Source organism: Chrysemys picta, unplaced genomic scaffold (assembly GCF_011386835.1).
Source record: "Chrysemys picta bellii isolate R12L10 unplaced genomic scaffold, ASM1138683v2 scaf128, whole genome shotgun sequence".
Lineage (NCBI taxonomy): Eukaryota > Metazoa > Chordata > Testudines > Emydidae > Chrysemys > Chrysemys picta.
In genome coordinates, this window is record NW_027052835.1 from 1 (window position 1) to 69639 (window position 69639).

General features: G+C 50.0%; 3 protein-coding genes and 2 long non-coding RNA genes across 5 annotated transcripts; 1 reads left to right on the forward strand and 4 right to left on the reverse strand.

The window, feature by feature from the left end:
* Positions 1-16798: 16798 nt before the first annotated feature.
* LOC135978121 (uncharacterized) lies at positions 16799-18969 on the reverse strand. Its single transcript, XR_010595532.1, has 3 exons — positions 18348-18969; positions 18124-18215; positions 16799-17736 (listed from the first exon to the last, which is right to left on the reverse strand). It is a non-coding gene; the product is annotated as an uncharacterized LOC135978121 (long non-coding RNA).
* A 1405-nt stretch (positions 18970-20374) lies between these two features.
* On the forward strand, positions 20375-27974 carry LOC135978119 (uncharacterized). Its single transcript, XR_010595531.1, has 2 exons — positions 20375-24352; positions 25204-27974. It is a non-coding gene; the product is annotated as an uncharacterized LOC135978119 (long non-coding RNA).
* Positions 27975-38080: 10106 nt separating this feature from the next.
* On the reverse strand, positions 38081-43466 carry LOC135978122 (maestro heat-like repeat-containing protein family member 7). Its single transcript, XM_065579164.1, has 6 exons — positions 43037-43466; positions 40638-40802; positions 39902-40057; positions 39380-39502; positions 38651-38750; positions 38081-38237 (listed from the first exon to the last, which is right to left on the reverse strand). The coding sequence occupies exons 2-6, from the start codon at positions 40749-40751 to the stop codon at positions 38167-38169; spliced, it is 564 nt and encodes a 187-aa protein (XP_065435236.1). The 5' UTR covers positions 40752-40802; positions 43037-43466; the 3' UTR covers positions 38081-38166.
* A 777-nt stretch (positions 43467-44243) lies between these two features.
* LOC135978123 (maestro heat-like repeat-containing protein family member 7) lies at positions 44244-45438 on the reverse strand. The gene is made up of 3 exons (XM_065579165.1): positions 45275-45438; positions 44577-44714; positions 44244-44407 (listed from the first exon to the last, which is right to left on the reverse strand). The coding sequence occupies exons 1-3, from the start codon at positions 45427-45429 to the stop codon at positions 44272-44274; spliced, it is 429 nt and encodes a 142-aa protein (XP_065435237.1). The 5' UTR covers positions 45430-45438; the 3' UTR covers positions 44244-44271.
* Positions 45439-47078: 1640 nt separating this feature from the next.
* Positions 47079-62561, reverse strand: LOC135978120 (protein MROH8-like). Its single transcript, XM_065579163.1, has 10 exons — positions 62443-62561; positions 61691-61770; positions 60990-61134; positions 57861-57956; positions 56830-56934; positions 55984-56119; positions 55124-55233; positions 52099-52251; positions 50950-51069; positions 47079-47138 (listed from the first exon to the last, which is right to left on the reverse strand). Exons 1-10 carry the CDS (start codon positions 62554-62556, stop codon positions 47079-47081), a joined length of 1119 nt encoding a protein of 372 aa, XP_065435235.1. The 5' UTR covers positions 62557-62561.
* Positions 62562-69639: the final 7078 nt, after the last annotated feature.

Consider the following 69639-nt stretch of genomic DNA (forward strand, 5'->3'; position numbering starts at 1 on the left):
GCCCGGGGGCTCGAGAGGTGCCACAGGATCCCCGGGTCTTCCCCAGGGAGCTCTGAAGCCCCTCCCTGGAGACCCCCCGAATTCCCCCCCTAGGGAGCCCCCATGCCCTGCCCCGGGGACCCCCGATCTCCCCCAGGGCTCCCCCTTCCCGTTCCCTGGGGACCCCTGATCCCACCCCCAGGGATCCTCAATCCACTGCCCCGGGGACCCCTGACCCACCCAGGGAACCCCAAACCGCCATTCATCTTTCCCAGGGAGCCCCCATACCAAGTCCTACGGGACCCCCCCCACCCCGAGCCTCCATTCACCTTCCCCAGGGAGCCCCCATCTGGTGTCCCAGGGGATATTTGACTCTCCCTCCTTCCCCAGGGGATCCCCGATCCCCCCCCCCCACTGTCCCAGGAGGCCCTGACTCTCCCCCCACACTTTCCCCATGGAGCTCCTATCCCCTGTCCCAGGGGACCTCCAAACCCCCTGCACATTCCCCCAAAGAGCCCTTACCACCTGTCTTCAGACATCACCTACTACCTACTCCTTGACCCAGGGTCCCTCACCTGTCCCCCTCACCCCTGTCCCCAAATCCCTCCCAACCCACATCCCTGTGCCCCAGCCCCTGTCCTTTTGCTGCAGGGGACAAAGACTGACTTGTGGGTTACTGAAGGTGATTGTGCAGGTACCTACCCCTATGTGGGTCGCTACCCCTTGAAATGAACTGTGTATTTCAATGATTAAATGCTCACGTACATGTAAAGCCTGACATCACATGCATTAGCGAGTGGTTTAACCAAAATCCCAGCCTTCAAACCCCTGTGATGTTTGGGAGTGTTAAAAATCCAAATGTCGCAAGTCCTTGCAAGGTCTAGCCCTCAGCAGCAATCTGGGAGAGAGCCACCTGCTGGTGCCCTGCTGGTCCCCTCTGCTAGAGGAGGGTGGTGGAAAGGAACTATGGCTAGACACCAGCAGGAAAGGAAGCGAGGGGAGAAAGCGGCCATGTGAGCTGGGATGGGAACCACTTGCCTGTGTGGTGAGGACCTCCAGTAAAATGTGTTCGTCAAGGGGGATTGGCAACACACAGCGTCTCCCGGGAGCGGGAGGGCGAGTCCACCCACCTCTCCTAAATCGAGGGTTTGGGGAGTGGAAATCACCATACGAGGACAGATGCTAAATTGAATTTCCACTGGGAGAATGGGGGAGGATGTGGATCTTTCCGGTGTTTCTGTCAAACTCCTGCGGAAGTGAAGCTCTAGGACCGATGTGGGGTCATCACTGAGGCAGAGTTTAACAGAGGCTGCCTCTGGGTTGGCAAAAATAAACCCCACGGTTCCCTGGTGGTGTAGATCCATAGATGGTAATAATGGTGAAAGCGCTTCCCTGGGCAGGGCTCAGCTGTTCCTAACCACTCTGCTGTCTAACACCCGCAGACATCATACAGGGAGAAAAATGCCTGAGCCCTGTCTCCACTATGGCTTCCTTCCTTGCTCCTGCCCGTGGAGCTGGGGCACTGTGGAATTCCATGCTTGATTTCTGCCAGCATAGTCCAGGCTAGAAGGATCAGCCCTGGAATTTTATGGGAGGTTTTAAATATATTATGATAAGGGCTCTGGGGTTACAGTTCTCTGTCTGAAAGAGGGTGGGACTTCCTGGCAGCCACTGAGCTGGCAACAGGACAGGGTATGCAGGTATTTCTTCCCACTGCAGAATCAGAGTTTGCAGGAAAGCCACCCCATTTTTTGTAGCAATCGTTATTCAGTTTCTCATAACAACCCCCCGCTCCCGTGGCTCGAGTCCAGCATTTTAGAGCTGCACAATTACATCTAGCCTCACCTTACATTCCATACGCTGACAACCCAGTTACCACCTGACATAGCCGTAGTATCCAACCAGCCTCCTAGCGCCAGGCTGTGTACAAACACTTAGCGAGAGGTGGTCCTAGAGGCACGGATAGGTGGAGTTACTTGCCTAAGGTCCCATATCAGGTTAGTGGCAGCGGAGGAGAACCCAGATTGCTTGACTCACAGTCTGGGTTCTCCTCCTGGATCTACCATTAACCCGCATATGCTTCTTACAGGCATTGCAGTGCGGGTGGGTCTTAAGGAAGGTTTTGAAGGAGCAGAAAGTAGCAGCTGGAATCGGGCTGAATATTTTTCATCAACATTTTCATTTTCGCCAAAATTTGCCCAGCTCTGTAATGTGGTTGAAAATCAGCCAAAAAAAAAAAAAAGAATAATAATAATTCCAGCCAGTGGTAGCAGAAACTTTTCAGGCTGGCGTTGTTGGCAGAGTGGAAGGAGTGATGCATTAGTAACCTGACTGTTACGCTTACATTTATTTTTTTGGGATGGGCGGTATTTTTTTCACTGACTAGGTGTTTTCTCCCCTTTTTACAGTCTGTGGTTTGAGCTGATTAATGCCCTTTGCGCTGCTCTTAATTATATTTTGATGTCAGATTGTGTTACATTTTCACTAGTATATCTGGAAGCAGTGAAACCATATTGAAATCCCTATTTTCTTTTTAGAGATTTTGACTGAATTATTATAGTCCAGAAACTCAAATGAGATTGCCACTCTGCCTGCAGCAGCTGGCGCAATTAATTATTGCCAGACACATTCATCGGGAAGGGCCCATTTCCTTCAGAATGGCTGTAAAGGTGTTTCGGGGGAAAGAGCATATAGTGGTAGTAGTTGTCACCACATGACCTCCCCATTCCATAATTTGTTTTATTACTAAGGGTGTCGCCGGACATGACTGCACAGAGTTTTACTGCCATAACTGAGTTTCATTATTAAACCGAGCATTCTCTTCTTTAACACCTTAACATCCTTTTCAACATTTTCACAACCCCCAACTGTTTCATTCCCTCTCAACTCAGCAGGGTTTATTTGTCCAAAAGCCTTTTTTAACTTTTAAGGGTTTTTTTTAACGATTTATTTTTGAAAGTGACATTTTTTTCCGGGGCGCTAAGCTTATTGTTTGTTTTTTGCACTCGTTTTTTAACTTCGTACACTTTGCCGCTAAACTGTATTCTCTAAATATAGTCCTGGAAGGGCGGCTGCTTTTTACTTTGGATTTATGTAAATAGATAATAGACATTGTTTTCCTCCTGCCCTTTCCAGAATTTTTGAACATTTCTGTGGCTTTCAGAAGACCTCTGCTGTGCTCTGCCACGCATTCTTTTTTTCCTCTCCGGTACCACTCTCTGGAGTTCCTTTTTTCACCCAATCCTAGTTTCCCTGTAATACTTCTGGGGAGTCCCTTAGATTTAACCTCCTTTTCCAGTGTGGTGCGAACTTTGTTTAAATCCTTAAACCCTTCCAATGCCATTTCCTTTAACCCTGGGTCGCGACCCTTACTCTAAGGGGTGTATACATTACCTGCTCCAGACGAGCGGATCTGTGTCATGGCACCACTTTGTTGGGTTTTCCCTGAGACCTCTTCCCCTTGATTCCCCAAGAACTCAGTTTGACTCCAGTCTTGTCACTCTGGTTCCTTTATTTGGCATACGGCCCAGCTAGGCTGAGTTGTTCAGACTCAAGCGTAGGGGGTGTGTATAGGGAGTACCACACATCCAAAGTTACATAGCAAATCTCTTCCTTTATATATAATTACACGTTATATGGCATTTACTGTATGTTGAATCACACATTTTGGGATTGGCACGGTCACTTTCCAGAAACCAATCTCTGTACAGTGTGCACTGTCCATGCACAACTTACTCTGTACCCCATCTTATGTTCCAGGCTTAGCTTATCCATTATCTTGCCCATTATAAATGGTTTCCTGGGTGTCCCCCTTATCTTAGCTAGTCCAGATGTTCAGTTTCCAGCCTGCTGATTCATTTACCTCCCTAATCCTGTCTCCCAAGAAATAAGGCTTCCCCCATGTTTTATTACTTATGTCAAGTGGGACCCACAACTCTCTCGTAGATCCATCCTCTGAAAGCCCCTTTCCTTCCCTCCAGGGGACATTGTAAAGGCCAAAAGTATAATTGGGTTAAAAAAAGAATTAAAGAAGTTCCTGGAGGATAGGCCCATCAATGGCTATTAGCCAAGATGATCAGGGATGCAGCCCCATGTTCTGGATGTCCCTAAACGTCCAACTGCCAGAAGCTGAGACTGGACAACAGGGAATGGATCACTCAATAATTGCCCTGTTCTGTTCATTCCTGGCACTGGCCACTGTCAGAGGCAAGACACTGGGCTAGATAGACCATTGGTCTGGCCCACTATGGCTGTTCATATGAAGTAGGAGATTCAAGATCCACTGAAATAAGGGCTTTCAAGATGAAGCGAGCAAACATTTAGTTGAAATGGTTCCATGCAAAGAAGAGCAGGACATCCGATTGGGTTTTTATCCTGTACCCTGCAACCAGCTAATGATTTCTCCCCATAAACTTTTCCAAGACCTGAAGAATCACAGAACTGGAAGGGACCTTGAGAGGTCATCTAGTCCATCCCCTGCACTCGTGGCAGGACTAATTATCTAGACCATTCCTGACAGGTGTTTGTCTAACCTGCTCTTAAAAATCTCCAATGATGGAGATTCCACAGCCTCACTAGGCAATTTGCTTAACCACCCTGACAGTTAAGAAGTTTTTCCTAATATCCAACCTAAACTGCCGTTTCTGCAATTTAAGCCCATTGCTTCAGTCTTCTCTTTTCCAGATTAAACAAACCCAATTTTTCCAATCTTCCGTCATAGGTCATGTTTTCTAGACCTTTCATAATTTTTGTTCCTCTTCTCTGGACTCTTTCCAATTTGTCCACATCCTCCCTGAAATGTGGTGCTCAGAACTGGACACAATACTCCAGTTGAGGCCTAATCAGAGCGGAATAATTACTTCTCGTGTCTTGCTTACAACACTTATGCTAATACATCCCAGAATGATGTTTTCTTTTTTTGCAACAGTGCTACACTGTTGACTCAGCTTGTGATCCACTATGATGCCCAGATCCCTTTCCGCAGTACTCCTTCCTAGGCAGCTCTACGCTGACACTGTGTCGACCTAATGACATTGACCATGACTCTACACCACTCGGGGAGGTGACATTACTAAATCGGTGTAGGGAGGCACTTTACATCAACGGGAGCCGAATTTAAGTGAAGACACTTCCACAGCTCGGTGGACGCAAGGCAGCTTACGGTGACCTACCCCTGTAGTGTAGACCAGGCCTCACTTTGACTGAGGCATTAGAAAGGGGATTGCAACAATAGGCCTGACAAGTGTATAGATACAGCTCCTTAGCAGGTGACTAAGCCGTTGACAACCCAAGATATCAGTTTACCCTCTGACAGAACAATTGCTGCATTCATGAGAGACATGGGCAGGTATTTAACTCCGCCCCCAGGCAGGACCCTGAATAATAGGGACAATTATCCTTTCCTTTGTTGGGAGAGCTGCAGAAGCCAGTGTCTGGCCCGGGCAGGAAGCTCAGGTGGACCAGCCCTGTTGTCACTACACAGCCTTGTTGTCCTTTCAGAGAGGTGTAGCTGGGAACTCGTTAGCTTGTGGGATTGGTCGTGAATTGCAGCTTCTCCCAGCTCTAGGGCAGCAGTTCAAACCCAGCCTGTGTTGGGAGTTGGCTGATGGTTGTTACCATCTGATGCCTTACTCAGCCAGCTATGAAATAAACTTGGCCTTGGTCTAGGCCACAACAACCACCCCAAGAAGTCAGGGGCTAACTTGGTCCTCTTTCCCCCAGTGGGGAGATTGGTGGTTCCTCTAGGGTGTGGCTGGGGCACATGAGTATGTCATCAGTCCATGCTTGCTTAGTAATATAATAATATATGGAGATATACCTATCTCACAGAGCTGGAAGGGACCTCGAAAGGTCATTGAGTCCAGCCCCCTGCCTTCACTAGCAGGACCAAATACTGATTTTTGCCCCCAATCCCTAAGTGGCCCCCCTCAAGGATTGAACTCACAACCCTGGGTTTAGGGGGGTAATGCTCAAACCACTGAGTGTGGCTCTCTCCCTCTAGCGGCTGGACCACAGAGAATTCTGACATTGCCTCTGGCTTTGAGCTAAGAGACTTCCCCCTCTGGGGACGCTCATCCTGAGCTGAGAGCTCTGCCCAGCTGAGCTTCCTGTAAGGGCCACCACTTATCACGTGATACCCCGAGCGTGTGAGCAGCAGCAGGGCTTGAGCCTGTGGCCTCTGTGTCAAGCTGTCCTGCAGTGTCTTAAGAGCTCGAGTACCAACCTCAGTCTGTTATGAGCCAGGCACAAACTCCAAATTGGTTCTATACACAGAGCCAGTGTTACCTCTAATTTTTCCCACCCATGTGCGGAATGAATTTTGTTACGTGCACCAATATGGAGGTGATGTGTGACACATCATCTTCATATAGGTGCACATAACAAAATTCATCTGGTGGGGTGGGGCCGAGGGGTTTGGAGTGTAGGAGAGGGCTACGGGCTGGGGCAGAGGGTTGGGATGCTGGGGCGTGAGGGCTGTGGGTTGGGGGTGCGGGCTCTGAGGTGGGGCCAGGGATGAGGGGCTCAGGGCTGGGGCAGAGGGTTGGGTGCAGGAGATGGAGGCTCCATCTGGGGGTGTGGACTCTGGGGTGGGACCGGGGATGAGGGGTTTTGGGTGCAGAAGGGTGCTCCGGGGCTACGGCGCGGAGAGAGAACTCCCCCCAGCTCTCTCTCCCCACTGCAGCACCTGGGCTGTGGGGAGAGGTGCCTCTCCCCGCCGCAGCTCCGGGGCTGGGGCCGTGGGATAGGTGTCCCCCGCGGCCGCGGCAGGTCTGAGCCGGGACTGGGTTTGGGCTGCCCCTCTCCCAGCCACGGCAGGTCCGGGGCCGAGTTGGTTCTGGGGTTACAGGTGGATGGTGTAAGGATTGTTGCTCTACTGCTACCTCTATTGTGGGCAGCAAACGTCCATCTACAGAAGGGGCCGTATGACCCCTTTCACCAGCGCGAGTCTTTTAAAAATGGCTCACGGGTATAACTGTAGAGGTATGATTATGCCAGTAAGTTTCCCCATGTAGTCAAGCCCTTAGAGATGGCATGCTTCCGATGAGATGTTAAACCAAGGTCTCTTCTGCCCATCTCTGAAGGCTGGCCAGGGAGAAGTGACCTTTTACATGGAGCTTTTCAAAAGAGATTAGGGGTTAGCTGGTACTGTGGCAAATGCTCCCTCCCTGCAGGGTCGGTGCAAACCAGCAGCCCGCAGGAAGCAATAATATTGCTACCAAACTAGAATAGGAACCCCTGGGCCAGGGCTTCTCCAGCTTCTTCATTATGCAGATGGTGTGAAACTTCCTGGAGTGGATCATCTCCCCTGGCAACCCCCTACTGCTCCCCTCCTGCTTCGCTCCTTCATCTCTTGAGTGCCTTAGACCGCCAAGGGGGCTCAGCTGAGCCCATCTGACCGGCACTGCTGCGGGGCAGTTCCTTGGCAGGGTGGGACACGTGCTTCTAAAGGCAGCTGGGTCGAGACAAACAAAGGACGTTGACCCTGGTTTAAGCTCCGTGACGGCAATGTGGAGAAGGTCTGTTGCTACCATAGTGCTCCTGGGTGCCATGCCCTGTCTCTGACCTGCGGCAAGTGCCTCTTTGTGCCTGGGTCTCGCTTTGTAAAAGAGATGTGATGTGTCACCTCAGCAAACAGGCGGGGCAGGGGCATTCACTAGTATAATTAGTGACACTTGCTGTGGATGGGTCTGTCTCCCTGTGAGTGCATTGATCAGAGAGGACCTTAAGCATAAGAGCGGCTTGGGGGCCCTGCACATGCTTACAACTTATGGGCCAGCTCGGTTCCCTTCCTTGGCAATGGGACCAGAGTCAGGGGCAAACTGAGGCCTAATCTCCTGCTCCAGCAATGGGGCTGCTGTTTGCAGCTGGAACCTCCTGGCCAAATGCAAAATCCAGATCCAGGGTTTGCCTGCCCCTGTTTCTAACAGGACTGACCTGTCGCTGCTTATTAGGGGCTTGTTACGTTAATAATAGACATTGCTGCTGTATTTGTAAATGGACTTTAATATGCTGTAATTCGTCTCATTGGTTAATGCATTATGAGGCCCTGTGAATTCCTGTAGTGCCTCCTTGGGCCAGCCCCGCCAGGTGATCTGTAATAAAATACCATCATTAAATACTTATGGGATCCAGTGAAATGGATTATTTGGAAAGAGTATGTCTTTAGCCAGCCTTTAAGTGGGAGCTGACCAGCTGTTGCAAGGCCAGGGCATGGTTAGCCCAAGCTGTGTTTATTGTCTCTGGTCTGCGTGTAAGGGATGAGCTGAAATGTTAGCCAGCCTGGGAGAAGGACAGATTCCCATTGATGCTGGTGGATGCACGTTGGACGCATGGTGCAGATGGTGCTGAACTCTGGGGCAGGGGAAGCAGAGGGAACAAGTCCTCAGGAGCCCTGGCTGCATGACATCCTCCCCTTTCTCTACTGTCTGCGTCCCACCTCTGCCTGGGCTCGGCAGTTCCTTCCTTTGTCCGGTCACTGATCGAATGCAGGCGCTGAGCCCCCTCTGTCGGTCGTCCCTCGGCTCTTGTGACCCCTGAGTGCTGGGACATGGGGTACCAGTGATGCGAGGGAAGGAGAGAGGGCGTTGCCATGTGATGACTAATAACCACACCACGATGTTCTGCTACACCAGGGGTGGGCAAACCTTTTGGCCCGAGGGCCACATCGGGGTTACAAAATGATAAGGAGGGCTGGGTAGGGAAGGCTGTGCCTCCCCAAACAGCCTGGCCCCCGCCCCCTATCCACCCCCTCCCACTTCCCACCCCCTGACTGCCCCCCTCAGAACTCTCCACCCATCCAACCCCCCCTGCTCCTTGTCCCCTGACCGCCCCCTCCCGGGACCCCTGCCCCCTATCCAACCCCCCTGCTTCCAGTCCCCTGACTGCCCCGCCCCCTATCCACACTCCCGCCCCCTGACAGGCCCCCTGGGACCCCACACCTATCCAACCCCCCCTGTTTCCCGTCCCCTGACTCCTATCCCCACCCCCACCCCGTGAGACTCTACACGGCGCCACAGTCCGCTCTATGGGGGTATGAGTTGTGCAGCACTCGCACGTCGCACTCTAGCCAGCCCGTGTAGACCCCGCTGGTGGGAATTAAAGGTACCTAATGCACATTGATGCCGTCCTGAAACAGGCCTGCTGGAGGGTGCAGGGTCTGCTCCCGGCTAGTAGCCTTGTGGACACTGGCCACCGTGGTGAAAGGACTGGAGTGGAGAGACAAAGCTGGTGAGCAGCAGAGGGGAGGGCACCCTGCACCCTCCTGTGGGGCACAGCCGTGTGCCCAGGCTGGGGAGCTCTGCAAGCTTTGGGCCTCATACTCCTATGGGCAGTGGATTTGCCCTGCGCAGGGTTGTGCCTATATGGCACTGTCTAGTCCGTGGGGTTCTTCTTTCCGTAATGTATTGGAGGAGCCGCATACAGAACATATACACCTCGAGTGCCATACCAGAGGCTTCACCTGTCGCGTCCTTACCCTGCCCAGTTAAGCCATTCCTTGCCACTCAGATGCTCTTTTCTGCATGCAGCTTCACTGGACCAGGCGCATTCTGCGGCTGCGCCCTTAGCAGTCCTGCCCCGAATCCCAGGTGAAAGGTGTTAGTCTGTACCAAGGAACGTCAGTGACCTAATCACAGCCTGGGATCTAATGCTTCTAATCCCTCCAGCGGCAGCGTGGCAGCTGGCATTTATGATGGGCAAGAGTGGAATTCCAGCCCCCTGGCTCTGGACACCACATGTGCTCTGGGACGTGCTGACTGCCATGCTGTGAATCCCAGAAGTGGGTCCCAGAGGTGGGACTGTTGGAGAGCAATTGCAGCCCCAGTCCATCTGTGTTTCTGATTGTTTCAGGAAGTCCTCAGATATGAGGGGGTGGTACTTCCTGGCCAGTCAGTCAAAAGTGTTAGTGTCACCGTGAGATAAACCCCTCTCCCAGACCACACCCTCTGATCCACCTTTTCCACTCCAGATCCAAAAAACCCAGATATCAGGTCTTGTCAAATGGCACCTGGACACACAAGCCGGAATGCGAACTGGCCGGGTGGCAACCCTAATCCTCCATGAATTTATCTAGTTCTTTTTTGAACCCTGTTATAGTTTTGGCCTTCACAACATCCTCTGGCAAGGAGTTCCACAGGTTGACTGTGCGCTTGTGAAGAGACTGTGCAGTGTGAAGATTGATCCCATTGATAGATTGTCAGCTCTTCATGGCAGGGATTGTCTTTTGTGTTGTGTTTGTGCAGCACCTGGCACAATGGGGCCTAGTCCATGACTGGGGTGCCTAAATCGTATGGTAATATAAATAACAAACACATATACAGCACCTGGCACAATGGACTGGGGCCGTTAGGTCCTACTGAAATCCAAATAAATAATAACAACAACAGATTTGAATTGCACTGGGCATAGGGCCAGAAACCTATGCCCTAGGGAACCAGTGGTGTCAAGAACCTAGCTCTGGGTCTGTTACTGTCCGTGTCCTTAGCTGCTCTTGTCAACACAAAGCTGAACCGGGGGTGTTTTGGTGGCACTCCCTCTGGAGCTGCCTGTATTGTTAACAGTTTGCAGGTGAAATACAGTCCAGAGCCGAACTTGCCGTGACCTACAGTCTGGTAGGTTTGTTTCCTGCCACGGCTCCGTGTTTGATGTGGCTCTCGGGAGGTCAGTGAGAATGTTTGCATTCCCATGAGTCACCCTGTGGCTCGAGCAATACAGAATAGGTGTGTTTTCCCCACAGAGAAGTAAGCAGAGGTGTGGATCATTTATCCTGTTACCTCTGCATGGGGCAGAGAAAATTAAAGCTCTCCAAGTGTTTCAGGCTTTTATCTACACATGACCAGGAGGAGGAACAGGAGCAGGCCGTGATGTCAGAGAATGCCAATGTGTAGGAGTATCTGCGGGCACCTGAGGATTTGTTTTTGCAAGACCTTTTAACTCATGATTGTTTACCTCTTCATCAAATGTCACTCAGATTTGGTCTGATTTCCCCCTGGCCAACTATGAATCTTCCAGCCTGCACTGCTTGGAATGCAGGAGCTGGAGGTCCTTTGTGTCAATACTGAGCCAGTGGGGCTAGGGGGCGCTCTGCTGCTGGACCACCTGCCGGAGGAGCCGTAAAACTGAGATCCCAATCAGGGGTCGTTGCTGAAGATCCCACACCACTTTTTGCCAGAATTGGGGGGTTACCCCCACTCTCCTGGCTAAATTTCTAGGTAGGAGATGAATCAAGGGTGGGCAAAGCAGAAGATGAGATAGAGAACAAGGGAGGGAGGAAACAGGTGGGACCAGAGAACGAGGAACAAAGATGGAGGGAGAGAGACTCGCAAGGAAGAGGAACAGATAGAATGACCCACAGGGCAGGGGAAAGGGTGATTTGTGATGAAGACAGAATGATAAAATGGAGCAAGAAAACAGAATGGGCAGAGCTGGGGGACGTCGCTTGTAGGTGTTTCTTCTTGAGAGAAGGTGGCTTGTGCTGCAGGTAGGGTTGCCAAGCCTCCAGGATTGGCTTGATGTCTCCATGAATTCAAGATTAATCTTTAATTAAGGATTATGTCATGTTATGAAACCTTCAGGAATACGTCCAACCTAAATTGGCAACCCACGAGGAGGACGTACCTTTCCCCCTGCCAAGGGTTAGACGCAGAGGCAGTAGGGCCAACACCCCATGTTAAAAAATCATGTCATGTCCCCCCAAATCATGAGGTTAATAAATCAATAAATGATTTGCTCTCTGGTTTTTGAGCCTTTGGAGTTCACATTTTCAAATATTTACCCACAGCCATAAAATCTAGAGCGACTCACTTGAAAGAAAGGAAGAAGAAAGCTGAGATTCTCCTTCAAAATGCCCGGCTGAGTTTTCGAAAGGAAAGGCTGAACTTGCTCCACTGTGAGCCAACAGGCACCACTTGGAACTCCAACCATTGATCAGACTACAGCAGGCCCCCCGGCTTTGCCCCCTGCCCCCGAAAGTCAGCGTTAGGGCTGCTGACTTTCTAATCACACAAAACAGAACACCCCTGCCCTAACCCTTCTCCAAGGCACGTTCCATTGCCACCCCATCACCGAGGCCCTGCCCCGCCCCGTCTCCGAGGCCCCACCCCCGCTCACTCCATTCCCCCCGCCCTCTGTCGCTCGCTCTCCCCCACACTCACTCCACTCCTTCATTTTCACCGGGCTGGGGCAGGTGGTTGGGGAGTGGGAGGGGGTGAGGGCTTCGGCTGGGGGTGTGGGCTCTGGGGTGGGGCCAGGGATGATTGGTTCGGAGTGTGGGAGGGGTCTGGGCTGAGGCAGAGGGTTGGGGTGTGGGAGGGGACATGGGCTTTGGGGTGGGGGTGCAGGTTCTGGACTGGGGCCAGAAATGAGGGGTTCCGGGTGTGGGAGGTGGATCCAGGCTGGGGCAGAGGGTTGGGGTGCGGGAGGAGGTTAGGGCTCCAGCTGGGGGTGTGGGCTCTGGGGTGGGGCTGGGGATGACGGGTGGGGGAAGGGGTTCAGTGCTGGGGCAGGCAGTTGGAATGCGGTGGGGGGAGGTGAGGGCTCCGGCCTGGGGTGCGGGCTCTGGGGTGGGGCTGGGGATGAGGGGCTTGGGGTGCAGGGGAGGCTCAGGGCTGGGGTAGGGTGTTGGGGGGGTGCAGACTCTGGGAGGGAATCATAGAGTCATAGAATATCAGGGTTGGAAGAGACCTCAGGAGGTCATCTAGTCCAACCCCCTGCTCAAAGCAGGACCAATCCCCAAGCTTGGGTGCAGGAGGGGGCTCAGAGCTGGGTCAGGGGGTTGGGGTGCAGGAGGGGTTTTGGAGTGCGGGCTCCGGGTGGTGTTTACCTCAGCCGGTTCCAGGGAAAGGGCGACATGTCCCTTGGCTCCTAGGCGGAGGCGCAGTCAGGCAGCTCTGCACGCTGTCTCCACCCAGGCAATGGGAGATGCGGAGCCAGCCCTCGGGGTGGGGGCTGTGCATGGGGCTGCGGCCGTCCCTCCATCTAGGAGCCGAGGGATATGTCGCTGCTTGCGGGGAGACGCGCGGAGCCAGGTAGGGAGCCTGCCAGCCCCACGCCAACCGGACTTTTGACAGCCCAGTCAGCAGTGCTGACCGGAGCCGCCAGGGTCCCTTTTCGAGCGGGTGTTCCGGTCGAAAACCGGACACCTGGCAACCCTAGCCAGGATGCTTGCAGCCAGCAAGATTCCTCTACTATTAAAGGTGCAGTGCCCAGAAAAGAGAAGGCCGACATCTCAGTCACATGGCTACACGCGGCCTAGTGCACAGTGAGGAAAGTTGGCCGCACACACTTGGAAATCAGCAGCAGCTTTATTATGCAACAAACAACACAATGCTGTGTTAACTCTGGCCCGTACTTCTGTGACGCTTGGAAAGGCTCCTATGAGAGGGGAAAAAAACACAAAAAAAGCAATGATCTTCAGCTATATATTGATCTTCCAAACTCTCTGTTTCTAGCCATCCAGCTTGCATCTAAACACTCGACACTCATATTAAAACAACCATCGTTTCCACCTGAAAGGACCACGTTTCCTGCCCCTCTAGGGTTACAGGGGTGTACCCAGGGCCGGCACAACCCATTAGGCAACCTAGGCGGTTGCCTTGGGCGCTAACATTTGGGGGGCGGCGACCGCGGCGGCCGGATCTTCGGCTGCCCCCGTTGTCGTTGGTATTTCGGGGGCGGGACCTTCTGCCGCCTGTCGGGGGCGGCATTTCGGGGGCGGGACCTTCCGCCACCTAGGGCAGCAAAAACGCTGGCGGCGCTCCTGGGTGTACCTTGAGCTGTAGTGCACGGCCTGTGTCTGTGCTTACCTCGCTAGTCCTGGAACAGCTCCTCGGGAAACAGCACCTCAGCCCTTCTGGCCTGGAATAGGAAGAGGAAGGATTAATCATTCAAACACATAACAGCCCATGTCACCGTGGGGCTGAAGGGCTCCTGCTACTCAGACTGCATCAATGGGCACAGAGACCGGACATAATCTGATTCGCTGCAAAGGAACCTAAGAGGAGAAAAACGTAGGGGAGGCAGGTATCAGGGGGTAGCCGTGTTAGTCTGTATCTACAAAAACAACAAGGAGTCTGGTGGCACCTTAAAGACTAACAGATTTATTTGGGCATAAGCTTTCGTGAGTAAAAACCTGAGTTGCATCCGAAGAAGTGAGGTTTTTACTCACGAAAGCTTATGCCCAAATAAATCTGTTAGTCTTTAAGGTGCCACCAGACTCCTTGTTGTTTTTGTAGGGGAGGCAGAGCATCAGCGCCACCCTGTGGTGAGTGGCTTACATGACTAGTTTCTGCCTTACTTTTTTGGAAGAACAATACAAAGTCCTAACTAAGGGGGAACTGTTTCCTTGCAGTGAGCCCAGGACGAATTCCCACCAGAGGGGCTGCTGCTGGGCTAGGGTGTTAACTTGGACCCTGCCTTCCTTTGCAATCCCCAAGCCTCTTCAAGCGCAGTCAATTAGGACTCCAGGAACAGAGGTGGTTGCTTTGGGTAGGTCTACATTTGGGGCTATTTTGACCCTGCTAGCACGGGTGTAACAGCAGTGTAGACGGTGAGGCCTGGCTAAGGCAAGTAAAGGGACACTTGAACCCTATGGCTACGCACCCTACATGCCCATGCAGGGCCTCTCGTGTCTACGCTGCTATATTTAGTAGGGTAGAGTCCTGCCCCTTCCCCGCTGCCAGAGCCTTTCCCCACAGCAGTGAAAGATTCCAGTGGGGAAAGGCTCGGGGGGGGGGGGGGGCAGTGCGGAATGGCACCGGCAGCTCCCCAAGCTGAGCCTGGCTGCCCTCCCTACCACAGCCTTTCATGTGTAGCTACACGCACCCTACGTGCGGACGTAAATGTAGACAAGGCGTTTGTGTAATAAAGGACAGCGCAGGATGGAAGAGGGACAGGGTCAGGATTTAAGGATCATGGAAGCTTTTTTTTTTGTTGGCTGCTGTATGGAGATGGCTGCTGTGTTCGTAAAGGGACCCCTGTACTACAGAAATAGCTCAGGGTCTGGGACAGGGTGTCACATTTTTCCTTGTCCTTCTGCACCTCAAAACTTTTTTTTTAAAAGGCTACTAGTCAAATCCTGCAGTTGGGAACCCAGTGTGCAGTGCACACAGCCTAGCTACACACCAGGGGTTATTGTAATCAGCGACTGCCCCAAGCCACATCATTCAGCTCTGGCTCCGGATCCAGATCTCAGCGTCCCCAAGTCCACCAGTGCTGGGTTTGGGGTTTCCAGTCTGAGCCCATCTCTCACTGCCATGATCATTTCAAAGCCTCAGCCAACACACTCCAGTGTCCTGAGTCACTGATGCTGCAGGGCTAAAGATCCTCAGCTGGTGGGAATTTGCAGAGCTCCATTGCTGTCCATAGCGCTAAGCCAATTTGCACCATCCGAGGAGCTGGTTCTTGGAGCCTGGTACTGACTAGTGAAGGACTAGCTATAGCCATTAGCAGACTGAATCAAAACTTGAGTTCCACCCAGTCTAGGACCCCATCTCTGACAGCAGCCAGCACCCGATGGTTCAGAGGAAGCTGTCAGAATCTCACAGAAGCAGCTGTGGAAGAATCTGTCTCCCAGATGGGCTTTCTACAGATCTCTAATAGGCCTCTGTCCTTATTCTCCCCCAAAGCGGAGTGACGTTACCACAGGAAGGAACAAAGGTACCTGTTCTAAATAGAGTTCAGCCTGAGAATTAGTCTGAATCCAATATGCTGACAGGCTGAAAAAAAATGAAGGGCCCAGCCGGCTCTGTAGTGCTCTGCGCTTTCCCAGCCAGCCAGGTCCTTCCTGAAGCCGTTGTTCAGAAAATAGGGATCTCCTCAGAATCGCCCTGGGCTCATGTGTGCATGGTGGCTGGGGTGGGAGACTCAGTGGGGACAAGAGCCAGAGTCAGTCCAGAGCGACTGTAGGAGAACTACGCTGCGAGCTGGACTGTTCCCGTGCCAGGCAAACCTGCTTTCATGGTTAGCGTGGTCTTGCCTCCAGCTTTCCTGTCTTACTTTTAAGCAATTGTCCTGGCCTCCTGAGAATGTGAATAACTCCCATAGGCTCGCTGATCACCGTGACCACACTCCCCCGGAGCCTTCTCCTTGCTGTCAGCTCCCTCACTCCCTGCCCATAACTCTCCTCCCACAGTCCAGGGACCAGTTATTTTGCACTTTGCTGTATTTTGTCTACAGTCTCCTCTGTAAATGTGTGTGTGTGTGTGGGAGGGTGGGGGGAGGGGTGAGGGTGGGGGTGGGGGAGGGGTGAGAATTGCCATATGAAAGGTGGCGAGGAGAGAGCTTGTCTCTAACTCTACAGAGCTTTGATCTCCTTGCTGTGATTCACACCCTTACTGCTGCGTAATAGAGGTGAAGGAGGCATGGCCCAGTCTAGTGGCACTAGCCCATTTCAGTCATGAGGACAGAGGTTGCTGTGCTCTGGGTTTATCCTGCCAGCCTGGGGCTGGCCAATCACTGTACTGTTATGTAATAAGGGTCCCCTGTGGAACGCATAATGAGCTAGTCAGGGTCAAAGGTTATTTGGTCCGTCCTCAGCCATGAATTTTAGCAGGCGGATGCTGCTCCTCCCTCTTTTCTCCTCTTTGTGGAATTTGGCGGTGCCCAGCAGTTCGTGTGTTGGGGGATCAACAAGGAAAAAAGAAGTTTAGCAACAGCAGAGAAAGGGGAACCCTGGATTAGCTTTATTCCAGCTCAATCATCACACTATTAATGACGGAAATGGTCTCTGCTCTGTCCTTTGTAGGGCTCAAAGAACACATTCTCTTCTCCATGGGCCTGGGCCAAAGCCCATTAAAGACAACAGAGAGACTGACTTCCGTGAGCTTTGTTTGGATCAGGCTACTATGAACAAAGAGGGGTTGGACTCATTCCTGCGTCTCTAGGCTTAGCCTATAACCATCTCACTGTCCACTATTTCCTTTGACTGACGGGCTGGTCTCACCCTCACTCAGATCCCGGACTAAGGAACTGGATCTGGGGAGTTTGTACCCAATATCCCCCACCTCCTCCCTCTTTACATCTGAGGGTCTCTCTGATGAGTCCTTGCTGAGGACTGTCAAGTCATATTGCCCTGGCCTGATCTTCTTTGACTAACCACCAGGAAATACGGGCTTCCAGGGCTCCATCTGTGTCTTTGCATTAACCAAGTGTATCTTCCTGCCTCATTTAACTACCAGGCTCCTCTGATCAGCGAAGCAGCAGAAAAGCTTCCTGACTCAGGATACAGAGTAACTCTGCTGCTCAGTGCAGCATCTGCCAACCTGCCAGCCTTGAGGCCCAGCCTGTGATATGGTTCTGCAGATCCTAGGCTCAGTGCAGATCCTGGCAGCTGCGTGGGAATGTGCCTGAAAGCCGCTTTTGTGCACCACCCCCACCAACTTGGAAGCCATCTGGTCACTGGGCCAGCCCCCAGCATAAAGCAGAGAAGCCTCGGGGATGCCGCAGCCATGCCCCCTCTCCCTTGGGAACACCTCCCTCTCCTGAGGCTGGGAGGAGGGTGGTGTTGGAGCCATTACAACAGGCCGATGGCGCCCATTACAGAAGAGGATGATCACACAGTGGATGACCAAAGCACACAGTACAAATTAGACCCCATTGGTGCCATGACAGGGCCTCTGCGTCCCCATTGCCATCTCCTTGACCCACACCCTGGGACCTCTGCTTCCTCACTGCACTAACCTAAGGATATTACTTACGTTCACGTACCAAGTCCAGGCCTTCTGATCTGGGTCTGTCTGCCGGCGTGCTGGACAGTGCGCCCTAGGGAATCAACACAACGGCTCTCCTGTCAATGCTTACATTCTCCAGGGCGAACTTTCAGAGGTTCAGCCTCTCAACAAAGAGAGCAGTTTTCAAGACGTCTCACGGGAAATCAAATGCAGTCACAATCTGGGAAATTACCGAGGGACTGATGGCCAAATGCTGCACTATTTCCACTGTTCCAGAGGGATTTCCTCAGAAGTATCTGGATGATTATGGTTTCAACACAATCCCTGCCTTTTACATAAACCCCAGGCCAGCCCACTTACAGGTCAAGAAATGAGGATGCAAGGTGCCCCAGACATACATATGGGGCACTGCCAGTTGTGAGAATATGGGACTGAGCAACGCTCTGCAATCTCAGTTCAACAAGTCAACAAAACTTACCTCAGCAAAGAAGGCAACTGAGGTGAGCGTGTGCTTCTTCCTGCCCCACTTGGGCCTTGGGCCTGAAATCCTTCCCTCTCTCATGTGGGGCTCTGCAACATAAATACCCATGAGTAACAGGGACAGCAAGCTCTACAGAGCAAATCTGTACGGCAGATGGTAGAAAGAATAGCTTATACTATCTATCTATCTGTCTATCTATCATTACATGTTAATTCACTTACAGCATCTAGGCCTCCCCATTGTAGCTGAATGGTTCACAGTCAGAAGCTGGGATGTATCTGTTGAGGGGCTGGATTGTAGGATGAGAGTCCATGCATAGGCTCAGGCCAATGTCTTCCTATGTCACTGTCCAAAGTCTGGCACTAACATTCATATTCAGGCATCTAGACGAGTGGACTGATTTTCAGAGGAGCTGAACAGCCACGGCTTCGGCAGATTCGAGTGAGAAGTTCTTGGTATTCAGCATTTGAGAAAGGTCAGGCCATTTATTTAGGTGCCTGAGTGTGGCACTGCAGCCGCTGCTATGGGTCGTTTACAATGAATACGGAATCAACATCATCTCGGCACGACAACCAAGTTCAGGATCTAATCGAGCTGTATCCTCTCTGTACTGCTGTACGGTTGCGAAACATTGGGACTGCACCACTCAGAGTGGGCAAAGCTGGAGGCTTTCCACATAAAATGCCAACGTTGTATATTGGGCATAGAGTGGAAGGACTTCATTTGTAAAGCAGATGTTTATGGTCGCTCCGGTCTACAGACTACTGGGGCCATTGTCCGCAGATGGCATTTTATGCTTTTCAGACATGTCGCGAGTATGCCACAAGACCAGGCCTGCACAACATACGGCCCGCGGGCCGCATGCGGCGTGTGGGGGCTCACTGTGCGGCCCGCGGGGGGATTCTAAACCCCACGCACACAAAGTCCCGAGGCTGGCGTGGCGGCGCTTCCTGGGGCAGCTCCTGGTGGCGTGCCTGCCCGCCGACAGGAGCCAGCAATGCGGGACACGGGCATGGGGATGGAGCCCTCGTGCGCCGCCGCGCCTCCACCCGCCCCCCCCCCACCGACCCCAAGCGGGACACGGAGCCCGCGCGCGTTGCTGCCCCTCCCCACTGCCCCAAGCGGGACACGGGCACGGAGCGCTCGCTCCCCCCCCCCAGCGGGACACAGGGCTCAGCCACCGCCCCCGTCCTGAGCGCTTTTTGGCCCACCCCCCCCGGGACTCCTGCCCCATCCAACCCCCCGCGTTCCTTGATGCCCACCCCGGGACCCCTGCCCCATCCACCCCCTTCCCTGTCCCCTGACTGCCCTCCGCTGCCCCATCCAACTCCTCTCCTGATTCCCCATCCAAACACCCCTTCTCCCTGTCCCCTGACCACCCTTGGAACCCCTGCCCCTGACTGCCTCCCACCACCCCATCCAACCCCTGCTCCTTCCTGACTGCCCCCCGGGACCCTTGCCCCCATTCAATCCCCCTGTTCCCTGCCATCTGACCGCCCCGACGCCTATCCACCCCCCCACCTCCCTGAACTCCCCTGCCCTCTATCCAACATCCCGTCCCTGCTCCCTTACCGCGCTGCCTGGAGGTGGCTGGCGGTGCTACAGCCGCGCCGCTCGGCTGGAGCCAGGCCACACTGCCACTGCGCAGTGCCTGGAGCACCGAGTCAGTCTGAGCTTGCAGCCCCCCCGCTTCCCGTGAATCAGCTGTTCGCGCAGGAAGCCTGGGAGGGCTGAGAAGCAAGCAGCGGCTTCGCGCTCAGGCCCAGGGAGGCGGAGCGGAGGTGAGCTGGGGCGGGGAGCGGTTCCCCTGCGCGCCCCTCCCCCCGGGTTACCTGCTGTGGTGCGGACGGCTCCCCCCACCCCAGCTCACCTCCGCTCCGTCTCCGCCTCCCTGGGCTTGAGCGCGAAGCCGCCACTTGCTTCTCTGCCCTCCCAGGCTTCCCGCGCGAGCAGCTGATCGCGGGAAGCGGGGGGGGAGGGGGAGAAGCGGGGCAGAGTGTTCAGAGGCGGAGGCGGAGCGGAGGTGAGCTGGGGCCGGGGAGCGGGGTGGAGAGCTGGAGCACCCATGGGGTCGGCTCCTAAGGCGCCATTTTTGGATAATGTGCTCAGGGGGAGCAGCCGCTCCCTCTGCTCCCCCCCCAGCTACGGTCCTGGTCACTTCAACTTACCGGTTGTTAAATTTAGAAGCCCTTTTAGAACCGGTCCCGCGCAGGACAACTGGTTCTAAAAGGGCTTCTAAATTTAACAACCGGTTCCCGTGAACCGGCTCCCGCTCACCACTGGAGACTCCCCTTGCTGCTCTCACCCTAGGAGCCAGAGACCTCCCAGCAGGGCTGGTGAGTGCGGCCAGGGAAGGGGGAAGGGTGTGGTGGAGTGAGTGTCTAGGAGGTGTGGAAGCAGAGAAAGAACTGACAGGAAGGGGATGCAATGCATGACAGTTAGTTAGCAAGAGTTAGGCTAACTGTAACCCTAATAACGCGAGATTTGTAGAAGCGAGGAATGTGTGAGGCAAGTGGGAAAGAACTGTGTGAGAAGTTGCTGCGACCTTGTGTAGATAATATGGAATGTAGACTAAGAGTCTACATTAGTGAGCAAAACAAGATATCAGAATGACCTATGTATAAACAAAATGCAACTGTTGCTCATTATTGTCTGTAACAAAAGGTATAAATGCTTGCTGTAATTGTTTATCTGTTGAGAGACCTGCTTAGCTCTCTCCCTCTGCGCAATTGTGAGAGTTAATAAAGCATCTGACTTGCTATACCTAAACAAATAGTGAGAACTCTGTTTTTCTCCGACAATTTGGGGGCTCGTCCGGGATGGCAACGCCCGCAGAGGCACCGGCAGCTGCTACGGATCGTTCCCCTTTGAACCCCATGGCGCCACAATAGAGGTAGGAGACCTTTTGAAATCTCTATTGGGGTGTCGGAGGAGGACTGTCCGTGGGGCCGTCTGTCCCTGTTGGGCTCACGCCATCCGAACTTATTGACTGTGCAGCAAGGTCAGATGCTGAGCGGCTTAGGGGAATTGTTGCCGCCCCCTGTATGCATATGCGAGGTGCATAGGTATGCACCGGTGTTGAGGGGTTGTTACCGCCTCAGGAGGGGTTTTTACCGCCTCGAGTGATGCATCGAGGTACTTGGGAATAGTACCTGGAGGTACTTGGGAATAGTACCCGGAATAAGGCCTTGGTGTGTGTGTGTGTGTGTGTGTGTGTGTACACCAGTGTGAATTGAGTGTTACCGGAAGACGCCCAGAGTACTCTGCGAAGCCTTTTGGCTCGTGACCAGAAATACTCTAACGCAAGCCCGGTAACTAGAGGATCTTTTAGGAGATCCGACCCACGGTGGGCTAACTCGGCCTGGCATCGTCCGGCGAGGAGGCTACCTGGGTCTAGGAGTGTGTGAACCCATCTTCCCTCCCCTTTTCCTCTCCGTGTGAGCCACTGACAGTCTGATCATCTCACTGGATGCAACAGAGTAAGCGGCGCCGTCTCTCTGAGACTAGCCGACGCTCTTTGCTGAAGGGAGGTGTAGGAGGGTCGTGGCCATCCTTGTTAGTCTCTCCTGTGTGAATACCCTGTAGGGAGAGATCCTTAGTTTATGTGCCGCTAGCGCGGACAGGGCATCCTCCTCCCTGTGTGTGTGATTGGAAAATGGGTGGGGGACAGTCTAAGGATTCCCTCTCACCCACTAAGGGTACCCCAGCTTATTTCATGTACGTACATTATGGTACTAAAACCTGCAGGTATTTAGAGAATTGGAATCATTACACGCGTGAAAATTCGTCTAAACAATGCCCACTAGAAGCTACCTTCAATCTAGATAAGATCATACATCTCAGAGGAGCTTTTAATCACAAAAAAAGTCTCTGACACACAATGGGAGCAATTTGTCTATTGAGGAAAGGAACGGGTTAATTTGAAATTCAGCTTGGTCCAGAGATAAAGAGAAAGTTAATCTGCGTTCAAGGTCAAGAATCAATGCAGACCAGGCTAAGTACAAAGAAAAACTGCTTTCGGCCCCAGCTGACTGTGAAAAAATATAGACATAGTCAAACCAAAGGCAATACAAGTTACAGTGCTGAGATTACATTTGCAAAGCTTAACTGTCCAGTGAGATCCAACAGTCTGCCTTTGCGACCCTGGAGCCGGCGTGGTTTGGGGACGCTGAAGAAGCCACAGGCAGACGGCCTTTACTGGAATCACTGAAAAGACGCCCCAGGAGACCTCAGGGTGTAAAAGAACTGCCCTCCCAAGAGAGGAAGCAAGTTGGAGATTGCACAGCACCTTCTCTGAACATTATACACAGACGTGGCCAGTCTGGACGTACGTGTGTGAGTATGAAAGTGTGCCTACTCTCAGCTGCAGTAAGTCTGAGAACCGGAGAGGGATTTAGCATTCCTCTTTCCACCCCGGCTGACCGGGAAGGGTGTCAGGTGGATCTACCCCAGTCGTAGCAGGACTGGGCAATAGAGAAGTTGGAGAAAAGAGAAGAGTTGTGTACTTGATAACTAGAATTGAGCAATTAAGAGCATAGATCATGAACCAGGCAGCAACTCAAACCTACGCCCAGGGCAAGTTGCAAGCCTTGAGACAGGACTTCCAGGCAGAAAAGGAAGCACTGGCTAAGCAAGTACCGGTCCTTCAGGGACTTGTCAGAATTTAACCATTTGTGTTTGCATATGCTGTAAGAGCAGTGTGTTTGCCACAAGAGAAAATTGAATAGTTAAACGCCAATGGGTCATGCGTTTTGCCCAAGTGGCAAGCCTCACGAGGGAGGACTCGGGTAGCCTTGTGAGTAAGAATGTTTAAGAGAAGAGACCAGGAAGGGTGGGGGCTAGTTGAGAAGCCCACCCTCCTATCTAAATTGGTAGTGAAAAAGCTGGTGCCCATGGAAGGGACGGTTCAGCGAGAAAAGCAGGATCGGGCCCAAGCGGGCAGGCAATAGATAGAGAGATTGGAGAACAGGTTGGAAACTTTGAGGGCATAGTGGAAGGAAAGGAGTAAGTAATTATAAGCATGGGGATTTCAAATCCCCAGGATAATAATTGAAACGGTAAAATGTGTGTAAGACAGAGTCTTTGTACCAAGGTGCAAGGCTCTCCTTTCTTCTGCTGAATAAAGCAACTCTTCCTTATCCCTGTCTGGCTGTTATTGGCTCTCAGCTAGGTGGACCCGATATTTTGGTGACAGTTACTGGCGACTCCGGTTAATGAATTTCTGTCTTATACATTTAGGTGTTAGGTGTGTGGATGGAACTGAGCCTCTCATTTGTAATTCCTCAGAGTGGAAGCCATCGCGTGCAATGAAGCTCTGAGGTTGAATTGGGATCCTTCTGTCCCGTCCCCTGTAGCGGTCAGTATTAGTAGAAATTCCTGTAATAGGATCCTATTAGGCCATAATTCCCTCTGTTCTCTGTGTAATTCTCTGTTAGAGTATCAGCAGGCAGATGGGTGGGTCTCTGGTAAAACCCTCTAAGGATAGCCCTTTGAATTATATGTTAAATAAATGGCTTTTACCCAGTGTTCAGGAAAGAATAAAGATTTGAATTTGTTTTTGGGTAACAAAATAGCAGATAAAAGATCTGGTAAAAAGAGAGAGAAGGACAGTGCCCCTGGCTCTGTGTGGTCGAGCTGTCACTTTACTAGGGGTGCATGGAGATTTTGTAAGCACAAAAGAAACAGTTACACCTTGTGTAGAAATTGATGTGGCTAGTGTTGTGGAAATTGAATTGTGGATAGGATGTGCATTTTCCCCAGAACATGTGCAGTGTATATTGTAGCAGAGGTAAAAGAAATGCAAACCTACCAATATAGGTTGTGTTGTCTCTTTTCAGATCACTGGGTGTTTGAAAGCAGGAGTTAGAAGTAAAAGGCAATCAAAAGTCTGGGAAAGTTAATTGTGTCCCTTTTTACATAAGAATTTTTAAGCTGTGGATAGCTTTGAATCTGGAAGCAAGCCAGAAAGCATCTGTATTAATGCAATTTTCTAACTAATAAGGTAGAAGCCACTGAAACCTGGGCTGCCTATGAAACAAATACAAGGAAATATGGGGTAATTCCTCTGTTTTGTCTAAAATCAACAAGAGTATGTGTGTATATAAAGGAAATATTTTAAGCAATGACTGACTACCCAGAAGGGGTAGACCTCTGTTCTTTTGTCTTTCAGATCATCAGAGAAAATGGATGCCAGCTGAACAGCATTCAATGTACCATGCATTTACTGGTACAATAGGAATTATTTTTGTGTTCTTTGTCCTGTCTTGTGGTGTTTGTCTTGTGGCCAAAATTGTTGGGTTTAATATTTTCATAAGACAGTCTAGTTCAAAATTAAATAGAAGGGTTAAATCAAAAAAGCAGATACTTGTTTTATTCAACTTGGAATACAAAAAGTGTTTGGATAAATCAGGAAAATGTGATATACTAAAGTCTAATACAGTTGCTTAAGTAAGAAAAAGAAACTTCATTGGCCAGATTTTTTTTAATTGAAAAAAATTGTTGTTAAAATTTGCATACCAACAGTCTTTGGAAGCAAGGACATGGAAGGTTAACCCACTCCCCATATTGCCCATGGGATCCTTCTGGCTACTTCAGATTTCTAGCCAGAGGGCTGGGGAGGGAGGAAAGCTATTGGACACCTGAGGTTGTACCAAGTGGACTCCTCAAAAGTGGGTGTGCTTGTCCTGGTTTGTTGCTCCAAAGCTCTGTAATAAAGTTATTTTACTGGAAGGGTGTACATGGCATACATTGAATAATAAGACTAATGTACTGTATAATGGCAATGTGTATGTGTTCATTGTTGGGAAAAGGTGTATGAGTGAAAAGTGGAAGTTTCCTTTGTAGGTTAAAAGAAGCCAAGAAGGGGAGAAGGAAAAAGAACAGAACGAGTTAACTGAGGAAAAATAGCTAGCAAGCTCAGTCCAAAGATAAGATGCTGGCACCATCCAAGGACACTGCCCACAGCTAAGACTTGGCTGATAGCCAAGAAAAGGGGGGCCTGAATGTGCCCAAGCAACTATGAGATCTGCAAAACACTGCCAGGCATTAATGAAATGTGTTAGGTTTCTTTTCTCACAGATAAAAGAAGTGCTACCCAAAGACCCTAGCAGCCCTGCCATTCATTGAAACAAGGAGACTGAGTCTACGTAAAGTCCATCAACGAAAGACTGCTTTGGCTCCATGCTGGAAAGGCCCTTTCCAAGTCCTGTTAACCACCACCACCACCACTGTGAAGTGCCAAGGACTACCTGCCTAGACCCATGCTTCTCACTGTAAAAAGACCCCTCCACCTCGGGAGGACTCTCCGACTGATGATAAGCCTATTTCTCCTTCTAGCTCTGCTGTGTCTTCTGGACAGCAGGAAAAAGAAAGAAAGAAAGAAAAAAGACAAGGTGAAGTGCTAGTAACCTCTCCCTTGTCCACTGACAGACCTACTGTGCCTCTGGATTTTTCTAGAAGAAGCAAAACCATTACAGGGTGATGTGCTAGTAACCTCTCCCCTGTATGATGCTAAACCACACTGTTTCAGGAAAAGAGAAGAAGGAACACTTGCTTAATTGAAACCACAAAGTCCAGGGATTCCTGACTACAAGAGACATTAAGAACTGACCCTGGTGAAGAAACAAAGAATTATACACTGGCAGGAAGAAACTTGTGAAACCCATGCTTGGGAACGTGGTATTGATTGGATTTTGGGGTTTATTCTACAGGCTGCGCCCTGTGTTTTGGATAAGTCCTTCAGCATGTATTGCCCTCCCTAATTGGATTTTAAATAAGTACCAAAGGCACCTTGTTGCCATTGCCCCTGCCATCTCCTCCATTACACTATTACCCCTGTAACACATCCAAATACAGACAATGCCATATATTTGATAAAAACCAATGACTAAGGCCTTCACACTTTAGTGATTTATTTAAATATTGTTTGAAAAAATATATTTTTAAGGTTCAGGATATCCCATATAAGCGAACAATTGAATGGATCAGTGGAGATAAAAGTATATGATATCACTACCAGTGAACCCCAAGAATTTATAATTGCTCACAGGGGGCTGCCATTAGATTAGCACAACAGAGGGCTTGGGTTATTTCCTCTAGAAAGAAGAGAGACTTGACCGGATCCCTTTGGGATGGGGCCAATAATGCAGCAGCAGTTTGGAATATTTTTAAGAACCAAGAACATGATGAGAAATTGGGGCAACTAGAGAAGGCCATTGGCCTTGTTTCTGGAGCACAACTAACCCAGGTACAGGCTGGAGTTGATGAGTTACATGTTATTTCCGCCCTTAGTTCAATGACCCAGAAGTTGCTGACAGAGATGGTATTGAATATCACTGAGGCTGGGAAGGCATTGCAGTGGGATCTAGCATGCTCAGAGATTCAGGATTTCTTGAATGACCAGCTAATGGCCATTTGGAATGATCTAGAGCATCAGGCTTGGCCCACTGCCCTTACAGACACATCAGGAGTACCATCTGATCTGTGGCCATGGAGACATACTTGGAAACTTTCTGGGTGGAAGTGCAGACATTCTCAGTGCTCCTTCCAAGTATATGGACCGGTTCAGGGGGTGTGGGCTCCCACATACCGAATCCTGCCGGGTCCATGGGGAGGATGCATGTGGGATTGGGTAATTCACCGAGACATCTGGGAAATTAGACCTCCTGGTATGCCCAATCGATTTTTAGTCAGTGCTCCTGGGATTACATCTGACATTTGGATGGGGTTAGGGAGTCAATGGACATTTTGGCCGTTACAACCCCCACAGCTTCAGTGTATCCGTAAACTGAAGCCAGGAGAAGTTGTTACTCTTCATGACTACGTTTGCTGGGAGGGTAGGGGACAAGGAACTACCCTGACAGGACACTTATTTTTTTAAGCTAATGATAGCTGTGTGTATGTTAAAGCCACCACATTGCAAGACATACATTTTAATCTCATTACCACTGCAGGCAATCATATTATTTACTGGCCTGCAGATAGAATTTTGCAAGTAGTCCTTAGGTTCCAGATACCCTTTAATTGGACTAGTTTAGTACCTGATCGATTTCAAAATTTGCTTTCACTGTTACCAGAGGTTCAGAAAATCTCTGAAGTACAAGGGCAAATTCACATGCTTCAAAATATGTATCAAGTTAAAAAGTATGCCTTTCAGACAGCTTATAGAGTATCCACCTTATGTACTAAGTATGATGTATTGTGTTATATGACTAAGATTGTACAACAACCCCATCATATTATCGCTATGGGAATGTTATTGCTTGTGTTGTGCAGGAGTATGTTATTGTTGTTGTAAAGGACGTAATAATAGTAATACCTTTCACGTCCATGCTCATCATGCATTGTCATTACATCCAATCAAAACCCCTAAGGTTGAAGCATCTGATGTAGAATCTGAATTCCGAGATTTAATGCAAATAGAGATTTGAAAATGTTTGTTGTACTAGTAGTACAAAAGGGGGGGTTGTGGAAGCAGAGAAAGAACTGACAGGAAGGGGATGCAATGCATGACAGTTAGTTAGCAAGAGTTAGGCTAACTGTAACCCTAATAACGCGAGATTTGTAGAAGCGAGGAATGTGTGAGGCAAGTGGGAAAGAACTGTGTGAGAAGTTGCTGCGACCTTGTGTAGATAATATGGAATGTAGACTAAGAGTCTACATTAGTGAGCAAAACAAGATATCAGAATGACCTATGTATAAACAAAATGCAACTGTTGCTCATTATTGTCTGTAACAAAAGGTATAAATGCTTGCTGTAATTGTTTATCTGTTGAGAGACCTGCTTAGCTCTCTCCCTCTGCGCAATTGTGAGAGTTAATAAAGCATCTGACTTGCTATACCTAAACAAATAGTGAGAACTCTGTTTTTCTCCGACAGAGGTGTGCGGGGGGTGCTGGGCTGTGAGGGTGTGGAGGGCGCTGGGCAGTGGGGGGAGGTTTGTGTGTTTTGGGGTGCTAGGCAGTGGGGGCCTGTTGGGGGGTGCTGGGCAGTGAGGGAGATCTCATAGACTCATAGACTCTAAGGTCAGAAGGGACCATTATGATCATCTAGTCTGACCTCCCGCATGATGCGGGCCACAAAACCTGACCCACCCACTCCTGGAAGAATTCTCTCCCTTGACTTAGCTGTTGAACTCCCCAAATCATTATTTAAAGACTTCAAGTCGCTGAGAATCCTCCAGCAAGCGACCCCTGCCCCATGCTGCGGAGGAAGGTGAAAAACCTCCAGGGCCTCTACCAATCTACCCTGGAGGAAAATTCCTTCCTGACCCCAAATATGGCGATCAGCTGAACCCCGACCATGCGGGCAAGATTCTCTAGCCAGTCCTCCTGGAAAAGTTCTCTGTAGTAACTTTTAATATCCCATCATTGACCATTGTTATGGACCTATTGACTAAAATCACTGTATCCCATCAAACCATCCCCTCCATAAACTTATCAAGCTTAATCTTAAAGCCAGAGAGGTCTTTCGCCCCCACTGTTTCCCTTGGAAGGCTGTTCCAAAACTTCACCCCTCTGATGGTTAGAAACCGTCGTCTAATTTCAAGCCTAAACTTCCCGACGGCCAGTTTATATCCATTCGTTCTAGTGTCCACATTAGTACTGAGCTGAAATAATTCCTCTCCCTCCCTGGTATTTATGCCTCTGATATATTTAAAGAGAGCAATCATATCCCCCCTCAGCCTTCTTTTGGTTAAGGTAAACAAACCGAGCTCCTCGAGTCTCCTTTCATACGACAGATTTTCCATTCCTCGGATCATCCTAGTGGCCCTTCTTTGTACCCGTTCCAGTTTGATTTCATCCTTTTTAAACATGGGAGACCAGAACTGCACACAGTACTCCAAATGAGGTCTCACCAGTGCCTTGTATAACGAAACCAGCACCTCCTTATCCCAACTAGAAATACCTCGCCTAATGCATCCCAAGACAGCATTAGCTTTTTTCATGGCCACGTCACATTGCCGACTCATAATCATACTGCGATCAACCAGGACTCCGAGGTCCTTCTCCTCTTCCGTTACATCCAACTGATGCGTCCCCAGCTTATAACTAAAATTCTTGTTAGTTATCCCTAAATGCATAACCTTACACTTCTCACTATTAAATTTCATCTTATTACTATTACTCCAGTTTACAAGGTCATCCAAATCTCCCTGCAGGATATTCCGATCCTTCTCCGAATTGGCAATACCTCCCAACTTTGTGTCATCCACAAACTTTATCAGCCCACTCCTACATTTGGTTCCGAGGTCAGTAATGAATAGATTAAATAAAATTGGACCCAAAACCGAACCTTGAGGAACTCCACTGGTAACCTCCCTCCAACCTGACAGTTCACCTTTTAGTACGACCCGCTGCAGTCTCCCCTTTAACCAGTTCCTTATCCACCTCTGGATTTTCATATCGATCCCCATCTTTTCCAATTTAACCAATAATTCCTCATGCGGTACCGTATCAAACGCTTTACTGAAATCGAGGTATATTAGATCCACCGCATTTCCTTTATCTAAAAAATCTGTTACTTTCTCAAAGAAGGAGATCAGGTTGGTTTGGCACGATCTACCTTTCGGAAAACCGTGTTGTAATTTGTCCCAATTGGCATTGACCTCAAGGTCCTTAACTACTTTCTCCTTCAAAATTTTTTCCAAGACCTTGCATATTACAGATGTTAGACTAACAGGCCTGTAGTTACCCGGGTCACTTTTTTTCCCCTTCTTGAAAATAGGAACCACATTAGCTATTCTCCAGTCAAACGGTACCATCCCCGAGTGTATGGATTCATTAAAAATTATCGCTAACGGGCTTGCAATTTCCCGCTTCAGTTCTTTTAATATTCTCGGATGAAGATCATCCGGTCCGCCCGATTTAGTCCCGTTAAGCTGTTCGAGTTTGGCTTCTACCTCGGATACGGTAATGTCAATCCCCACTCCTTTATTCCCATCCGTCTCGCTTCTACTATTCCTCAGCCTTTCATTAGCGTCATTAAATACCGATGCAAAATATTCATTTAGATATTGTGCCATGCCTAGATTATCCTTAATCTCCACTCCATCTACAGTCTTAAGCGGTTCCACTTCTTCTTTCTTTGTTTTCTTCCTATTTATATGGCTATAAAAGCTCTTACTATTGGTTTTAATTCCCCTCGCAAGGTCCAACTCTACTCGGCTTTTTGCTTTTCTCACTCCATCTCTACATGCTCTGACCTCAATAAGGTAGGTTTCTTTGCTGATCCTCCCCTTTTCCACTCCCTGTACGCTTCCTGTTTTTTCTTAATGACCCCTCTGAGATGCTTGCTCATCCAGCTCGGTCTAAACCTCCTGCCTATGAACCGTTTTCCCTTTCTTGGGATACATGCCTCTGACAGCTCCTGCAACTTCAACTTGAAATAATCCCAGGCCCCTTCCACCTTTAGATCCCTAAATATGTTAGTCCAATCCACTTCCCTAACCAGTCTCCTTAATTTATTAAAGTTAGCCCTTTTGAAATCGTAAACCTTAGTCTCCGATTTAATTCTGTTAATCTTTCCATTTAGTTCAAACTGAATTAGCTCATGATCACTTGAGCCAAGGTTGTCCCCTACAACCATTTCCTCAACGAGGTCCTCACTACTCACCAGCACCAAATCTAAAATGGCATCCCCCCTCGTCGGTTCAGCAACTACTTGATGAAGGAATTCATCAGCTATTATGTCTAGGAAAATCTGAGCCCTATTATTGTTACTAGCATTTGTTCCCCAATCTATATCTGGGAAGTTAAAGTCTCCCATGATTACACAGTTCCTATTAGTATTTACTTCCCTAAAAACGTTAATAAGTTCTCTGTCCATATCCAGGCTAGATCCCGGCGGTCTATAGCACACCCCAAGCACTATCCCAGGGGAGGCTCTAGTAGTTCTTTTACCCAATGTGAGTAATGCCCAGACAGACTCCGTCTTATCCATTCCATTGCTTATTATTTCTTTACAGTTTACCTCATTATTGACATACAATGCTACTCCCCCACCTTTACCTTTGATCCGGTCTTTCCTAAACAGCACATACCCTTCCATACCTGTACTCCAGTCATGACTACTGTTCCACCACGTTTCAGTTATTCCTACGATATCCGGTTTCATTTCTCGGACCAGGAGCTCCTCCAAAATTCCTCCATTTTGTTACCTAGGCTTCTCGCATTGGTGTATAAACATCTTAATTTATGCCTTTTGGCCTCTCTCACATTCGTTCTCCCATTTGATATGGACACCGTACTGCTAGTATGACCCACTAGTCTGGTATCCACCCCCCCTCCTTATGTCCAATCTCTTCCCCCTGGCTGTATCTGTTCTTATCTCATTGTCCTCCCTCTCAATGTTATAATCTGGTGTGGAGATTAACTGGACATCTCCCAACCGTCTCCCCCAAATTCCTAGTTTAAAGCTCTTTTGATGAGATGAGCCAGTCTCCCTCCCAGATGTCTATTTCCTTCCCTACTCAGGTGAAGTCTGTCCCGTGAGAACAGTTTTCTGTCCCCAAAAGCCTCCCAGTGGCCATACATCCCAAAGCCCTCTTTATAGCACCACTCCCTTCGCCAACTATTTGTCATCACAATCCTTTCACCCTTTTACTGCCCTTCTCTAGGAACAGGCAGAATCCCACTGAAGATGATCTGAGCCTCGAATTCCTTAAGTGTCTTCCCCAGCCTGGCATAATCTCCCTTGATTCTCTCTAGCGAGAACCTAGCCGTATCATTTGTTCCTACGTGAAGGATGATCAAGGGGTTCTTACCTGCTCCTTTTAGGATCCTTTTCAGCCACAAGTCCACATCCCGTATCTTAGAGCCCGGGAGACAGCACACCCTTCTGTTCTCTGGGTCCGCCCTGGTTACAGGCCTGTCCAACCTCCTCAGTAAGGAGTCCCCAATCACATGCACTTGCCTTTGCCTGGTGGCAGTGCGATCTACTAATCTATCCCCTGTTCCCTCTAGTTGCAACCCCTGTCCATTCCTATTTTCCCTTATAGTCCCCCTTACGTCATCCTGTATCCTCCCGGGGCCCAGAATTGGTGCTGTCTCCATCAACTCCTCCCCTCTTTCTATGGGACTAGCTGCTCATCTCTTTTTCCTCACCCTGCCCCCTTCAGTTACCACCTGCTGCACCCCTTCCTCGTTCTCCAAACACCCAAACCTGTTCCTGAGCTCTATTTCTCCTTCACTGGCCCTCCTTTTCCTTTGCCTGCTTCTCACAGTCACATGCTTCCACTGCCCTTGTTCTCCCCCCGGCATTCCCCCCTCACAGGTCTTAGCCCCTGCTACCACCTGTGCCCCTGAGCATTCCCCTTCAGCCCCCACTTGCCTTTGCTCCATCAGGTGCTCGAACCCCCTTCTAAACTCTATCAAGGTATCTACCTGCATCTCCAAGCCTTGGATCTTTTCTTCCAGCAGTTCTATTAGGCGGCATTTCATGCACACATACCTCTGTTCAGGTACCGCTGCTAGGACCATGTACATACCGCAGCTGCCGCATGCAATCATCTGCATTGTGTCACCTGCGGCTTGGCTCATGGCTGCTGTTGCCTGGGCCCACCTGCTCAGCTGTGCCCTCTGCACCTGGGGAAACACAGCACACAGGGCACCATGCCCTCTTGCCTCCCCTTCCACCTCCTCCAATGGAACTCCCACTCAAACTCCCGTTAGCAGCCCTGTTCGCTGCCTCCTGTGCCGCTGCTCGCAGCTGTTGCCGCTGCCTGACTGGGTGGCCGCTTTTATAGGCCCTCTCCTCAGCCAAGCTCCGCATCCAAACAAGGCTCAGCTGCCCGCCCAGCACGCTGCCCCTACAGGCCTCTACACATACAAGCAATACAAAGACAGACGCAAATACAGGTACCTTCTCCTCCAATGGAACTCCCACTCAAAGATCTGTGTGTGTCAGGGCACTGGGGGTCTGTGTGGGGCATTGCTTAGTTGTGGTGGTGGGGCTGTGGGGAAGGGCACTGGGAGGGAGGGAAAACCCATATAAATTGACACAAATTGCAAATTAAAACTTTTTAAATGTATAAGCATTTTACTCACTTGGGCGCATTTGCCTCATGGCACACAAATTTGAACTCTGCTTCAAAAATTTGCACAGAAGAAATTTTTCTTTTACCTTAATTATACTATCTTAGGAGCCCGCTATAACATAGTACCAAGGTTCAATACAAAGTCATATAAAAGTTATACAAAAATGCATAATGCAGAGAGTTATCTACAACTGCATTGATTGACTGCTGTGTGCAGTAATATAGTGACCCCTGGACCTACAGGCTTCCACACACCGTCAGTGCCTTGTTAGTGTGCCATGCGCCGTGAGATATCTCTTCTCTTTGTGTGTGACTGTGAGTGTTTCCCTTGTGTGTGAATTTATTCAACAAAATCTTGAGCTTCATAATGGATACCATGAGTGAAAAGAAAAAGAGAAAAACAGAATCAGAGCACAGAGTTTTCAACATTGAATGGACGAATAAATACTTATGTACTATTTCCAAAGACAAAATACTGTGCCTCGTGTGTCGCGAAACGTTAGTCGTTCTGAAAGAATACAATGTTCGGTGGCACTTTGAAACTAAGCAACTCAATCTCGCCAAATTGAGCCCAAATGAAAAAATAATTAAAGCAGCCAGTTTAGCGAAAAACCTTAGTAGAGAACAGCAAATTTTCAAGAAAGTGAGCACTGAGAACGATACAGTTACTAAAGTAAGCTTTAAAACAGGCCTGCACAATTCGTAAAGCGGCGAGGGCCATATTACTCCAAAGAAAACAGCTGAGGGCCAAAAACCCCCGGCCCCGCAGAACCCCCCCCCCCCCAGCGTCACCCAGCCCCGCGGAAACAAACCCTCCTTCCCCAGCACCGCCCCGCCGAAACAGCTAAGGTTTGGGGGGGAGGGGTGTGTGATACTTTATTAAGAATTTTTCAATTAAATCAAACAATTTTTAAAATTATTTTAATATTTTTATTAATCATGGAAAAATGAAAAACATCTGTTCCGTTGAAAGAAAACATTTGTACTTTTCATAATTACCTTGCAAATTTATTGAGAAATATTACATCTCTTTTTGGCAACAAGCTTGTCGCATTCGGGGGTCATATTTGAAGTGGATATTTTCATAATGTCTTCCAAATGGTCGTCAGTCAGAGAAGAATGTTGCTTGTTTTTATTCATGTTCATGATGGAAAATGTTTGTTCACATATGTAAGTGCGTCCAAAAATGCTGAATGTTTTCAGTGCAACTTCATTGTCCAGACTTTTGTAGAAGTGCCGCAAGCTGCTTTCTCTGTGCTTATTTCGGTAAACTGCCGAACACTGAAGTTCAATAACCTCCAACTGCAAATCTAGTGGCACTTCCTCTGGATCCACAGAAAAGGGATCTTCAATCAGCTTCAATTGGACGTCTTCTTCTTTAGACAAAGTAAGTCTTCTGTCAAATTCTTCAATCAAAAGAATGATGTGCTTTGCATATTTTTCTCCTAACTCGGCGTGTTTGTGCTGAGGGATACGCTGTGCACAAGTGGGAAAGTGACACATTTCACCTTTTGACAGCTGACTTCTGAAAAGTTTCAATTTCATTTTGAAAGCTTTCACTGCTGCACACATTTGAAAGATAAGTTGATTTTTTCCCTGAAGTTGAATGTTGAGATCATTCAGGTGTGCTGTAATATCACAAAAGAAACATTGGGACTGCGCCACTCAGAGTGGGCAAAGCTGGAGGCTTTCCACATAAAATGCCAACGTTGTATATTGGGCATAGAGTGGAATGACTTCATTTGCAAAGCAGATGTTTATGGTCGCTCCGGTCTACAGACTACTGGGGCCATTGTCCGCAGACGCCGTTCTGAGTGGCTCGTAACATCCGAGAGACAATTCCACCAATCAAGGGGTGCAGGCAGCCCAAAGGCAGGCCCCCTATTACATGGGTGCCTCAAGTTTATTCCGACGTTGGGCTCTCGGCCCGTCAAGCACAGGAACGGATCAATGGTGAACAACTGCTACGGCCGACCGTTCGGCTAAGCGTTGAAGAAGAAGTATGGATTTAGGTATCTAACTTTTGACATCCATGTTTGAAAGTGTTGGCCCAAGTGTCTAAAGAAAAGTGAGATTATATAATGTCAATGGATGGAGAGATGAAGGGTTTTATTTAACTGTCCAAGGGGAACTAGAGGCCTGGATCATACGAACAGCCATATTGGATCAGACCAGTGGTCCATCTAGCCCAGCATTCCATCTTCTGACAGTGGCCAGTGCCAGATGCTTCAGAAGGAATGAACAGAACAGGGCAATTTATCAAGTGATCCATCCCCATCATCCAGATTCCATCTCTTCCTACAAGGTCACAAAGACTGTATCAGAGATCGGAGGCTAATCAAAAGAAAGGGAAAAGGTCATTAATGCCGTGGCTGATGTAATGAACCAGCTCTCTTGCAACTCGTTCCATTATGGAAGGAAGACAGAGACGTGAGAGCAAATGCCCTTGGTTTTACACTAACAGTCTTGTCACCTTTTTGTTTAGCTGGAGCCAGTAGCCATCATTCTGCTCAGTACTGGGGTCACTTAAACTCATCCCCAGCTGCCTACATCTCATGGGGAACAATGCAGGTAATTACCACAGGATCATGCAGGCACTGGCTTCGGCGCTGGGGTGGTGGCTCAGCTGACCTCCTCCAGTCACCAACTTCTCTGTGGGAACTCAGGGCCCTCCTGAGACCCATCGGTGGCTTTGGGAAGGGTCCGGGCCACCCAAGAGATCTCTGTCAGGAGCATTTTCCCTTTCCTCCTGGCCAGTCAAGCAGCAGAACAGCTTAGTTAGCAAATTTTCAAGAAAGTGAGCACTGAGAACGATACAGTTACTAAAGTAAGCTTTAAAATTTCTAAGGAAATTGCTGCTGCTGGGAAATGCTTCACAGAAGGCGAGTTATTAAAAAAGTGTATGTTGATTGCTATATCTGAGTTATGTCCAGAAAAGAGGGGAATATTTGAGAATGTCAGTCTATCACGCATGACTGTACGGAGAAGAATAGCTGACATTTCTACCAATTTAAGTGATCAGTTAAAGCAGAGAGTCAGTGAATTCTGCTTTTACTCCCTAGCTATGGATGAAAGCACTGATTTAAAAGACACTGCCCAACTTCTTATTTTTATTGAGGTAGTGATAAAAACTTTGAAATTACTGAAGAACTTGCTGGCATGTGCTCCATGACGGGTCGCACAACCGGAAAAGAAATCTCCAGTGAAGTGATAAAGTGCATGAATGATAAGTCGGGATTAGATTTCACAAACTTGGTGGCCATTTGTACTGATGGTGCTCCAGCTATGTGCCAAAAAAATGTTGGAGCAGTTACTCTTCTTGAAGAATTTATCGGGAGAGAAATAACCAAACATCACTGCATTATACATCAGCAGGCAAAGTCTTAAAATTTGAGCATGTAATGTCAGTGGTAGTTTCCATTGTAAACTACATCCGTTCTAGAGGACTAAAACATAGGACATTTTGAGCCTTTCTTGAAGGGGTAGACACCGAGTGCAATGACTTAAACTACCATACAGAAATGAGGTGATTGAGTCGAGGAAGAGTGCTCCAGCGTTTCGTTGCTTTGAAAGAGGAGGTAGCAAAATTCCTAGAAAATGGGCCAATAAAATTCCTAGAGCTTGAAAATGAGTCCTGGAATCAAGATCTCTTTTTCTTTTGTGATATTACAGCACACCTGAATGATCTCAACATTCAACTTCAGGGAAAAAATCAACTTATCTTTCAAATGTGTGCAGCAGTGAAAGTTTTCAAAATGAAATTGAAACTCAGGGCCCTCCTGAGTCCCATCGGTGGCTTTGGGAAGGGTCCGGGCCACCCAAGAGATCTCTGTCAGGAGCATTTTCCCTCTCCTCCTGGCCAGTCAAGCAGCAGAACAGCTTCCTGAATCTAGCTCCTAGGGTCTGAGGTGACTGGTTTCTGCCACCATCCCGAACTTGCTGAATGGCCCGTGAGACACTGAGACGGACAGAGGAATCCGGATCTTGCTGCAGGCCACTGAGAGCTGAGGCAGAGAGAGGAAGCTCAGGTCAAAACACATATCGTATTAGCATGCCCTAGCACCTGCACCATGGGCCTCTGTATCTTCCACAGGGGCGGCTCTATGTTTTTTGCCACCCCAAGCACGGCAGTCAGGCGGCCTTTGGTGGCATGCTTATGGGCGGTCCGCTGGTCACGCGGATTCAGCGGCGTTTCTGTCGGTGATCTGCCGGTCCCGCGCCTTCAGCGTACCTGCCGCCGAATTGCCGCCGAAGCTGCGGGACCGGCGGTCCTCCCGCAGGCATGCCGCCGAAGGCTGCCTGACTGCCGCCCTCACGGCGACCGGCACGCCGCCCCCCGTGGCTTTCCGTCCCAGGTACGCACTTGCTGCACTGGTGCCTGGAGCCGCCCCTGAACTTCCACAGCAACTAACTCCTCCCAGATGCTCTGGACCCACCAGGGCTATCAGTGTCATCGCCATCTGATAACCGCTTAAGTCCTCAGGGACATCTGCCCTTGGCAGCACCATCTTCCACTGCATTCTGGGGCATCCACCTCCTTAGCACCATCTCCCTGACACATGCCAGGGCCTCTCACCCTGCCTGGCATTTACTTTCTCCTGGTAAAACCTTCTGGCACCTGGAGATGGAAGTGACGCCTGACATCAGAGAAAACAAAGCTGGGACTGATGTCCAGGCTCTCTCAACAGCTACCTCTGGCCACGTCTAAATTGAACTCAATGCAGCAGCATGGCGGGGGAGTTGCACTTTTTCCTAGACTGGTTCACAAGTGGGAGGGATAGCTCAGTGGTTTGAGCATTGGCCTGCTAAACCCAGGGTTGTGAGTTCAATCCTTGAGGGGGCCATTTAGGGACCTGGGGTTTAAAAAACAAACAAACACTATCTGGGGATTGGTCCTGCTTTGAGCAGGGGGTTGGATTAGATGATCTCCTGAGGTCCCTTCCAACCCTGATATTCTACAAGGAGCATGAGCTCTCCTTCCACATGCAAACACAGCCATGTGGCAACTACTTACACTGAAGTATCAGCTCCTTCTCTTGCCTGACCGTGGCGGGCTCCGAGCTTTGAACAGTGCAACCTGGAACGTACAATGGAAATGAATCTTGCAGGAGTTTTCACCTCCCCTGGGGCTACCTTTTAAAAAATGTCAGTCTTTCCAACAAGCAAAACAGCTTTCAAGTGGTCCCTGGGATAATCAGACAAGTCCACAAGCTCCAAGACAAAGAGGCTCATGTCTTGGAAGATACAGAGAGCCTGATTGCCAATGGCTATGGTATTGCTGCAGTCCCGCAGGGATTCCAGTCGGTGGAGCTAGAGGGTAGGGTTGTAATTTGCTCCAGGCCTTTTGATATAATCCCCAGCCCAACTGCCTCAAGGACAGGAAATCTAGACACTGGGATCCTAGGGGGTTAATTCTTGCTGCTAGTGCCCTCCAAGCAGAACACGGGACAACCTCTCAGATAGAAGTTGCTTAAGAAAAGTCGTGGTTACCGATAAAGATGGCTGCTGCCCGTCGTATTGGAGCCTGGGGGCTTTGGAGGTGATCCAGACATTGGAGCAAGATGTCAGATACGCTCTTGAGCTTCAGCACCTAGGAATAGAAACCAAAGAAGCTTCTCGTTGCTGGGGCCGCAGGGTGAGGAGAAGAGAGATTTCATCTCCAGGTAGCTGCTTGGCTTGGAGGGGTGGGAAGAATGCAGCTCCCATCTCCATGTATCCTGGGGGCGACCATCTACATGCCAGGGAGTCATTAAATGACCATTTCAAAGTATCACCAGACACATTGCTGGTGTCTGAGCTGCTGGCACTGCAGGGCTGGAGCCTGGCACTAGAGAACACTGAAGCCCGGTTGTATGGGCTTCATCTGGGGAGGACATTAGAGAGGGTGCAGAGCATAGGAAATACGGTGCAGAAGTGGCCAATGGGCTGGGGTAAGGTGAAAAATGGGGACATCCAGTTTCCTGCAGGATTCGGAAGGCATTTTTGCCATCAACTGATTCTTTATGTTGTGAGCTTTCACCTCCGTACTGAACTCCTGGCCAGGTCTGGCTGTTCAGATCTGACAGGCACTGGGAGGAGTGGGGGAGCTGGGTGCTTCTAAGAGGAAGCCAGAGTGCAGTATGCTAGTACTAGACATGCAATCAGAGCAGTGAGTGAGGGAACACGTTTCCGGTCCCACATCTAGAAGCAGCACTCACGAGAAGCCGATTGTTCACTTACAGAGTGCTGGCAGATCTTGTCCACCACCCGGGGATGGGTGTGCCAAGCCTTCTTGCTGTTAATCTGCTTAGGACAAGACCATCCCAGGAGCTGAAAACACCCAGCCAAGGCTTTCTGACACCTCTGCAACACAAGATGGGACAAGGAGAGTTTGCATCATGAGAAGAGCTGGAATCTGTGGTCACTCTGCAGTGAAAAGCCAGCTGAAATGATCAATGAGGGAAAGGAATGTGGGGGTCACATGGTATCCTGCTGACCCTTGGTGTCTCTTTGTTCCTATTAGTGGAGGCTCCTGGAGTTTGATCTTCATGGTGGCTGCAGTTCAGTGACTTAGGAAGTGGCTGCTGGGAGCCATAAAACATCTCCACTTGTGTGTCCATTGAAGGCCAGGGAACTTGCTTGGGTAAGCGGGTAGGGCTGAGATTTTTCACTTTTGGGAGGCGGCTCTGGAGACAGACCTAGCAGGAGAGCTGGAGCAGTCAGGGCCTGCTGCACCAGGGAGCATATGGCAACGGGACTCACCTTGCCCACGTCAGGGTCCTCGTCCTGTAAGTGAAGGAGCAGTGGGACCAGGCTGCGGGTCACTTCCTCCTGCAGCAGGGGCTTCTGCCTCCTCTTCACTGTGTTAAGCAACTCTGTAAAGAGCATGATGGCAGCAGAGCGCACCTGGGGTCTCACCTGTGATGGACACACAACCATGAGGGGATCTCACCGAGGGAGCTTCACACTCTCCTTACACGGTGAGCTCGGCACAATGCAAACCACAGATAGGGGCCAGTCTGACTAATAACTCCATGGTCTGCCCACCAAGAGGGCACCCATTTGCAGAAAGGTTTGGGTGGAGGGGCAGACAACACAGGTTAGGACAGTGGTTCCTAAATTTCCCTGGAGGCCTCCTGTAAGTGCTGCTCCATCCACAGTGAAGGGCTCTTTGGAGGGTTTCTTTAATGGGTTCAACACTTTCATAGTTTCATAGCATTTAAGGGTCATTCATCTAGACTCCAAAGCACAGGACATTACATTTCACCCCATGACCACTACATTGAGCATGTTAACTTGAGTTAGATTAAAGCATATCAGTCCTCAGGAGACCAAACGGTTGCATGCCACACACAGAACACGAGAGACCAAGGTGTCACCAATGCCTGAGGCCCAGGCAATGGCTCGGAACTGATCAGGTCAGATATGCCACCACTACGACTCCAGAGTCACAACACTGCCTGGCTGGGGATGGGCAGGTCAAGAGCCCCTGACTTACAGCATCGAGTAAGGGGATTAGCTTCCTGGCCACGCTGGTGAGCTCACTCCCATCCAGGCTCTGCAGAAGGTTCTGAACAGCTGAGATGGCCTCCAGAATACTCCCATCGTCCATCTCATCCGAGCCCCAAAGGATGGCAGGCAGCAGGGCCTTGACTTGTTCCACCTACACACACACACATGGGGGGGCTCATCAGATCTCCCAGCCCTCCAGTGAGTACACGCCACAGTGCCAGGGCTGTGTTTATTCTACCCCATGGCACCAAGTCAGAGAGAAGCTCCGTCTCCACAGTTGGAGGCGTGGTGCTTTAGAATCGATGGGGATGCCTGACGAGGCAATCAGTGAATCCTAACCCCGTCCCGGGTCGTTCTGGTGTAGGGTGGGCAAAGTTGTGGTTTGCTTCGGGGCTTTTCTCTCTTTTCTACGTGCTATTAATTATTATTATAGCAGATGCTGGCAGCAATCTCCATAGTTAAGGCTGGTACACAGTTTCCATTTTAGTTGCTCCTTTTGATACGCTCCTAAAAACATTCCCTTTTTGGATGGAAATGTTCCATGCTGTCTCCCCAGTCAATTGTGATTTTTTCCTGGGGTGATTGTGTCTCTGAGCTGTAGGACAGTTTTTCCACTTACAAACAAACAAACGAAAACTTCTAGCCACCTTCTTTTCCCATGCAGACAATCCCCCAAATGGTGAAACTTGGGGAAAAAATCAAACCTGGCCCATGGGGTGTCCTAGGTGAGAGCTGAACCCTCTGCAAAGTTTGAGAAACTTGGACCTGATAGTGCAAGGCATTGAAATATCATTTGGGGGCAGGGTCACAAACACTCTTTAAGAGAGTGCTCTGCCTCTCTCAGGGCCAGAGACTTTGGGGCCAGCCAGCTCCATGCATTAATCAGATGCAGCGGAGGAGGAGAGAACTATTTTGGGCTGTCAGGAAGGAAGGGGAAGCAGGAGCAGGGGGGAGTGGCTCCTAGAGTACCCTGGGAGGGAAGGCAGGGGGAATCTGATGAGGGAAAAGGGCCTCCAGGGAGGAAGCCTTGGGAAGCAGTCCTCCCCCAAGAGAACAAAGAACTCCGCAGAGCCTGGGGGCAAAAAGCTTGCAGAAGGGGTGCCCAGGAAGGGGGCCAAAGTTAAGTTTTCTTATGTTTACTAAGGACAGGGTGGAACCTTTGTTGAGTGAGCTCAGAAGAGGAGATGTGGTAATGGCAGAAGATCCTGTTTCTGATTTTTAGTCCATTGGACACTGTCAGGTTTGATTCTGAGGGTTTTATCTTTGGCCTTCAAAGGCTTGTTTGTCTTAATAAATGAGCCTGAATAAGGGTGTTATTGAACGAGGTATTTGTGAAGTCAAGCCGAGGAGGGGAAAACTGAGGCAGTGCTGCAATGTTGGGTCTTGCCACTGGAGGGGGCTATGAGACAGGGCCCTGTGTGCTCGCTAAGGTCTTTAGACCAATCAAGGTCTTCCTTTGTGACAGCACCAGGAATGGTCTCTCCAAGAAGGAACAGGAATGCTGCTGGGGTAATTTGCATGGGGGAGAATTAGGGTTACCATATCTGAACTTTCAAAGAGAGGACACTCCATTGGGGGGGTAGCCCTGCCCCCTAGCCACTCCCTCCCACTTCCCGCCCCCTGACAGCCCCCCCAGAACCCCCAACCCATCTAACCCCCCCCCGCTCCCTGTCCCCTGACTGCCCCCCTTCTCCAACTCCCTGGCCCCCTTACCGTGCCACTCAGCTTAGAGCAGGTGTCTGGCTCCACGCCCCAAGGAGCGCCCCGCCCGAGCGCTGCCGAGCGGCGTGCTGTGGCTGTGGAGGAGGGGGGGAAGCGGGGGAGGGTCTCTGGCCGCCGCTGCCAGCCCTGCCGCCGCGTTCCCTCACAGGCGCACAGCCCCGCCCCCCAGCGCTGCCAGGCGGCGTGCTAAGGCTGCAAGGGATGCGGGGGGGGGGGGGCAGGGAAGGGGCTTTGGCTGCCGAAGCCCCAATGCGAGCAGCGCTCGGACGCCCTGTCAGCCGCTTTTCGGTCGATAAATAGCCGACTGGGGGGAAATCCCGGACATTTTTAGATTTTTAGAAATCCCCCCCGGACGGCTATTTAAAGAGCGAAAAGCCGGACATGTCCGGGGAAACCCGGACGTGTGGTAGCCCTAGGAGAATGATAACGTCCACCTGAAATCCAAGCAGTAAAATCCCATCTAAAATACTCTCCGAGGAAAGATCTGCATTGAGAGGCCGTTGTGATCCCCGTTCCTGCTGGGGAAATGGAGGCACCGAGAGGGTCAGCAAGCCAGCAGCAGAGGTGGGCTCAGAACACTGTGCCTCACTGCCTGCCCAGAACTCAGTCCACTGGGTCACAGCCACCTCGTCGTTTTCCAGTTAACCAAGCCTGGGCTCTCACCTTCCCTGGTTGGGTTGCCAGGATGCCGAGTCCTCTTAGACCAAGTGAACGGAAAACTGGGCTGGGGTGTTTTGTCCACTCCTCGAGACGGTCCAAAGTGTCTGGATTCTTGGCCTCTTCGTAACGCAGAAGCTGAAAACAACACAGAGCGAATCAGCAGCAGGGTGCTTACTGGAAAACTTTGTGTGTCGGTTCTCTGGAGAGCATCATAACCTCCATGTTGTACTGTCCATTGCTATACATCAGCCCCACTTTGTGTGTGACACCCAGTCCTCCCACTGACTTCCTGGCCGTTAGCACTAGACTCAGCCATAGGCGCTGGCAGAGCTGCTCTACCCTCCAGGAGAACATGTAGGGCAACAAAATGTTCAGTGACCATTTGTATGGCGGACTCTTGTGCATCTGGGGGTTTGCCAAGAGCAGCCGAACCCCTCGTGGTGACCCTGTGAAGCAGAACAAGCCGCTCTGAGATAACGCGAAAGCTGGGACTGAGAAATCAAACCCCTGAGTTGAAATCCTGACCCCACTGAAGTCAGTGGAAGTTTTGCCTTTGATCTCAATGGGCCCAGGATTGGACTCCTGGTGAGGAGAGAATTAAACCCCATCCCTTAATGAGTTAGATGAGGAGACAATCCCTGAAAACTGTCAATAGGAACTAGCCAGACAGAACCCGTGGAAATGGGGAGGACAACCTAGCGATGGACTATAGAGCCACCTCATTCCTGGTGATGTGCCTCTAACTAACCCATCCAATAGAGAAGGTTAAAGATTGCTCGCCACATTCAGAGCTAATGATCCTGCATCTGGGGGAGCTTTTACCATGATCCTCTCTCCTCCATACCCACTCTCAATGCCCCTCTTTGCTTTTCCTTAGTGACTTCGCAGGGAGGAACCTTTCATGGACCTGCAGAAAGGCTGATGCCGACAGGAGACCCAGCTGCCCTTCGGGAGAGTCCAGGCTGATGCTGTTCTACAGAACCTTAGTTTCTTGGATATTCTCATCAGGCTCCTGATTACAACTTTGGAGCAACCAATGATCCCCTAAAGGATCCATCTCAGATTTTACACTGAGCGTGCTGGGACAGGACTGGGGGAGCTAGTCAGTGCTGCATGGACACCTGGCAATGTGGACATGACCAATAAAGCTCATCGTTTATGTAGCGCAATAATGAGTCTCAAAGGCTTGATTTAAGGAGTTGCTCACTAATCTAGGACACAAGACCCAATTGCTCTCATCAGCTAATGAAACTTACTTCTACAAAGAAGGCCATCATGGTCAGCCTGTGTTTCTTATCACCTCTGTCGAGGAGCGGGATCACTAGGTCCAGCAGCATCCTTGTGGTCTCAGGGCAAGCATAGTGCACCATGGCTCTGTGACACAAAGCAGAAATACCTTTGATAGTAAGGGAAGAAGCACGTTCTGCAACAAGGGGGTGAGGGGTCAGCTTGGGACCACATGGCAGCCCGAAGTGAGGAATGTTTCATTTTGGAATTGCCCCCACTAGCAGGACTGACTGCATGGAAAATGCTTGTGTATTACCTGGCCAGCAGGCTCACCCCATGGAGGTGATCTTGGGGGCTTTGTAGGAGGATCCAGCCTTGCTCCTTCTCCATAACAGTCAGCTCGGAACGGCAGCCAACACAGAGAAGCAGCATCTTTATAGCCTCCACTGCAGAGCTAGATTCAAACAACACACCAGCGTGACTGAGTGCCAGGAGCCCCCTCATGGTAGGTCTGTCAGGGAGTGACGGATTCACTTGTGTGTGGAAAGACACACCAATGGTTTAAATAGAGCTTAGGAAGGCACAGGTTCGTGACTGGGGTTCCTAGGCACTATAGTAATACAATTTAATAATATGAAGAAAGAGAAAGAGTTCTGAGCAAATCCTACAGACAATTGCACATCAGCACTAGGGCATGTCAATGTCACAGAACAGGAGAAGTTCCGCCCTTTAGTGTCGGACCCACATTCCTTTGACACACTGGCAAATTGGCTCCCACTAATTTCTCCCCATAGCTGCTGGGATAGTCTTTCTACTTCCTCTGCAGTGCATTGGTCGGTATGTCATTTACCACTGAGAGACACCCTTGCAACCTAAGCCCTGCCTGCTAACTCCCTCAGAATTAGAGAGTTATGGAAAACCTGCAGGGGCCACATGAGAGCTGGAGAAGAGAACTATGACTTCTCTATGACTGTCCATGTAATTAGACCGTTGACTTTCCAGTAGGCGCAGTACCTGGTGTGGAGGCTCTGCCGGCTGCTTTCCCTTCCAGAGACTTTATCCCCTGGTATGCTCTGTCCCAGGCTGAAATGGATTTCAACAAGAAGCGCCATTAGCAGCTGAGGATAGAGGCGGGTTGTGGCATCTCTGGACTTGCTCACCGAGATCATCTCATAGAGGGCGCATGTAGCCTGAAGAGGGAACAAGACAGACACAAGCTTACTTGGAAATCCTACTCCCTCCTGCGTCAGTTCTCAGGACTTCCTGCTTCTGTGCTATGAAACTCCCCTGATTCATGGAGAAACAAACCAAGTTAAACTGCCCTGAGCAGCAGGGCGGGGGAAGCCGGGCACTGGCAGGTTGAAGGCTTTGCCTTGTGGAGTCTGATGACACTAGGCTGCATTGCCACACAGGGGACCTAGCTTTGATTTCGGATCTCGCAGAGCTTCCTGACCTGCAGGGGCTGCAGAGACAGCATGCTTGGGGTGGGGGTAATGCCTCATGGGACTAAGAATGGGAGAGAATAAATTAATGAAGAGAAGAGTGGCTCTTTCATCAGCTTCCTCGGCATCTTTCTTCTCCCTCATTTGGACTTCCACCGTCATTCTTTCATGCTTGCATTGTTTCTTGGCTTCCAAGTGCCTCAATGGGGCCTTTTCTTCTGCATCTGGGGTCTAGGGGGGCTGAGACCCTGCTTTTTGGTCAAAGTCCATGAGCAAATCTCTCAGTTCGTGTTCTGCGGCTTTCTTCTTAACAGATAGCCCCCTTTCTTTACATACTTTTTCAAGTTCTTTTGAGTCAAGACTCTCATAGGATTGTGATTCACCCATTGTAACTCATCTTTAACCCTTAAAACTCTCCATATCAAATTTAAACTTTAAATAGTGTTGGGTTATGATCTTTAAGCCCAATTGACCTGTGGCATGTGACTCCTGTGCTGACTACGCCAATTGTCACGCTCTCTGGAGTGGTTCACAACTGTGAATGCCAATCTTAGATCATACTGTCATAAAACAGGGCAGGCACCCCAAACTAGTAGTATATTCTATAATTGGATTTCACAAAGCCAGTAACAATTGTGCATTCCTGGATCACAGTACCAGTTTTACCAAGGACAGTCTTACCACAGACATTCCCCTTAGACATTCCAGCCTATCTTGCCACCCAGACAAACTGAACTTTGTGATTAAAGGTTATTAAAACCAAAAATCACACCACATCAGGTTACTCCCAACCCCAAAGGGTCAGTCACTTACCCTAGGTCAATTGGTACTCTGGATCTCACACCAAAAACAACACTGGCAGCCAATTCTCTAGTAAACTAACTAAAGATTTATTAGCTAGGAAAAATAAATGAGAGTTATTGAGAGGTTAAAGCAGGTAAAATACATTAACAGGTGAGTCAAACTTTGTAAATCCCAAATGATAGCGGAGATGTAGTAATCTCTTGGTTTCCTAAAAGTCTTTTCAGGAACCCAGATGTTTCTGGGGATCTCCATTTTGCATTTGGCATCTTCCCTGTAAGAGTCCAAACAGTCAGAGATACAGGATCATTCCTTGACATCTATTTTATAGCTTTTCCAGAAACCAATCTGAACAGTGTCTTTACCCAAGTGGGTTCTGATGAGTATGAAATTCAGACTTAGTCTGTGAATTCCCGTTGTCAAACACAGTAGCCCTTGCTTTGAAGTTAGCAGTCTTCCTCATTTACATTTCCAAGGCTCCAATTGTGTTTGATGGGTAATTTAATTACAGGGATATACACGATGCCAATGTAATGTAATAGCAAACAAGAATCCTTCATTAGTTTTCATAAACTTTACACATCAAGTTCATTCTCATCTTTTAACACCAACGCACGCTTTTGATCTAGGTTTAACTAATTACAGGGATATACACAATACAATAGCAATCAACAGGTTATAAAGATAAGTGTTTCCTTTAACTTTTCCTTTGAACTAAACAAACACACAGGTGAACTGCCTGATTACACTACAATAGCTTTTGACTTCTTTGATTTCTGTTAGCATCTGAGTGAATTAGCCTGCAACCCTATCCTGAGCTGGCACAAGGGCAGGCAGTGTCACAGGGGTTTCTCAGAGCTCCAACATGGATGCGATGAATGGAACCCTCCCCCAAGGGTTTGTCAGGACATTATGGAGTAGCCCCAAAATGGAGGGGATAGTCTGTCCCTGTAAAGGTAGCGGTGCTAGGGCTCAGCCCACCCTTGTCACGTGGCGTGGCCCTGTCAGATTTTGAGATGTCTGATATACGTAAGGAGCTGGGAAATACTGGTAGGGAAGAAGTGGTCCAAGGAATAAGTCGTGTTCAGGAGGAACTCCTGTTATGTTTCTGTAAGGACCTGGGACCAGGAGCCTTGCAAAATGGGAGGGCCAGGACTCCCCTCTCTCCCAGTGAATTGGGATGAGCTTTAGGAAGGGGATCAGCCTCCTCCCTCCTAGCAGAGAAAACACCAGCAGGAGAAGGCTGAACCCAGGGGTGCTGGCACACGTTGTGTAGTGGGGGTGCTGAGAGCCATTGAACCAAACTGTAAACCCTGTATATGATGGAAACTGCTTCAAGCCAGGGGGTGCTACAGCACCCCCGTTCCCCCAGTTCCAGCACCTATGCCTGAACCTTCTGAGCCTGAGGACTGACTGGGGAAAAAGGGCCACCAGGAGAATCTGGCTAAGGCCCCACAGTTGGCTAACTTACAACCCAGCATAAAGGAGGAGACTGGGGGAGTCCTGCCTGCAGGAGAGGTGGAGGGACTGCCTGAAGTAAATGCCACCTCCAGGAGGAAGGCTAGGGGGCAGGGACTCCTATCTTATGGAGGGAAACCAGAAGGACTGTTTGAAACACAGCCCAGCTGCTGCCAGGGAGGCTGGGAACAGCTTTGAGGAAGCTCCTCAGAAGTTGGGTGGGAAGAAGTCACAAGGAGTCACAAATCCAGGGCAGGAAAAGCAGAAGCTGCAGACCCATGGGAGTTGCTAACAAGCAGGAAAAAGGGAGGAGCAGCTCAGGGAAGTGGTGAGGGATTGAAGGAACAGTCCTTAGCAGCCTATCATGGGGTCCGTGGGCTGGAACCCAGAGCAGAGGTCAGGTCTGGGTTCCCCAGCAAGAGGCAAAGTACTGACCTCAGGACTAAGAGACCAAGAATGATGAGGCTCAGATGGGGGCTGAGGGCCTGGCACAGAGGCCACTACATGTTGGGTTTTCCCATATTGGACTTTTCTGTTAACCCTGGAAGAGGTGACGTGGCCAGAGGGCCAGACCATGGAACCTGCGGAGTGTTGCAGAACCAGGAGGCTGGACAAGGGGGCACCAGTGTGGAATAAGCCCTGCAACATCATGTCCTGGCATGAGGAGGCGCGTTGGCGGTGAGTGTGCCTTGTGACAGAGACATAGGATAGATTTAACTGTATGGGGCTATGGATGTTCGAACAGTGACTTACGGCAGCAGACGTGTGAGAGGCTTGGTGCTCAGAGCTGTGGTGACTCTGCAGCTTCACAACCAGGTTCTCCATCACCTGTCCTCCGAGGGCCGGGTCAGCAGATAGGAACTGCCATAGCTCGGCCGCATTGCTAGAAATTCAGAAATACGGCAACATGAGGGACTGGATGGCTTAGGAGAAAAGCTATTAAACCTCTTCACCAATGTAATCTCTTTGTAAGAGAAATCCTCCTGTGGAGCCAACGCCCTGCCCAGCAGTCCAGTCCCCAGAGCTTGTGCAATTCAATGTGGAGCATGAACAAGGACTCCATGGACCTCAGATTGAGAATCACTGGCACAGGATATGGAGCATTTCAGCTCAAGGCTGCCAGTGTGAATCTGGCCTCAATTGGTCACGACCTGTTACTGGCTGATGGCTAATGGCTAATACAGCTTCTCTGGCAGCAGATGTCCTATACGAAATGAACTAAGGGTCTCGGACCAGTGCCCAGTGCGCGCTGTCCACATTACAGAGTCAACCACCATACTTGGCCCTTGTTGGTAGGTTCAGGGATTGAACGGGACATGGAGGCTGAATGAGCCTTTCTTGCCTAGTCGGCAGCCCCTCCAGCTATGAGCTCAGAGTGTTGTTAGGGGCAGTGTGGAGGAAGCTTCATCGTCACTTCCTGGGCTGCAGCTGAGCTTTTCATTATCCAAGGGTGTCAATGGGGCACCTTTCACCAGCATTAAATTCCCTTTAAAAAAAAAGGGGAGCGGGCATGCAGCAGCGTGGCTCAGATCTCTGCAGCGCTCAGCCAACAACTGTGTGAGGGAGGGTTTCAGTGGAGTCCTCTGATATGCAGGGCTGGCTCTAGGATTTTTGCCGCCTCAAGCAAAAAAATTTTTGGCCGCCCCCACTTTTTTTTTCATGCCTCCCTCCCCCAGCCCCGCCCCAACTCCACCCCTTCCAAACCCCTTCCCCAAATCCCCAGCCCCACCTCCTCCCCCGGGCGTGCCACATTTCCCCCCCCATTGCTTCCTGGGGGCCCCCACGACCTCCCACCCTAGCTCACCTCCGCTCCGCCTGCTCCCCCGGGTGCGCTGCCGCTCTGCTTCTCCCCCCTCCCTCTCAGGCGAAGGAGGGGGGAGAAGCGGAGCAGCGGCGCGTTCAGGGGAGCAGACGGAGCGGAGGTGAGCTAGGGTGGGGGGGGCGCAGGAAGTAAAGGGGGGTAGAGGAACCGCTCCCCACTCCAGCTCACCTCCACTCCACTACCGCCGCCTCCCCCGAGCGCCCTGCTGCTCGGCTTCTCCTCCCTCCCAGACTTGCTGCGCGAAACAGCTGTTTTGTGCCCAGCAAGCCTGGGAGGGAGGGGGGAGAAGCGGAGCGGCGGCGGTGCGCTCAGGGAAGCAGGTGGAGGCGGATCGGAGGCGAGCTGGGGCGGCGAGCTGGGGTGGCGGGGGCACTTTTTCCCCATGCCCCGGAGTCAGCACCTATGATGGCCGGTTCCAGAATGCCGCCCCTAGAAATGTGCCGCCCCAAGCACCTGCTTGTTTTGCTGGTGCCTGGAGCCGGCCCTGCTGATATGGATTGTTTTTGGAACTCACCGCTTGGGATCATCCATCATAAAACCACGCTTTGCGTAATCACTGTTGCTCAACTTTTCCTGCCCAAACACAAATGTGCTTCAGACAGCAAACGTTCCACCTAGGCTCACTATCTGTACGTTCAGATGAAGGAGAACGGCGGAATGAGCTCTGCGCTTGCCAGCCGGAGTAGCAAAGGGATAGTGAACTCAAGAACACAGACTTAAATCCACCCCCTGCTCCAGGACCCATGAGCACTGACCGTAGGTGTGGGGGGCTGTGCTTTTGAGAACCTCTCCCATAGGCAGATCTCTAACAAGTCCCAGGGGCCGGGAGAGGGGGACTGGGAATGAGAGCTCCTGCCTTGCACATGGGGAGACACATTCAGGGAATGGGGGAGAGGAATCTCTGACAGGCGGATTTCGCTCGCTGTGGTTTGTGGCTGAAAAGAGAAGAGCCATCAGGAGGAGAGGGCAGGTAATTTGTCCCATGTAGAGGGGGGAGATTCAGTCCTCAACAGTCAGTGCTTTATACTTTGCCTTAGTAAGACCAAACAATGTGCTCAGTGGTGAGGTTCTCATATAGGGCCTCAAAGGATCACGCGAGGCCTGAAGAGTGGAGGCATTTCGTACCTGTCTGTAGGGAAGGAGTAGTCCAGAAGGCATGCGATCACTGTGTCCAGATGCTCCGCCTCGCCAGCCAGCAGGGCCACTAACTTCTTCATCAGGGTCCTGGAGCTGGGCTGCTGGACTGAATCCAACCGGCTGCAAACCCCAGCCACAAGGTCTGCTGCCTGAGAGAGAGGGAACCAGATGAGACGGGACAAGACTCTCATCCCATCCTGCAGCTGGGGCAAGAGGGAACCTCAGCATCCCTGGAGAATCAGAGTTAGCCTCTAGGTTTTGCCTAAAAGTCACAATTTCCTATATTATTGGCAGGGCTCATTTCAGAGCCTTACAAGGTGCATTGTCGCAAAGACCACATATCAATGGCTCAAAGGAGATGAGTCCTATCTAGGCACAATACAGGGGTAACATAAGAATGGCCATACTGGGTCAGACCAATTGTCCATCTAGCCCAGTATCCTGTCTTCTGCTGGTGCCAGATGCTTCAGAAGAAATGAACAGAACAGGGCAATTTATCGAGTGATCCATCCCCTGTCACCCACTCCCAGTTTCAATCAGAAGGCGTAGGGACACCCTGTGCACAGTGTTGCACCCCTGACCACCTTGGCTAATAGCCATTGATGGACCTGTCCTCCAGGAACTTCTCTAATTCTTTTTTGAACCTGGTTATACTTTTGGCCTTCACGACATCTCCTGGCAATGAGTTACGAGTTGTGTTGTGTGAAGAAATATTTCCTTAGGTTTGTATTAACCCAGGTTTGTGTGTGTGTGTGTGTCTGTGTGTGTGTGTGTGTGTGAAAGGATAAATAAAACTTCCCTATTTACTTTCTCCACACCATTCATGAATTTATAGGTGTGGGCATCCCATGGATTTATACAGAGGCAATATGATATTTTCTGTCTTATTATCTATCCCTTTCCTAATGCTTCCTAACATTCTGGTAGCCTTTTTGACTGCCATTGCACACTGAGTGGATGTTTTCAGAGAATTGTCCATGATGACTCCACCCTTGAGTGGTAACAGCTGATTTAGACCCCCTCCGTTTGTATGTATAGTTGGGATTATGTTTTCCAATATACAGGAATCAGACTAGAAGATCTGATGGTTCCTTCTGGCCTTAAACTCTCTGAACGTATGACTGTTCCCAGCACAGGGAATTCTAGTTTCCGTCCATCTCAGCAGCAGCGCCCCATACCTTCTCCACCTTAGTCCCACCGCTGTTCACCATGGCAGACAGCAATCCCTCTGCAGTTGGCTGGCAGTTATTGTTGCAGTGATTCGTCAGGCCATCCATAACAGTCAGAATGAAATCTGTCCTCTCTCTTGGGTTGAAATAGACTCCAAAGAGCTGAAGCATACAGGGAAAAGTGTAATTTACAAAAGGCCTCGTCCTGATTCCATGGGGGGCTGATAACTACTGGAGCCCAGAGAAAGCCCTGTCTGGGGGTTGCAGGTCCTCTCCAGCTTCTCAGGGGCTCTGTTTTACTCCTTTCTATTACAGGGCCCCAGTGGCTGATGAGGCTTCTGCTGCGAAACCATATCACTCACAGTGAGGCAAGAGGACTAGTTAAACCATTACAGTGGCCAACCTAGGAGTGCTGCCGTGCACGTCAGGATGTGCATTTAGTGGTGTCAGACACCTACTTCTCAGGCATCCGAGGTGCAAGGGTCACCATTAAAAGATCAGCAGTTGCGGGATCCATGTAGTAATATTAGTAATGACTGTTACAGTACTCGGTCTTTGACTGTGACTGTATGTGATACCCTCCTACAACACATCCCAGCAGAAATACAGCACCCAAATCCTGATTACGACACCATCACCATACTTCCTGGCTTGCAGCCTGACCCAAAGACCATTGAAATCAATGGAAAGACTTCCATTGGCTTCAATAGGTTTTGGATCAAGCCTATATAGTATAGACCTCGTTGTGACAGCTTCTAACAACCCAAAGTACTAGAGCAGCAGGCATTCAACCTTCCCCATATGGACACTCCCTTTCCTATACTAGGACCCACCCAGAGTCCCCTTCCAAACTAGCCAAGACCCTGTCCCATTTGGCAATAAGGAAAGGGCAGGGTGGCTATGCCCCCCAGATTGGGAACCCATCTCCTAGAGCAGTGGTTCTCAATCAGGGATACGCATACCCCTGGGGGTACACACAGGGGTGGCAGGTTTGTATAATTTTTGGCATTGCTCAGAATGTGTCCAAGTCCCGCCTCCCCCTACACCTGCCTAAGGCTCTGGGAGGGAGTCTGGGTGCGGGAGGGGGTTTGGGGTGCAGGCTCTGGGAGGAAGTTTGAGCACAGGCTCTGGGAGGGAGTCTGGGTGCGGGAGGGGGTTTGGGGTGCAGGCTCTGGGAGGAAGTTTGAGTGCAGGCTCTGGGAGGGAGTCTGGGTGCGGGAGGGGATTTGGGGTGCAGGCTCTGGGAGGAAGTTTGATTGCGGGCTCTGGGAGGGAGTCTGGGTGCGGGAGGGGGTTTGGGGTGCAGGCTCTGGGAGGAAGTTTGAGTGCGGGAGGGGTGCAGGCTCTGAGATGGAGTTTGGGTGCTGGGTGCAGGCTCTGGGTTGAGGCAGGGGGCTGGGGTGCAGCAGGGGCTGCGGGCTCTGGGAGGGAGTCTGGGTGTGGGAGAGGTTTGGGGTGCAGGCTCTGGGAGGAAGTTTGAGTGCGGGCTCTGGGAGGGAGTCTGGGTGCGGGAGGGAGTTTGGGGTGCAGGCTCTGGGAGGAAGTTTGAGTGCGGGAGGGGTGCAGGCTCTGAGATGGAGTTTGGGTGCTGGGTGCAGGGTCTGGGTTGAGGCAGGGGGCTGGGGTGCAGCAGGGGCTGCGGGCTCTGGGAGGGAGTCTGTGTGTGGGAGGGGTTTGGGGTGCAGGCTCTGGGAGGAAGTTTGAGTGCGGGCTGGGAGAGGTGCGTGGGGGCGGCAGGCGGGGCCGGGAGAGAGACCCGGCCCCGAATATTGGTGGAGCCGGGTCCCCTGGGCCCTGAATTTTCTCAAGCCCGGGCACTATGGGCCCACATAACTTGCCGTCCCTGGGGATACAGGGGGTACATCAATTCATCTAGATATTTGCTTAGTTTTACAACAGACTACATAAAAAGCACTAGCAAAGTCAGTCCAAACTAACATTTCATACAGACAATGACTTGTTTATACTATCTACTATATCAGTGTTTCTCCATCTGGGGGTGGCAACCCCCAGGGGGGTCATGGGATGGGTTTAGGGGGGTCACAAGTTTAGGGTCGCCATTGGGGGTGGCAAGCAGGGCCCCTGCAAATCTAAGATACATGCAGAAGCTGAAGCCCAAGCCAAGCCCACTGCCTAGGTTTGCCAACTTTGTAATATTTAAAAACCGGATACTCATGCAGGAGTGCTGGACCTCTTCTGCCCTGCCTCTTCCCCGCGAGGCCCTGCCCCGCATTTGGTCCTCTTCTCCCCTTCCACTGTTTCTCACTGCTCTTCCCCTCTTCCCCGCCCAGGTCAGGAGCAATTTGCCTGCTGGGAGCTGCAGCCGCATGATGTGGGTAGGTGGCGGCCCCGGTTGAGTAGGGGCTGGTGCGGGTGATGACCTGGCACCTCCCCACCTCCCTCACCCGCAGTAACTGGACTTTGGGTGTCCAGTCAGTAGATCTGACCGGACACTATCAGATCCCCTTTTCAACCAGATTTTCTGGTCGAAAACCGGGCACCCGGCCACCTTACCACCGCCCAGGGCTGAAGCTGAAGCCCGAACCCCGCCCCCTGGGACTGAAATCAGGTACAATAGTCTGGAAAGGTTGAGAACCACTTGCTGCAGAGTAGATCACTCTTTATGAGCATTTGTTGTCTTCACTGTTGTAGCCGTGTCGGTCCCAGGATATTAGAGACACAAGGTGGGTGAGGTTATATCTTTTATTGAACCAACTTCTGGTAGTGAGAGAGACCAGCTTTTGAGCTACACAGAGCTCTTCTGTCTCTGTCTGAAGAAGAGCTCTGTATGGCTCAAAAGTTTGTCTCTTTCACCCACAGAAGTTGATCCAATAAAAAAATTGGACCTCACCCATCTTGTTTCTTTCTGAGCATGTCATTTCTAGCCATGAGTAAGGGCAGGAGCTGTAATTCTTGGGTAAGCCATACACAATAGAGATGGGCGATCCAGGGACAGGAAGTAGTTTGGAGCTGTGCGATACCGTATTGTACTGACACCAATGTAGAATGGTCATTAGTGCCAGGATGTGATTACCTCTGCGATCCTGGAGGGGCTGTTGTAAACCACAGTGGGGCTCCAAGCAGCCAGAAATTCCTTGTTCCTCTGTTCAGTCCATTCCACATTCTTTCTGTCCAACTGTGCAACTGAAATACATGTTAATAACACTCTTAACTTTCCATTCTGCTTCCTGACTTCTGCTCTCATCCCTCTTTACTGAACAAAGCCCTTTGTTTGGCTCTGATCCAGGAAAGCATTTAAGCACGTACATTATTCTAAGCAGATGAATAATCCCAGGGACTTCCGTGGGACTACTCGCCTGATGAAAGTTACAGATGTGCGTAAATGTTGTGCTGGATCAGGGCCTTGACCCCCAGAGTAAAGTGGCTCTATCAAATGGTGACTGGAATCTAGCCAAAACACTTCAGTGGCATAGAAGTGGATTAACACAGTCATGAATCGAGCCCCAGATTTGGATCCAGATTTCCAACAGCCATCAAAGTTCTGGGGCGTTCGGGGTACAGGCATCTCGAACTGAACTAATTGGTCTGATGGCGTTGAATCCCCTATCATCATGTCCCACTGACCCTTCCCATTCCCACTGATGGAATGAGCTCTACCAGTCTCAGTTTGCGATAACGTGTGTTGCCTTTCTCTGTATTCCCCCCCTCCCCTGTCCTCTCTTTGAAAGTCAGGGCTAGAATTACGGGATGACTATCAGACGCTTGTTTCTAGATCCACAAAAAAACCAGCACTCTGTTCAAAGGAACAAATACCGAGCCAGAGGCTCTACTTCTTCCTCAGGCACTATCCTGAACGGGAGCTTTGCCTGAGGAAAGTCTCTAGCATTTAGCTCCCAGGAGGGGGATTCAGATGCTCATCAGTGCTTCTCTTACTCTTTTGGCGCCACGCAATAGAGACGAGGTAATGAACAGCCCCTGCTGCCTTTGAGCTGATCGCCTTGACGGGATCCCCACAGCGGATCCCCAGCACTGCAACCAGGTGTCCGAGCCTGGTGAATGGAGACGCTTCCTAATTGTACAAAAGAGGAGAGGAGGAATCCATTACCACTGCAGGTAAAGTGGGCTGTGTCTCCTAGGCAAGGAGTCTATATCCACACAGTCCCTTTCTATAATGGGGCGTGATCCTCAGCTCTCCCTCTTCAGAAGAGGCTTGGGAGCCAGAAGAAGAATATAGGGCTCGATCCCGCACCACAGACGTCCACTGGAGTTTTGCCACAGACGTCAGTGGGAGCAAGATCAGGATCATAATGATCTGTAACGGCTGAGGTGGGCTGGAATGGAGAGGCCTCTTCCTGCAGCTCCACAAGAGGAAAGTATCCCATGGTACTAGGATGAGGAATGGAGGCAAACAGGGAACCAGCTGGGGATGAAATGTCTTCAGTCTCTAGGATTTTGAAATCTCTTTTCTCTGAAATTCATTAGATCCAACCATAGAAAAACCCGTTTTTCCTGTGCCCCTTGTTAGCTGCCTTTCCTGCATTGGAAAGAGGTGGCCTATTCCTCCAGGGCACTGGATTTATTTTCCAAGTGTATCAGACGCCAACCCATCTCAGTCAGGATGATGGACGAGCAACAAAATCGGTTTTTCCTCCGCCTATTAGGGAGCATTGCACGGTGGGGCCCCTCAACATACTTCTAAGCAGGAAGTTTCTCTGGCATGGGAGAGTGCCCTGTAGGTCTAGTTTGCAATCAGGTCACTAGAAGTCAAGAGTTACTCACATCCAGTTTGACTTCTGTGGCCACGAAGTTTAGGAGCAGTATGCTGCTCCATACAGCCCTCTCCCGCCGGCAAGCTTCCCTGGACTGCATCCAGGAGTCCATGAGCTGCAGGAAAAACAAGAGAGGTTAAAAATAACAGGGGGAAAGGGTGTATACAAGTGATCCCCAAAGGATATCTTTATTCTGGCTGAATCATCTCACTCTTACAGATACAGGCAGCGTCTGCTTTGTGCAGACTCAAAATACACATGGAATTCTTCTCTTTGAACGAAAGCAAAGTGCATTTCTCTCTGAGGGCCCAGTCACACACCCGCTGAAGTCAATGAAAGTTTTGACATTGATCTAAGGACCGATCCAATGCCCATTGAAGTCAACGGAAAGGTCCCCATTTGATTTCAATGAGCATTGGATCGAGACTTTAATGGATGCAGGATTGGGTCCTATGTAAGGAAGGGAAGGGCCAAGTCTTCTCTGGACAAGCCACACAATCCAGCATTTCATTCAGCAAAATAAGAGCAGCTGGAGGAAAACTTCTATTCTTTCATGATTGCAGACTTTGGGCCAGCCCTCATGCTCTGTAGTTAGCGGCAGTCTTGGTTCCCATTGCACCCATTGGTTCTCACTGTGGGACAGCTGGAGCTGGGAGTTCTGTGGAGGCCAGGTGCCAGCCCTCACGGGGGACTAGAGTCCTGGCAGCGACCCCTCCAATTGAATCAGGAGTGGCAATGATGGGCAGTAAAGGGAATAACGTCCTCATTTGGAAAGGACACTGTGATGTAAGGGCCACCTGGAGACAGGAAAGAAACTGAGGGTAACAATGGAGGAGATTGTCAGACCTCACCGATGGAAATAGAAGACTCCCCCGTGCTACATGAACCTTGTCACATATGCCCTAATAGGAGAACCCTGTGGAGATGGGGCACTCCGTTCTTTCCTTAACTCTCCTTTCCCTCACAAGCTCTTGACAAGATTTTCCTGTTCCTCTTCCCTACCTTACCATCCTCCAACCGGCATCTCCAGATCCTGTTTACCTGCAAGATCCTCTCTAGCTCAGACGGAACTGGATTTTCTAAAATCAGACTCTGGAGCATCTCGTTGAGGGTCTGCAATGTTTCAATGAAGAGAACCTGAAAGGAGGGGGAACCGTTATGCTCAGCGCCACAGAGCTGTGGATTATACAAATAATTTATCTTATGGGCTTGAGGCAAGAATCACAGGGTGAAATTCTTTGGCCTGTATTATACAAGAAATCAGGCTAGATCAGGGGTGGCCAGCCTGTGGCTCCGGAGCCATATGCGGCTCTTCAGAAGTTAATATGCGGCTCCTTGTAAAGGCACCGACTCCGGGACTGGAGCTACAGGCGCCAACGTTCCAATCTGCCCGAGGGTGCTCATCAGGGGCGTAGCCAGGTGCAGGGAACAGGGGCAGTGGGAAAAAAAAGGCGCCACCCGCTGCGGCGCTTTTACTGACAGGGCGGCGCTCCGGGTCTTCGGCGGCACCTCGGCGGCGGGACCTTCACTCGCTCTGCGGGTTTTCGGTGGCACCTCGGCGGCGGGACCTTCACTCGCTCTGCGGGTCTTCGGTGGCACCTCGGAGGCGGGACCTTCACTCGCTCTGTGGGTCTTCGGTGGCACCTCGGCGGCGGGACCTTCACTCGCTCTGCGGGTTTTCGGTGGCACCTCGGCGGCGGGACCTTCACTCGCTCTGCGGGTCTTCGGCGGCACCTCGGCGGCGGGACCTTCACTCGCTCTGCGGGTCTTCGGCGGCACCTCGGCAGTGGGACCTTCACTCGCTCTGTGGGTCTTCGGCAGCACCTCGGTGGCGGGACCTTCACTCGCTCTGTGGGTCTTCGGTGGCACCTCGGCGGCGGGACCTTCACTCGCTCTGCAGGTCTTCGGCGTCATTTCGACGATGAAGCTTCAGTGCCGCCGAAGACACCCGGAGCTAGTGAAGGTCCCGCCGCCGAAGTACCGTCAAGACCCGGAGCGCCGCCCCGTCAGTAAAAGCGCCGCAGCAGGTGGCGCCTTTTTTTTCCCTGCTCTCAGGTGAGTAAAATGAAAAAGGCGCCACTTGTGCTCGGTGGGGGAGCGGCCGCTGCCCCGCTTCCACCCTAGCTACGCTACTGGTGCTTACTGCTCAACCCCTGGCTCTGCCACAGGCTCTGCCCCCACTCCACCCCTTCCCGCCTCATCCCCTGAGCCTGCCGTGCCATTGCTCCTCCCCTCCAGAGCCTCCTGCATGCCACGAAACAGCTGATCGGGACGTGCGGAGAGGGAGGGGGAGGCGCTGATCAGCGGGGATGCCAGAGGGCGGGAGGCGCTGGGAGTGGGGTGGGGGAGCTGATGAGGGGCTGCTGACATATTACTGTGGATCTTCAGCAATGTCCATTGGTAAATTCTGGCTCCTTCTCAGGCTCAGGTTGGCCACCCCTGGGTTAGATGATCTAATGGTCCTTTCTGGCTTCCAAGTCATAAACCAATAGAATTTATAGTTCAGACCTTGTCCTAAGACAAGGTCTATAAAAATAAGGCCAGATCCTCAATGAGTGCATATTGACATAGCTCCATCAGCGGGCGTGAAGCTACACGGATTCATACCAGCGAAGGGTCTGGCCCATACTTCTTGTACACAATAGTTGCTAAATAATTAGCTACTTCACTTATTCAATAATGTGGGTGCCCTGAGCGCAAGAGAAACCGTATTTAGATTTGTTCTGGGCAGTGAATCCTTCAGGAATCTCGAGAAAACTAGCCTCATGTTTCAACTGATATTGGCCTGCCGTGATTCAAAGCTGTGCTCTTGACAATCACCCAGAAAGCCAGATGCATCGTTATATCCCTGCCTCATTTCCATTATAAACCAAAGGAAACTGAGAACAGAAAGACATCTGCGGTATAAATGACCCTTTTCTTATAATTGATCTTCCAAATCATTCCCCAAACCTGATGTAATGAATTCATCAATGCCTCCCTTGGGAAGATAACATGCAGCAAAGCCCTTATCAGAGAGTAAGGAAAATGTTATAGCAAAAGAAAGTCCTACATTGAAATGAGATTTTTTAACATTAGAAATAAATATCACTTTAATAAATATATCACCTTGTCTTTGCAGGAGTGCCGCCAGCTTTTCTGCTGCCCTAGGCGGCGGAAGGTCCCGCCCCGAAATGCCGCCCCCCACAGAGGCGGCGGAAGGTCCTGCCACCGAAATACCGCTGTGGTCGCCACCCCCCAAATTGTAGCGCCCTAGGCGACCGTCTAATGGGTTGCGCCGGCCCTGTGTCTTTGCCCTTTACTCCTCTGGGTCTTAGATACTATTCACTCCAATGATTTGGTTAGAGAGAGCATATGTGAGCATGCGGGATGTGAGGCAAATTAAGTGTTCTAAATTCTATTGACTTTGGTAGTGAATTTGGTCCAGTGTCTGTAATTTCTCTCCCCTCAACTTTAGGGCCATAAATGGCTTTTCAGAATTAAAAAAGCGCAGGCAATGAAAGCTTTAGCAACTCTGACAGTACGGGTCAGATGGTTAAAGATTTGCCACCATATTTACACCCACAATTTGCAGGCGCAGCTTTGCTCCTACTGGTCTTTTCACCCGTCAAGTTGATCACTTCGATGCCAAAGTACTGGATTTAGGTGTGAAATCAGGTATTTCAGGTGCCCACGTGAGCTAAGGTGTAACTGCAAATAATTGCAGGTCAAAAGTAGGGACTAAAGTAAAGTTCAGGCTGAAAATGTGGCTGTATCGAGTGCCGCAGGACCCCAACTTTATTCAGCTCCTTCATGCAAGAGGACCTAGCTGTGGGAGGTGCCACACACCAGAAATACCCGGTCAGTGATCAAACAATAGCCAGCCCCATTTCTGGGGCAAGCACTAAGTACGTTTTCCTCATTCCACATGCCTCATTCTAGCTTCACCACCCAGATTGGGATCCCCAGTAGTTCCCTAGTAAATTGAAAACGGATGGATCATTTTCATAATTGGGAATGTGGCAGCTACTTGCTGTATGCATGGGACGAATGATCAGGGCCACGTCACCGGGGCTAAAGTCCCCAACTGCTACTCCACAATGGTGTTCCATGAGAAATTTCGCTGACAGTGTAGTCACATATCCCCAATATGGGCCCAAAGTAAGTAACAGGAAACCATTCTTGAGTTACCTTTGTGTACTGGCCGCTTATATTCCTGATTACTCCTTGCACCTGCAATGTCACTAGAAGTGGCAGGGAAAACACGCTCTTGAGGAATGTTCTCAGCAGGACCCATCTCTGGTGGGAGCCCATGGCCTTCACCACATGCTTTTTGCTGGTAAAAGGAAGAAGCCTGGATTGGACTTTGAGGTGCTGAAGCGTAACGGAGGCATCAGATGGTGAGGACATGAACTGAGGGTTATGCTGAAGGAGCGTGAGACTAAGAGACATCTGGACTATACAAGAGAACAAGATCATGTGAACAGTAACAATGTAGGAGAGTAAGACACTGGCAAAGATTAACAGAATACAGGAAAAGCACGGGAGGGCAGGGATTGGTGACCCGAATAGTAAATCCGGCTCAGAAATGCTACAGAAGAGAGTGAAGGAAATGACTCAGCTGACACCTCCAGAAAGAAAATCATCTCAAAATGTCTGCAGAGACTCTTGGCTTTGAATCACATGTGGAGTAAAGAGGATTACAATGTTACTGGGTAGAAAATCATCAGTCAGCCATGCAATAGTCCCCCACCTCCTCCCCAAAGAGTCCTCAGCATCTAAAGAGAAAAAGGCACGAAGTGAGGGACTGCTATTGGCAACTCTGGTCCCACCAAGCATGGAGTGAGAAGCCAGGTGTGAAGGCTGGGCAGTTAAATTAGAAGTCACGTTACCTCAGCTCGATAATGATGGCCATGGCCTGGAGCCGTATGGTGCTGGAGAGAGAGTCCCGGGGTTCTTTCTTAATCATCTCCTGTAAGTCCCAAAGGGGCAAACATAGTAAATGAGACACAAGTGCTCCCAGCATCAGTCCTACTCCCTCACACATTCATTGAGGAGGTTATACAAAGCCCTGGCATCACAGCTAACTCTGGAGGCCTTAAAAAAGGCAAAATTAGCCACAGGCTTCTCCGGAGTCTCCAATAAATCCCCAGCTAAAAGAACATCAGATATTCCAAAAGTAACAAGGAGCCCAGCCAAACCCCAGGATCTTCCTTTCTGATGGAAGAGCTCCCAGATCATGAAGCTGCTCAGCCAGTGGCGTTGTCCAAAGGGATCTCATCTGTTTCTACCCAGCCACAAATTCACTCACTCATTTCCTCATCCATCTCTGTTCACTCATCTCCTACTTCCCACCAACTAGCATCCTCTCTCTGTCCATTCACACTAATATTTCCAGTCAATCAGCACTGACCTCAATTTTACACACTGAAATAATTGCTTCAGTGTATACAACAAAGTTCTTTACAACTCTCCAGACCTCAATTTTACACACTGAAATAATTGCTTCAGTGTATACAACAAAGTTCTTTACAACTCTCCAGATTCCATGGACCCTAGCGTGGGTTTAGCAGCTAAGTATTCTCCACAGTTCATCAATCTTTTCCAACCAACAACACGGACCCTGTGTATATTATTGACTCACCACTATGGCTCCTGCAGTGTCTGATGCAAAGTTGTAAATAAAAAAGTCAGGCATGTTATGCCAGTCGATGCTCTTGCTGAGAACAAACAAGAGTCTTAAGAAACTTTTTTTCATAATGAAATCCTAAACCAAAATGAGAAAAAATATATATCAGGGTGAATGGGATTTAGATAGATAAATTAACAATGTTGCAGAGCAATGAATAGTCAGGATCAGAAATCGTGGTGAGTTGAGGATGATGATGTATCCGGGCAGCACCTACAATATACTGGGCTCTGTCTGCAAACAAAGGAAGACACAGGCCCAGCTCCCAAGAATTGACAGTCTAAGAAGGGTTCTGATGGCTTCCAGCAGAATGTTGGATTGTGTAGGACCTGACTGTGTGAGCTACTTGTTCAGAGAAGGGTTGGATCAAGGAGAACAAGCAGAACAGCAATGGGACTCCATGTGGAGGACTCCACACAGGGTCTGTTTTCTGTAGGACAAGTAGCCAGATGTAGCGTGACCATGTGTAATAAATGAAGGGGGGGGCTCCCTTTTATGAACACCCAGCCAGCCAGTTAGCTATAAAGTCCCTCTTGGTGGCTGTTCTCTGCTTGCTTTACCTGTAAAGGGTTAACAGAGTTCCCCAGCTAAAGGAAAAGGAGTGGGCACCTGACCAAAAGATCCAATGGGAGGGTTAAAACTTTTTAAAATGGGGAAAAAACTTCTCTTTGTCTGTGTCTGTTCTCTGGAGACGGGACATGGAGCAGCAATTCTGTGTAAGGCTGGAACCAGGTATGAAAATTCATCTTCCATACCGAGAAAAATCATTGGACAGGGAATGTTTAACTAGACGCGATCAGGTTTATTTCTTTATTTTGGCTTGTGGATCTCCTCTGTGCTAACCCCAGATACTTTTGTTTTGCTTGTAACCTTGAAGCTGAACCTCAAGAGAGCTATCTTGATGCTTAATTTTTGTAATTGTTTTCTTTTAAGATCTAGCAAAAAGCCTAAGTTCCAGATGTACTTTCTTCCTTTTTGTTTTTAACAAAATTTACCTTTTTTAAGAACAGAATTGGATTTTTGGTGTCCTAAGAGGTTTGTGCGTGTTGTTTAATTAGCTGGTGGCAACAGCAGATTTCCTTTGTTTTCTTTCTCAGCTCTTCCCCGGGAGGGGCGGGGGGGGGGCGGGATTTGAAAGGGCTTGAGGATACCCCACAGGGAAGAATTCCCAAGTGCTCCTTCCTGGATCCAAGGGTTTTTTTTGCATTTGGGTGGTGGCAGCGTTTACCAAGACAAGGTCAGAGAAAAGCTGTAACCTTGGGAGTGTAATACAATCCTGGAGTGGCAAGTATTGATTTTTTAAATTCTTGCAAGCCTCCACTTTCTGCACTCGACGTGCCAGAGTAGGGATTCAGCCTTGACACCATGTGTATAAGCGACAAAGCTGGACCCATTTGTTTTGTCAGTGAAGGTCTAAGGGTACGTCTTCACTACCTGCCGGATCGGCGGGTAGTAATCGATCTATCGAGGATCGATTTATCGTGTCTCATCTAGACGCGATAAATCGATCCCCGAATGCGCTCTCTGTCGACTCCGGAACTCCACCAGAGCGAGAGGCGGAAGCAGAGTCGACGGGGGAGCCGCGGCCGTCGATCCCGCGCTGTGAGGACCCGAGGTAAATCGATCTAAGATATGTCGACTTCAGCTACTCTATTCTCGTAGCTGAAGTTGCATATCTTAGATCGATCCCCCCCCAGTGTAGACCAGCCCTGAGAGAGGAGCAGTCGCCAGGGGAGACCTTGGGTGGAAATGTCTCGTCCTTGAGTCCAACGGATAATGTGAGGCAGGGGAGTAGCCGGGCAAGAATCTACTGAAACTAGCACAGAGTGGTGGGAAATCCCTGCAAATCAAGGATACCACCGACAAACGGGGCATGAGATCACCAAAGAGTTTGTGGGATGTATCTGGAGAAGGCACCTAATATGTATAATAGGAGAAAAGCATCCAGAGGCTGGATTGTCTGGAGTAAGTGAAAGAAGAAAGGTTGAGTGCTGTAGGCAAAGGGTTTGAAGAGAAGTCAGACCCTATGTGATAAACCTTCTGGGATGTCCCAGGCTGGGTCAGGTGGGACGGACAGCGTGAGGGGACACTAGTTTACAGATTAGATGGAGAAGGTTTATACCTCTTTGTTACAATTGAAGTAGTCAACAGTGTTTCTCCATGATTCCAGCAGGAGCATGGCTCCCTCCGTAGCACAGCCATGCTGCTCACGTCCACTTTCATCCGCCTCCCAAATAGTCTCCATGCACGAGATATCTGGGACTAATAAGAAAGAAGGAATGACAGAAAGAAAGAAATTACTGCCATTGCTGGTTAAAGGGGAACGAACGCGCCCTGAGGTGTCATTCATGGACTGATTGGTGCCCAAAAGACAGTTCATTTAAACCAAAGAAAGGACATGGTCTGTCTGTCTTGGGGTTGTATACTGCTGCCCATCACCGTGGTATCTGGGCTCCTTCCAGCTAAAATCAATGAGCAATAGCGAAGTTCCTAGTGGAAAGCTTGGCGTCACTGGCACATCTCCCTTTTTGGGGTAAGCTATCTCTGCTCTGGGTAGGGTTATCTTTTGTTTGTTGGCTTGATTGGTTTGATTCCTACCGTTTGTTTTGAATAGGGCTAGACATCTATATCCTGCTTGAGCAGGGGAGAAGTGAAGGAAACTGTGATGCTGGTGAAATAAGCCACTGACTCTCAAAGCAAGAGAGATTGGGGTGATCAAAATCAGAATCAAATTGGGGATTCCTTAAAAAACAAAAACAAAATAAGAGAGACCCAGAATGAGACTCCTTTGCACTTCTATGGAGTTTTTCAGTGGAGGATCTCCAAATGGCTTTTAAAGGTGGGCCGGTATTATTACCACCATTTTTATGGCCGGAGAAACCATGGCACAGGGAGGTGAAGTGACTGGCTCAGTCAAACAGCAGGTCACTGGCAATGCTGGGAATAGAAGATAGTTCTCCTGACTCCAGTCACATCCTCTGCCCCCTTTATTTCTTGGATAAATGTTATTGATTCATTACGCAATAAATATCTTGTGCTCTCCGATTGGACATGAATGAGCACAGACCCAAAGAAATACCAGGACTCGCTGTACTGTATAGGGCCAACCAAATAATAGATTTGTCCGACAGCATGAACATTAGCCAGCCAAATATGGCTGAATAGGACTGGCTGATGCTCTTGCAATTAGGATTCAGTTCACATATCCTGCTTTGCCGCCGTCAGCAGCATGGGAAAGCAGCTAGGAGCTCGTGATGGGTGGAACAGCCAGGATAACATCCTCCCAAGGGAAGTGGTGGAAGCCCCATTGCTTAAGTCTGTGGTTTTCAGGTTGGCCACTTATTCAAAGTCAAAGAATTTCGCCTTTACACTCACTATAAGAGTTAGAAATGTGTCATTGCTAACAACGTTAGCCCTACAGAATTCACCTGCACGTGTTTTGTGAGAGGTTGGCCAAGAATATTTGACCTTGAAGGGTAAAGGTGTGCAGGGAGTGGGGGAGCAAGATTATTTTTGCTTTAGGTTATAATACAATTTTCAATGCCTCCTGACTCCCTTGATTGCTCTGTGTAATCATCTGGGGTCAAGACCCACTGTTTGAGAAACATTGGCTAAAGACATTTAAAACTAGACTGGACTAAACCAGGGCTCAGCGTGGGATGGGCCGCGGTGGCCTGGCATATTGGCTTCTTTTTTCTAATGCCTTTTTGTTCTGCAGCATCTAAGCTTTCATTTAGAAACAATGTAAGTCTCTAGCTGTTATTTAAGATTTTTAGTACAGTAATGCCTACGGGCTCTCCAAGAGCAGGGCCCTATTGTGGAGAGGCACCAGCTGGGCCCAGAGTGTGTGTGGGGGTGTCTCCTTTGCACACTTCTGGGTGCAGAGGCGTGGCCACACCTAGGCCCCATTTTACTCCCTCCCCATTCCTCCTTATGGTTCCTGAGAGAGATGTACCTGCCAGAGCAGTGGAAAGAGGCCTTAGTGTAATGAGAACCAGGCTCTAGGATCCAGAAATAGGACTCCCATTCCAACCCAGGTATTGGGCTAGTCAGTCATCCCTAGTGTTGTATTGTTCTGCCTGCTCCAAGCAATGACTTCACTACAAGGGTAAGAAAGAGAAGGGAGAGCAGTGTGTGGTGGAGAGAAATAGAAACTGCCCTTCCTCTTCCAGCAGCCAGATATTCCCAGAGAAATACAGGCTCTGGGGGCATCATCACCTCCACCAGTGCTGGAGCCTTAGAAATACAGGGGTCTGACCGTCACCCGGGTCTAGTGTTTGTATCAGGGCTTGTAAGTATTGTGTTCACACTGGGGATGGAAGGACCTCACGGAGATCCAGCATTTACCAAACTGGTCCTGATTCAGGAACACTGTCTCCTGTCATTCCAGTCTCTGGGAGATTCCGGGATGATTAGTACTGGGACTGATTACTGCTAGCTCATTATTTATTTGCCAAGCTCCAGCAGTGAACTCTGCCCCCGTGCAGAACAGAGGGCTGCCCTCGAGCTGCATGCAGACTCAGCCATGGAAGAGCACCGTCCACCCACTAGCAAAGCCATGCAGCCACATCTATTTGTTCTCCCCTCCTCCACTTTTTCCATGTTTCCCCCCCCCCCCTCTCTGTGCCTTGTCTTCAGTTTCCCCTAAGTGGAACACAAACCCAAGAGCCTTTGGGATCACTGCAAATCTTTGAACACATGGGGGTTGAGACTGAGTTTGCCTCCCTTCATTCCCACCCCTTAGCGCATCCTTAGCCTTTCCTTTTACCTGTAGTGACAGTTCGGGGATATCGCATCTTGCCTCTCTTCACTTTTTGGCAGATTCGCTTTAGACACCTTAGGATGGGCCCACTCTGCTTAGGAACCATCTTGGCTGGGCCATCTTGAGTATCTTCTCGAGCCAGCTCCGGCTCACGCTGACTCCCACTGGAATGTTCCTCTCTTCCCAAGGTGGACGTGCCCTCAGCAGCCGCGTCCTCCTCCTTCTCCTCCCTTGGCAAGCTGTGCACGTCCATTCTGCAACAAGTCAGGAAGGGTGGCCAGTTTTGTTTCAGTCGATCTTATTGTCTGCGGGACAATTTCCAGCCTGAAGCTAGTGAGAATGTGTGCATCGTCCTCCGGCTAAAAATGTGAGCCACAGACAGCAGAGCCCGAGAACTGGGGCCCAGAGCCTCAAAGGTATGGAGTTTCCTAACTTTCATGGAAATCCATGGCAGTTAGGAGCTTAAATACCTCTGAGAATCTGGGCCTGGGACCCTGCACCCCCTGCCAATCCCCCCACCAAGTGTATCTCTACACTTGCAGTTGGGGGTGTGATACCCAGCTCGCATACACATATTCGCACTGGCTTGCTAAAATAGCACTGTAGCAAGGATAGCATGGACAGCGGTGAGAGGGGCTAGCCACCCCGAGTACAACCCCACCCGGACCCTATGAGTATGTTCTCCGGCGGCTAGCCGAAGCCACTGCCTGAACTGTCGCAGCCACGCTGCTATTTAACACGCTAGCTTGATGACAGCTAGCGCAGGGATGTCTCCTCAAGCAGGGAATCGCACCCTGCTTGGTCCTGCCTCAGCGTAGGGGGCTGGACTTGATGATTTCATGAGGAGCCGTCCAGCCCCACAGTTCTGTGATTCTACAAAATGAGAAGTAGCTGGGGCCAGATGAAAGGTTGGTGCCAGAACCTCAGTTGAGAATTGCCTTCCTTTTTAGCATGTAAATGCTCAGCTGTAATGAATCTAGTTCTTTTAATTACAGAAATAAATCCTCGACTCAAATTGTATATTAGCAAAGGTTTGGGGGTTCCTTCTGGAACTTTGTTGTTTTAATAAAGTCAATAAATATACTCAAAACTATGCAAAGGATAAGCAGTGTGGTCTAATGGTTTGAGTATGGGACTGGAAACCAGAAATAGATTTCTCATCCTGGCTTTGCCACTCACTCACTGTGTGATGCTGGGCAACTCACGTCTCCGCCCCGTGCCTCAGTTTCCCCATGTACCAAAAAGGGATGATACTGACCTTTCTGTACCTCCCAGGGATGAGGAAGGTTACTTAGTTAATGTTTGCAAAGAGAAAAGAGGCGACAAAACTAACCTGACACAATGACGGCACCAAGAGTGGAATTATAAAGCACCTAAAAATCCAAACAAATATATATGTATCACAATATTTGCCAACCCAAAATTCAGTTATGGTGCTTCTAAAAAAACCCACATTGAACACTGTCCATCACATACGCGTTTCATTTGAATAATACATTTGTTGAGTCAGATCCGCAGCCGCTGGAAATCAGAATACTTCATTCAAGTCAATGGAGCTGTCCATTTATAGCAGCTGAAGATCTGGCCCATAAAACCCAACACATTTTAAGCCCGAAGTTTACTTGCTTTAGAAGTTGGGACTCTTAACTAATTTCACAATCATTGGTTTCCTCCAATACTTGAGCTATGAACAAAGATGGAGAAAGAAGTTCACAAAGCTAAGATTACAGGCTTGATGGTCATCAATCAATATCACAATATACTTCTTAGTCTAGTGGGCAACACAAAGTTTAGCTGTATTCAAAATATCACATTGTGCTCCAATATTACTTAAATCCTCTGTCAAAGATTTAACTTTTAATCTACATGCTTGCGCTCAGGGGAGGCTCTAGCTTTTTTGCCACCCTAAGCACGGCAGGCAGGCTGCCTTCGGCGATGCGCCTGCGGGAGGTCCGCCGGTCCCGCAGATTCGGCGTACCCGCTGCCGAATTACCGCCGAATCCACGGGACTGGCGGACCTCCCACAGGCGTGCCGCCGAAGGCAGCCTGACTGCCGCCCTCGCAGCGACCGGCAGGGCACCCCCCGCGGCTTGCCGCCCCAGGTACGTGCTTGGAGCGCTGGTGCCTGGAGCCGCCGCTGCTTGTGCTCCACTGGAGACAGCAGGAAAAATTACAGCTCTTCACATTCATTGCAAAATTTCATTGCACTCTCCAAGGCTCTGGATTTTAGTGAGATGTAAGAGGTACATGATTTTTTGCTGACCCTCAGCCCGGAGAAGAATTGCACCCTGTCATAACTATAAAGGGAAGGGTAACAGCTGTCCTGTGTACAGTACTATAAAATCCCTCCTGGCCAGAGACTCCAAAATCCTTTTCCCTGTAAAGGGTTA

Coding starts and splice junctions, on each gene's coding strand:
- LOC135978123 (XM_065579165.1), bottom strand. CDS start 45,429: ATGATCTCGGTGAGCAAGTCCAGAGATGCCACAACCCGCCTCTATCCT. Junction 44,715..45,274: donor CGGCAGAGCCTCCACACCAG/GTACTGCGCCTA, acceptor GTTTGAATCTAG/CTCTGCAGTGGAGGCTATAA. Junction 44,408..44,576: donor GGGGTGAGCCTGCTGGCCAG/GTAATACACAAG, acceptor TTTGTGTCACAG/AGCCATGGTGCACTATGCTT.
- LOC135978122 (XM_065579164.1), bottom strand. CDS start 40,751: ATGGACGATGGGAGTATTCTGGAGGCCATCTCAGCTGTTCAGAACCTT. Junction 38,751..39,379: donor ACAAGATCTGCCAGCACTCT/GTAAGTGAACAA, acceptor TTCTATTCCTAG/GTGCTGAAGCTCAAGAGCGT. Junction 38,238..38,650: donor GGCAGCAGCCATCTTTATCG/GTAACCACGACT, acceptor TGTACGTTCCAG/GTTGCACTGTTCAAAGCTCG.
- LOC135978120 (XM_065579163.1), bottom strand. CDS start 62,556: ATGAAAAAAAGTTTCTTAAGACTCTTGTTTGTTCTCAGCAAGAGCATC. Junction 61,771..62,442: donor ACACTGCAGGAGCCATAGTG/GTGAGTCAATAA, acceptor TGGGACTTACAG/GAGATGATTAAGAAAGAACC. Junction 57,957..60,989: donor TAAGCGGCCAGTACACAAAG/GTAACTCAAGAA, acceptor CCCTCCTTTCAG/GTTCTCTTCATTGAAACATT.